We start from the raw sequence: 61,384 nt of genomic DNA, 5'->3' as shown, positions 1-61,384 counted from the left end.
AGGAAGACACAGACCACCTATAAAGGTGAAAAAGGAATTTAGAGATAGAGACAGAGATAGAAAATGGAAACTGTTATTTGTACAAGCACAATCTAGGAAAACAACTGGAAAACAATCTAAATTGCTTTCTCTTTACTAATATAGAAGTGCTGAAAATGAAACATTATTTTCTGTCTTCTGTGGAAGAATAAATCCCCTGGCTCCATTCAAAAGAAAATGAACTTCACTCACTCCCCAGACTAGTCACATCCCTGTGTTATGCAAATAGCCCCAATGTATCAGTAAAAATAGAATTAGTGGTTTGGCTTAAGGAATGGGCAGGAGTCCCAATTGGCAGGGTTTGGTTGGGAATGACAGGAGTTCTTATCTAGTGCATTAGCAGGCCCAAGCTAGAAGGGAATGCCATGAAATCTCTCCTGGCAATTCTCCTCTGTTACAGCAACAGATCAGTTTGAAGATTTTTGTAAGAATTATTAGGCTGCAACAACTATGCGGCAGCAACCATACAATTAATGTTATTCTCTTGGGATGTTCCTACATCAAAGCATACTCAAGTCAGCCAGGTCAGCCTATTCAAAGATAGTCCAGGGTTCTTCCTCATGACTGCATTCATTCCTCCAGGATCTGAGTTGGCAGAAACATTTGCCAGCAAAATTTGATCTGCTCTGATGGGCATGCTGTAATCTGCCTCAGCAATGCGGCTTGTGGATGGTCCACTCTATACAGTTTTGCTGAGGGACAATTTAAGGACAATAATTGGTAGATTCTCCTGGCTTTATTTCTCCCTTAACTAATGTCATGTGTGTGTGTGTGTGTGTGTGTGTGTGTGTGTGAGAGAGAGAGAGAGAGAGAGAGAGAGAGAGAGAGAGAGAGAGAGAGAGAGACCGAGACAGAGACAGAGAGAGAGAGACAGAGAGAGAGGAGGGAATTGTTCTTAAAGCATGTAACTTTAAAGTCATAAATCATTGGAATGCTCCATATCAGGCCTGTCAAACTGGCAGCTCACAGGGTCACGCACAGGCCATGCCCACCCAGGCTCCGCAAAGGTAAAAGACATCACGATACATCATGATCTGGCCTGTGACACGATCAAGTTGATTGTGTGCTCCATATCATTTATCCAGATTTTTTAGTGTGGATATGAATGTTCCATTAGTTTTTGACACATTGATGGAGCAGAGAATAAGCTAGGTGAAGCAGGAGAAAGCTGGCAGGACACATTGTGAGAGCTATCTCTCACTTCATCCTAGCCAGTCTTCTACTCTATTACCTTCTCAGATGGGCTATCTTTTGATAATGGATATTCTGCTTTCCAAAGTAATAAAGACAATGCAAACATGGACATGCAAAATTCTTTGTTGAAAGAACAACTTATTTCAGGCAAAATCACCAATAGAGCTTTCTCCAGCTAAAACTCAACTTAAGTCTTTTCTTAAACATTTATTTTTTGATAGAAGGTCCTAAGGTAGAAATGCAGGTCAAGTATTATGGGACAGATGCTTCTGTAGAATCCAGATGTTTCTTCTGCCAAGTTGGAATGGACATGGAAGTTGGACCTCGGTGACCAGAGGACAGGTTCCCCCCTCCCAAATAGCTTCAGTTGACCAGTAGGTACTATCAAATATGACCATCCTGACCATCAATATGAATGATATGCACTGTTCATACATCAAGGATTGTGTCAGGAGAAAATAGAAAAAGTCTGGTTTAAAATGGGAACACCTGTAGAGAAGTCAAGGTTGTCTCCATAATGGACTGGAGATAAAAAGCTGCCTGAGGATCTGTCCTCTAAAAATAGTGTGATGCCTTTGTACTATAGTTAACAGTTATGAAAATAATACCTGGACACAGAACACATTTGTGAAATAACAATTTAATTGGAATTTCTTTGTTCGTTCAATTTATATCCGAATTACAGAATTGGAACTGAAAGCTATAGCTACAGCTCCATTCTGAATGCCACTCAAGACATATTCTCCTATTTTAAAATAAAAGTCTCCAATGATAGTGACAATCACTGCTAAGTTGAAGGAAATGCATTAATGCAAACTAGCTTCATCACAGTCATCTGCTTGATCAAAAGTTGGACATAATCAGCTTTTATTAATTCTACTGCTTTTAGTAATCCACTTCTATTGCCAAGTCTGTGCCTTCGCATTCTGTTAATGCCCTCATTTCTCTCGGACTTCGATATGGAATGGCTGTAATCGAACCAGTGCTAATGTCCATACAGGAGCTACTAAGGCAGTAATTCTCCCCTTTCCTTTCTATGCTGTCAGTCAGCTTGGCTGACAGTTGTCAACTTTTCCGTCTATCTGGTTCGAGCAACCCAACTTTATCACGCCCCGAACTACAATTCCCATGATGCTTTGCGACGCCACGCATTAGCTTCCGGTGGCGCGTGGCTTCCGGCTCGGATCGGAACCTGGAGTCCGGACTCGATCCGGGTATCAACATTCCAAAAACAGGTAATGCCAAGCCCCCGCCTTGATCCGCGTCTCTCTCTTACTTCCAGGAACTGCTCCTTGCCCCGTGCGCAGGACCCAGTGCCGGTGAGCCCTTTTCCACCCGTGGAGTTTCCCAGGGCGGCGCGGCGGGGTACCTTCTCCTCCCGTGCTGCCGCCTGCTCCTCCCTCCCCTCCGTCCCGCTCGGGTCCTCCACGCCGCCTGTTCTTTGTTACAGGCAGCAGCCGCCCTCGGCCGCGCGCACTGTAAAAGGGTGAGGCGGGTCCGAAGCAAAACCCGGCGGAGCCGCTCCCGGATCCCCGGCCCGGCCCGACCCAGGCAAGCCACTACCTCTCTGAGTGGAGGTGACGGGCTTGCCTGCTGCCGCCCCCGCCGCCGCCCCTCTCGGCTGTCGAGGCTCCTCCGCCCTTTGTTTTTCTCCCAATCCCGCGCTAGAACCGGGTGGGATAACCTGGGAGCGGGAATGAGGCACAAAACGAGCCGTGCAGCGAGCGGCGGTGGGATGGGCCTTTGTGGGTACCACTCGCCAGCCTAGTAAGGGCAAGGGGTTTGGCGTGTGCAGGAGGAGGAGGACGGAGCCGCCTCGGATCCTTCCTTTCCTCCTCCTCTCGCCCGGATTTAAGACTCGAATCATCGGCAGAGAAAAAAGCCAGGCGCTCTCTAATCTGGCTGGGTCGGACTCAGCGTTCGTCCTCTTGTAGGCATCGCGTCTCTGCCTCGGGCAGCATAAGAACAGAACCGCACCACATCTGGAATGCAGCGCTTTAACTGCTGCAAAACTCACCTGTTCCATTCTGCCACAGCCTATTCCAAAATTCATGAAGGGCTTTTTCTTAGCCACCAGACGGAAGGGACCACCTCTGTCTCTCTAATGCAAAAGTTTATTCTCGAACTTCATATGAAGGAATTTGATCACCCGAACATACTATCTCATGCTTTTAAGCGCCGTATGCAAAGTAACTCCAAGCACCTACTGCATGGATAAGGGAAACCATGTAAAGAATACTTGAAACCTTAAGCAAAGCACATATTTTTACCATCTTTGCACTCTTATGATTGAACAGTAAGAAGTGGAATACTGTACTAATCACTGGTGACTTAATAGTTCTTAAGGTGTGGTTAATATTAAACATATGCAGAAATCTCCTTTCAGAGTAGTAAGCATTTCTTCCTCTATAATAGAGTTAGTGAATACAGATTTATTAGCAAGACTGATATATGGAGAAACAGTGTCTGAATGGCATGTTAAGACAAGTTCAGCGTACAGTATTGAGTGGAACAACTAGTATATGTGTACTGTATAGAATTCCACAATCACCATTAAATCTCACTGATTGTGTTTCAAAATTAAAATAATGAAAGATCAGCAGAAGTGTTTCCAAGGGACTGTACTGCTTGGACATATTTTATGCTACTTGCTTGTATTTAGGGCCATATTTCACTGTTTTCTGACGAAACTTAGTAAATATACTGTACTACATGTACTTTGGAAGAATCAGAAGAATGACATTTGGACAGGGACACTTTTAATTATAGTTATATGATGTTTTAGCAGAACATACTGTATGCTTTTATTTCAGACTTATTTTTAAGTTTAACTCTGGTTTTGCAGTGACATGTTTTCATCTTAAAAGGTATAAGATAATATCCCACATTTTCTAGAATTTTTCCTATAGCTCATTTTATTGCAGCACTTTACTTCTATCTCATTTCTAAAGTACTAATTGTCTGCTAAAATCTCACCTAATTACTATTCTGTAAATGAACTAAATTAGAACTTGGAACTAAATTTGTTAACTTGATTTACTTCCAGGTAAGTGAGTATAGTTTTAATTTTCTTTCTTCCACTCAGTTGCATTGATACATTCTACCTACTGTACTGTACTGGTATTGGTTATAAATGGGATGGCATTTTTTTTAAATCACTGAAGCAATATTGTCAAATATTGCATTTTTCTTCAATATGAATGGGTAACACAATTTTAGTAACTATCTCTGGGGGCCAGTAGGGGTCAGTTGTGTCACATTCATACAAGCAACCAAGGACTACATTTTAAAGGCATTGTTCAGGCTTGAAATTAAGGCAATCTTAAATACTGGGAGAGAGTACTGTAAGACATGAAGTGGATTTGGGGCAGGAATCAATTCAAGTATGAATTCATATGTTAATCTGTCATCTCCCACCCACACTTCATCTAATTTTTAATATAAATGAATTAAAAATTGTTGATTCGGCAAATGGTTTTATAGTATATGTTTATCATTTAAACCCTGCAATGTTTAGAGTTGATGTTAAACAGTTCCTTCAGATGGCCATCTGTTTTCCTCAACACTCACTTATGACACGATATGATCTTCTGTGTTTTTATATGTATTAGATTTTGATCTCACTTATCCTGAAGAATAATATACCCCTGAACAGATTAGTGCAGATATGAATTATTTTCACCAACTGATGTTATTTCTTTAGTTGGTGTTATTATTCATATATATTTATTATTTTTCAACGACAGCATTGCAGTGACTATCATTACTTTTTATAGTAAATTGGAATTTGGCCTTTGGTGTCTGAAAATAGTATTTTAAAAGGTAACAGAACCATTTTTTTCATAAGTATGTAAGGGTTTAGGATTTTTTTTACAGATATTCTATATCTCTGTAAAATATATTAATCTTATTTTTGTCATTTTGTTGGTGTGTGACTTTATAAGATTGAATAGTAGTTTCTTTCCCCTTCATTCTCACAATGTATGCTATGAAATAAGTAGAGCAATTTCGATCCTTTGCTTATCTGTCTTAAGAATTAAGAAGGTTTGTTTTAAAACCGCAGTTCAACATTCTTTTTGCAATTCTACTGGTTGAAGCCTCCGATACAGTTTCTACCATTGGAGTCCAAGATTTATTCCTGAGTATTCATGTATCGTGGTTTTACGCCACTCAGAGAATGTTCATCTGACTATAAAACTAACTTTTAAAACTGTAAGAATTAAATAAGTACTCAGAGCTCTCACCCCCATGTGAAAGCACATAATGATTGCCAAAAGCTAGCAAAGATATAGCTATTTAAAACAGTAAAAGAATATAGCTGTTACTCTAATATTGATAAGCAAGCTTCACTGAATTTAGTGATTTTTTTTCAATTGAGGTATGTATAGGATAGCACTATGAAAATTCTAAAAATTAAGCAATACAACCATACATATGTTTTTTCAGAAAAAAGTGCTCATAGTTATATTCGTAATACTATAAAACATGTCTGGGAATCAACCCTGCTGAAATAATAGAAATTTGTAGATGTTTACAGTTTAAAATAAAATAAAATAATGTAAACTATGCAAAAAAAGTTTTCCCTTTTTGGGGGCTAATTGCCCCTTGTCTACTTTTAGTGTGCCCCTGTAAATCCCAGTGCAATCATCTAAATATTTTTCTTTTTCAGTCCTCCTTTCTTCTGTAGTATCTTCTTGTTCTTCATTTGGTCCCTTTTCTATCGCCTTTTCTCCTCCACCCTGATCTAGATGCTCCCTCTGAATTTCTATTTTTTCTTTACATTTAACGTTTCATGTGCATTTTTTAGCATGTCAAGTAATTCATCATACATCCAAAGTTCCATAGTGCCTGCCTGGATAATTTAGTAAGTTGTTTAAGATTTTTCTGCTATATCATATTTATTTAAACTTAAAGTCCATTGATCTTTTTTCCTTTTTGTTTCCAAATTCTAAAGTCCAATTCCAATTTTAGTCGAGTCCAGTCCACTTTTGAGTATTTTATTTTTTCCCCTTCCACAACAATAGTAAGTCAAATCCACAACACTGTTACAAAAGCAAATCCTCCTTGATGGTTCCCACCACTTCAAAGTATCTTCAGAGTATCTTTTGCTATAGTCAAGGTCAAATTCTGCAGCTGTTCCTTTCTCTGTTATTCCTCTATTAGATGTTGTAGTATTCTCTTCTCACTGTACTGTGGGGAGGGAGAGATGTCTCCCTCCCCACAGTACATTCTAATCAGCTGGCTGTCAAAAGCTGTCAAATTCCACTTTTAATTCTCAAAAAATAGAAAAAAGGTAGAAAAAGAAAGAAAGGAATCCCCTCCCCCTGAATTTTTAAAATTATTTTTAATGTCTCCAACTTCAATTTTTGGGAACAGAAATCTTCTAGAGCTTTCCGATTTAATCTCCGCTTTGTCCTTCTTCCTCCATTAAACTTCCAATTGCCAATTAGCCTCTAGTTCCCCTCCGGGTCTCTTTTTAGATTCCAACTTAAAATTTCTTTACCTTTGGGTTGGTCACTCTCTCACCCAAATCCAACACTCTATTCTGACACCGCTCCTGCTCAAACAGCTTGGTCCAGTGGCCCCCACTTTGAAGTGGTCATTTGAATATGGCCGCCACTCCCTCTGTCAGTTTTGGAGAGCTTTATCCTTGACCTGATGAGGAACTGCTGGTTCCTCTTAGTTGTTTAAGATGTCTCTCCTTTTTCCCCGTTCCTCCAGAACGATTCCAACCCAAAGATCCCCTGGCAATGGTTTATCCAGCTCTGCTATTTCTCAACCGGTCTTGTCGCGACGTTTCCAGCTTTCTCCAGCAAAATGTTTTTATGTTGGTTTAAAGATTAGACATTGGAGCATTGGAACTAATTTCAAAGGCCAGTTCTATCAGATAATTTGACCATTTTATTTTATAAATTTTCATGCCATTGAGTTAGTGGTAATTTAGTGATAATTCAGATAGATTTTTTTCCATGATAGTCTGTCCCTATGTTAGTGTTTTCAGGTCTTAAAATGATGTACCCATTGCCACTTTAACTGAGTCCATCCATCTTGCTGATGTTGCCATCTTCTATTTGCTTCTGCTTTTCCCACCATTAAAGATTTCTCTGGAGAATTAAGTCTTATGCAATGATCCATTTTTTTCAGCCTGGGTTTTAGTAAGCCAGTGTGAAATCGTTGAATAATGCTTTATATCATTTAATATATCAATTGGGCATACATGCAATGGGAAACACTTATCTTGTCAGTTCTTGTTAATAATCTACAACAGTATTTTCCAGTGTTATTTGGATTGCAAAGAATATCCTTAGCAGCCCATATAGCAATTTAGCTCCATTGGAATATGACTGATGAATAGCTCTATTGATCAGTTGTTTTTTCTAGATTATTAAAATGAATTGAATTGGTTTTTTTTTATCCAGATCAGTAAATGTAGTAATAGTAAAGGGTATTTAAAGAAGTTCACACCTATTTCTAAAAGTAAATTAAACATGGAACTGTTCCTTTTTGCACAGCTGTATTTGTTTGAAAAGTGTCAATTTGTCAATTTTAATAGATTTGTATGCCGCCCAATCCCGAAGGACTCCAGGCGGTTTACATAAAAGCAGTTTAAAAATATTAAAGTGTGGTATGTTTAAGGTGCTGGACTAGGACATGGTGGAGACCTGTGTTGCAGCCCACTCTCAGCTGCAGAAGCTCACTGGGCAATATTGAGCGAGTCACTCTTTGTCAACCAAACCTATCTCAGTTGTGTCGTGTACTGTATATATTGCCTTGAGCTCTTGTACAAAAGGTGGTATATAAATCTAATAAACAAGAAACAATTTGTTAATGAGCACTAGAGTTTTATGATGTATTCCTTTCCTTCTCTTATTTTCTGTGGGGTTTTGGTGCTCTCTGAATCTGGTTGTTTTCTTAGTGCTAATAGTACTGATGATGTTACCTACATTGGGTGATGAAACATCTGCAAGAAAACAAAGCAAGCTGAGAGAGCACCCCCTCATTTCAACCCTGAGTGACAAATATTCTCCTTTATTTTTAATTTCTGCATTAAATCATTTTTCTTCACGTGAGTTTTTTTTAAAATAAATGTACATTTTATGTTTTGTGAAAGGACTGGATTGCACACTCTGAATTGACCTGCACGGTAATCTATCTTGTAATTAACTACTTTTAGCCACTTGTCTGCTAAATAAATCTGGGAGGGTTTTTGGGTCACTTTAGACATAGGTGTGGTATCCTTTTGTTGCAGCAGAGATAGATGTTACACCCAAGGGTTTGTTTTAAACAATATTGTGAAATATATCGTTTTCATTTTTTTTAAATAACATGGTTTTAAATATTATGAAATGTGGTTTTGGAAATGTTCTTGAAAGCTTATGGGGTAGAGAGGATGTGTTTTTCAGCCAGGTTACCTGTTGTTGACATTTCCCTATGCAAGAATATATTTCTCAGGAGGATTACCAAATGTTCCTACTTTTTCCAAAGAGAAAAGATGCTTCTCTAAACCTCTGTAAGGTTGTCAAATTTGACCCTTTTTTCATGTGAATCTTTTTTGTAGTATCCTTACAGCAGTGTTTCTCAACCGTGTCAACTTGAAGAGGTGTGGACTTCAACTCTCAGAATTGAAGTTGTTGGCAGGGGAATTCTGGGAGTTGAAGTCCACACCTCTTCAAGTTTTTGAGAGGGAAGCAGGTAGACATACAACAATCCTAGTTAGTGGCTAAAGCAACTCTCTTTTAAGTGTTTCAGTTTTAAAGTAATATTCTCTGTACACATGAAGCAAAATGTTTCTGAACATGGACTGAGCACTTAAAGAGTGTCAAATCTGAATCTAAAAATAATCTAGTGACATTCCTTATCCCTTACTTTTTCTCCAATGCATTATTGCTCAGTAATTAGAACAAATGTCAGCATACATTTCTGCCAGTTAAAGAATTGGTAGATTGCATCACAAATGCTTAGAAATCTTGGGAGTCAAGAAAAGGCATTGGAAGACATTAGAAGTCTGAAAGTTACATGGCTCCTTATTTATTCATTCATTTCTTCACTTATTTGTTTTATTAAATTTATATGCCACTGTTCAGCAATTCCTATATCTATAATGAAGGTCATAATATTGACTATATCACGACATATTCCTTGTGTCTCTAATCACACTTGACCAAATAAAGTATTCAATTCAATTCAAGATGTGATTTTTAACTAACATGGGTAACATGGCTGGTAAGTCACACACATGGAACTGAGTTTTGTATTATGGACAAAAAATAACATAAACATTGGTCCATTGGTGTACATAGTGATATACATATATTTCTTTCTGGAAACAGTATTTCTTCTGGAATTCTTAGTAATTCAGACAATCCTTAATATAAGCCTATAGATCAATGACAGCTAACCTTTTTGGCACCAAGTGCCAAGCACACACCCTGGAACCTGGAAGAGAGCAGCTGGCTGGTGTGCGTGCGCATAGCGGCCAGCTGGCCAGTGCGCATGTGCGAGATTAAACCCAGAAGAGCAGCTGGCACACCTGCCAAAGGTTGGCCATCACGAGTATAGATAATAAAATATCAGAGATAGTATATCATTGCAGATGCTTCATTTTATTCATGCTGTACATTGTTGTTGTTTTTAAGGAAAAGGAAATTAAGGAAATTTTAAGTTGTTTTTATTAAAGAAAAACACACAAAAAAAGGAATCATCTTTCATTACATCTTGTAGAAAGCGTGTCAATTGGTTACAAGTACATTTTGTGTGTTTCTTCCATGATCATTACATATATTTCATTCAGGTTAAGTTGTACATTTTAGAATTTATGTATTTTACTATCACTGTACCACAATTTTCATTTAATTAGGGTTTTAAGGACACAACCACCTACTGGCATTTTTTTTTCAGTCTCAACGAATCTGCCATAACTTTGCATCTTCATAACATATTCTAAAAGAAAGTCGGTTAAAAGGATATCTAACATTCCCTCTCCTTCCCCCCCCAACTCACAAATTAATGCTTCTGTCCATTTTACTTTTACTAGTACAACACACCTGTATGTATCATTAAATATTATCCATTAACATTTCTTTGTTATTGTAGTTGCTTTACATTGTTTTTAAGGCAGGAAAATTAGTGAGCTTTAAGATGACTTAATTTTATGGAAGACATTCTAATGATCTGATTGATATTTCTGTCCTTTTGGTTTTGCAGATACCAGAAATGGCTGAAGAAGGTGGCGATTTTATATGTAAGTGCTCAAGAAAGAAGAATAAATCATTGCTATGACTTTTTGTGCGGTTAAAACTGAATGTGTCATTCTATTCTTCTATATTAGTCATTTAATTGAGTAAATGGAAGGAAGGTAATCCTCAACTTACAACCATTCAACTTTACAAACATACGACCATTGTACATTCGTTTAGTGACCATTCAAAGATACAATGGTACTGAAAAAAGTGACATGATCATTTTTCATATGACTGTTGCAGCCTCCCATAATCAAATGGTCATGTAATCAAAATTCAGGTGCTTGGTAATTGCTTCATATTTATGACAGTTGCAGTGGCCCAGGGTCATGTGATCACCTTTTTAAGCCACCTGACAAACAAATTCAATAGTGAGGCCAGATTCACTTAACAACCGTGTTACTAAGTTAACAACAGCAGTGATTCACTTAACAACTGTGGCAAGAAAGATTGTAAAATGAGGCAAAACTCGCTTCACAAGTATCACACTTAGCAACATAAATATTGGCTCAATTATGGCCAAAAGTCAAGGACTACCTGTTCTTCTGTGGCAATAAAACAACAATTTTAACTCATTGCCTTTGTATTGTACTCAGGCTATTTTACACAGGTGCTAGTTTATTTTTTTGATAGCTCGTTTTTCTTCCATGTAGACAAGTGAAAGACTCAGCTCTCTCTAATTGGATGGCCTCACTTCTTTCAGTGTTATTTTTATTTAGTATTTATGTTCTTGAAAGCAGAATGCAGGGTGCTGGAAGGAATGCTATCATGCTATTAGCTCCTTTGAATGTGATCCTGTGTCTCAGGTTTATCTCATTCCCATACAGTAGTGATTTAAATAGTTCTATGTTGTAAACAGAGCCCTTGTCCCCAAATAGCTTACAAAAGAGAAATTTAATGAAAGTGAGGTCTCTTACATTCAGTGCATTCAGAAAATGTTCAGACCCCCTTCATTTTGTCAATTTTGTTCTGCTGCAGTCTGATTTTACAGTTGTTGAAGTTTGTTTTTTTCTCATTAATCTATTCTCAGTACCCCATAATGACAAAGTGAAAACAGAATTTTAGAAATGTCTACATTTATTAAAATAAGGAAAAATGGAAATATCTCATTAGCATAAGTATTCAGATCCTTCACTCAGTACTTTGTTGAAGCACCTTTGGCAGCAACTGCAACTTCGAGTCTTTTTGGGTAGCAAGCAACAAGCTTTGCACTCCTAGAGTGGGGGATTTTCTGCTATTCTTTCTTGCAAATCCTCTCAAGCTCAGTTAGGTTGGATGGCGACTGTCGGTGGACAGCCATTTTCATGTCCCTCTAGAGATGTTCAATAGGGTTCAAGTCAGGGCTCTGGCTGGGCCACCCTATGACATTCACAGTTGTCCCTAAGACACTCCTGTATTATCTTGGCTGCATGCTTAGAATTGTTGTCATGTTGGAAAGTGACCCTTCTGTTCAGTCTGAGGTCCTGAGCTCTGTGGAACAGCTTTTCATTGAGGATATCCCTGTGCTTTGCTCCATTCAGCTTTAACCACCATCGTAACAATGAACAGTCATTAAATGAGACAGTTGCTAAACAAAGACAACTTGTACACTATTCATTTATTGATTGTGTATTACTGATAGTAATTTTTGCATTTTATCAGCAAGGTAAATAGATATATGTGAGACATAATTCATAAATGACAATACTTAGGGATATACTATTAGGGAGCAGAACTGCCTAAAACACAACAATGCAGGTCTGATATATATATATATATATATATATATATATATATATATATATATATATATATATATATATATATATATATATATATATATATATATATATATATATATATATATATATATATATATATATATATATATATATATATATATATATATATATATATATCTTTGATTCAACTGCTAAGCCATGGTTAATATCTACTTTGCTAGGTTGCAGTGGTAGTTTTGTTTTGCCTAGACACTTAGCTGTCCTTTGTTTCAATAGTGATAATGAAAAATGTCATAGGTTATAAATATAAAGTAATGTATTTGTGTTGCAAGTTTGTAACATTTGAAATAATGCATGGTATTATTTCCAAATTTTGGTGTGGTAGAGTTGTCCTATGGAATTCATCCTTTTCTTTATGATTTTCATATCCCAGCATCCATTCTTTTTAACAAGATTCCCAAGGATTCCTGACTAGGATTTTTGCCAGCCCAGATTCACACACCTAAATTTTAATGGAACCCCATTGATCTAAAATTCTAAAATTATTTTCTCATTTTAATGTAACATGTTTCTCTCCCATTCTCTAGAGTATTCTTAATAAGGTTCATTTGTTACACATTTATTGAAAATGTGTTTTTATATATGATATAGAAATGGTTTATAAATTTGGATTTGGATTTTGGATTTATTAGACATTTATAGGCCGCCCTTTTCCCTGAGGGGACTCAGGGCGGCTTACAATCCAAAAGGAAGGGGAGTGTAGCACAATACAAAAGAAAAGTGCACAAAAATAATTAACCAGTAAAACTCAACATTCACTCAGCATTCGGGAGGGGCAAAATAAGATTATCCCCAGGCCTGACGGGCTAGCCAGTTCTTGAGGGCTGTGCGGAAGGCCTGGACGGTGGTGAGGGTACGAATCTCCACGGGGAGATTGTTCCATAGTGTCGGAGCCGCAACAGAGAAGGCTCTCCTCCGAGTAGTCGCCAGTCGGCACTGACTGGCGGATGGAATACGGAGGAGGCCAACTCTATGCGATCTGATGGGACGCAGGGAGGTAATTGGCAGAAGGCGGTCTCTCAAATAGCCAGATCCACTACCATGGAGCGCTTTATAGGTGGTGAGTAGGACCTTGAAGTGCACCCGGAGATCAACAGGTAGCCAGTGCAGCTCACGGAGGATCGGTGTTATGTGGGCGAACCGTGGTGCGCCCATGATCACTCGCGCGGCCGCATTCTGGACTAGCTGAAGTCTTCGGATGCTCTTCAAGGGCAGCCCCATGTAGAGCACATTACAGTATTCCAGCCTAGAGATCACAAGGGCTCGAGTGACTGTTGTGAGGGCCTCCCGATTCAGGTAGGGCCGCAACTGGCGCACCAGGCGAACCTGGGCAAATGCCCCCCTGGTCACAGCTGAGAGATGGTGGTCAAAAGTTAGCTGTGGGTCCAGGAGGACTCCCAAGTTGCGGGCCCTTTCTGAGGGGTGTAAATTTTGTCCCCCCAGCCTGAGTGATGGTATGTTGGTCAAATTTTTGGGAGGAAAACACAACAGCCACTCGGTCTTGTCTGGGTTGAGTATCAGCTTGTTTGCTCTCATCCAGTCTTTAACGGCTTCCAGACCCCGGTTCATCACGTCCACCGCTTCATTGAGTTGGCACGGGGCGGACAGATACAACTGTGTATCGTCCGCATATTGGTGGTATTTTATCCCGTGCCTTCGGATGATCTCGCCCAGCGGTTTCATGTAAATGTTAAATAGTAGGGGGGATAAGACCGACCCCTGTGGCACCCCATAAGTTAGGGACCTCAGGGACGATCTCTGCCCCCCCCACCAACACCGACTGCGACCTGTCCGAGAGATAGGAGGAGAACCACTGCAAGGCAGTGCCGCCCACCCCTATCTCCCGCAGTCGTCGCAGAAGGATACCATGGTCGATGGTATCGAAAGCCGCTGAGAGGTCCAGGAGAACTAGGATGGAAGCATAGCCTCCATCCCTAGCTCTCCAGAGATCATCAGTCAATGCGACCAAAGCGGTTTCTGTGCTGTAACCGGGTCTGAAGCCAGACTGGAAGGGGTCAAGATAGTTAGCTTCCTCCAAGGTACGCTGAAGCTGGAGAGCCACCACCTTCTCAACAACCTTCCCTACAAAGGGGAGGTTGGAAACTGGACGATAGTTATTAAGAACAGCTGGATCCAGAGACGGTTTCTTCAGGAGGGGTCTTACCACCGCTGTCTTGAGCGCGGTGGGAAAGTACCCCTCCCGAAGAGAAGCGGTAACAACCGCCTGGATCCAGCCTCGTGTCACCTCACTGCTGTTGGCAACCAGCCAGGAGGGACACGGGTCCAGTATGCAGGTGGAGGCACTCACAGCTCGCATAGCCTTGTCCACATCCCCAGAGGCAACTTCCTGAAACTCAACCCAGAGATGGTTTGCCAAGTCTTCTCCTTGTGTCTCTACTGGATCTACTGGGGTGGAGTCCAGGTCCGCTCGAAACCGGGCAACTTTGTCCGCCAAGAACTGGACATACTCCTCAGCCTTACCCTGTAGGGGGTCCCTCGTCTCCCTCCTATTTAGGAGGGAGCGGGTTATCCTAAACAGGGCGGCTGGGCGGGACTCGGCGGACGCTACCAAGGAGGCAATGTATGTTCTTTTTGCTGTTTTGCTGTTCTTAAGGTCCGAATTGGTGCATGCTGTTAAAAGTGCCCGTTTCGACTCGGACCTATCGGACCTCCACGAGTGCTCTAGGCGTCTCCTCCGGCGCTTTACCTCCCGGAGCTCCTCAGTGAACCAAGGAGGCCTCCGGGGGCCGCTGACCCGGAGGGGCCGTAGCGGCGCAATCCGGTCTAGAGACTCCGAAGCTGCCGAGTGCCAGGCAGCGACGAGGGTCTCCGCCGAACTGTGGGCAAGGGTATCAGGAATAACCCCAAGTTCCGTCTGGAACCTAACAGGGTCCATCAGTCGCTTGGGGTGGAACCAGCTGGTCGGTTCCTCCTCCCTACGGTGGGGGTTTGGCCTCCGGAAGTCTAGCCTCAGTAGGTAGTGGTCTGACCACGACAGGGGTATGATCTCATTACCCCTCAGACCAAGATCGTAACTCCACTGCTCCGAGAGGAATACGAGGTCAAGCGTGTGACCCGCTGAGTGAGTTGGGCCTCGAATTACTTGAGTCAAGCCCATGGCTGTCATGGAAACCATGAACTCCTGCGCTCCATCAGAGTGTTCACCGAGCGAAGGCAAGTTAAAGTCCCCCAGAACTATAAGTCTAGGGAACTCAACCGCTAGCTTGGCTACTGACTCGAGGAGCGAGGGGAGGGCTGCTGCAACGTAGTTGGGAGGCAGGTACGTAAGCAGCAGACCCACTTGACCCTTGAGGTCCAGCTTCACTAGCAGGGACTCACACCCGACAAGCTCCGGAGCAGGGATCCTACGAGGTACTAAAGACTCCCGGACTACAATAGCCACACCGCCACCCCTTCCCTGGGCTCTCGGCTGGTGTAGCACCTGAAATCCGGCTGGGCACATCTCAACGAGGGGGACTCCTCCCTCCGGGCCCAGCCATGTTTCAGTAATACATGCCAGGTTTGCGCCCTCATCAGTTATCAAGTCCCGGATGAGGGGGGCCTTATGAACAACAGACCTGGCAGCCTGAGACCAGGGTCCTGAGCACCCGCGCCATCTGACCTTGGAGTGGGACTCCTAGGGCCGGAAGGAGGGATCTCTATGACACAGCGAGCCCTCCTTCCCCGATGATGGCCTGCCCTAAAGTCCCCGCCATATCTGCCTCTCCCTGTCATGACCGCAATGCTCCGACCCTCACCCGTGGTTGTGGTCCCCCAAACCACCCCGATGACCCCCGCATACCCCGGCAGGTCCTCCGAATCAGTCATACCCAAACTCTCACTCAAGCAGTCCTCACGAAATGATTAAAACACAAAGTTACAACAGTAATAATAATAAAAGTGAGATCATTCATATCATCCCAAGCAATCCCATGCACTCAACATACCATATTAAAATAAAATTTTTAAAATTTAAAAATTGCGCGGGCTCACAGACACAGTGTTCAGTTTATGGTAGTCCAAAGGTGTCTTTTGCCCTCTCCTAAGGGAGGGCCTACCTTGAGGGGGGGCTCTTCTGAAAAGTTCAGTGTAGTCCAGGGGGGGAGGGGCTGGGGGGGTAAAGTGAGTTCGAGAGTCAGCTGCAATGATGAGAACCGGGGAGTTAACCATAGTAGAAAGAAGTCTGGTAAGTGTGTTCATTTCAACAGCTTCTCTTGGTGTCATTTCCAGGATCAAAAGAGTCCAAAGAGGGAGGGAAGGAAGCTTATCTCCGATAGAAGGGGAGGGGGGGGACGCTCCATTCAATAATCGGGCCCGACGTTCTTAGGGCCCAGTGCGTCAAAAAACAAGTCCAAGGTGGTCAATTTCATTAGCCAACAATGTTGGCGTCCATGGAGGCTGGCAGCTCGGAGAATTAAAGTTTACCGGTCCGCTGCCAGCTCCGAATCACAGGACACTCCGCACTCCCTCAGCTCTGTATTCAGTATAATTTCACCAAGTGCATAATTGAAATCAGTTGAAATAAGTTGTTACTACATTTTTGTTATTAAATGGGCTATTTTGAGCTATTAAATGCCACAATTATTTGATATAAAGACTTGAAATATTACGTATAGCTACTTAACAATATATGAGCAAAGGGTACTTTTCTTGTCTCTTCCAGGGTGTGAAGATTGCAATCAGTATCATGATTCAGAATGTCCAGAGCTGGGTCCTGTGGTGACAGTCAAAGACTCCTTTGTGTTAAGTAGAGCAAGGTAACTTTTACAATATTGCATTTTTGAAGTAAACCAAACCTAATTGGCAACATTTCAAACTTGAATTTGAATTTTGCTTTAGGTGTTGCATTTTAAATGGAGAATGTTCTAGGTCTTATGTTGATTATATCAAATTCTAAATGTCAACTGAAATGAGCTAGCATGTGTAGTGATTAAAGAGTTGGAAAAGGACTGGAGAAACACATGTGTAAGCCTTCCTTCGGTCATCAAAATTCACTGAGTGGCTTTGGGCCAGCCACCTTCTTTTCAGCCTAGAGTTCCTGAAAAAAAGGTAAAATGGAAACTACTAGATAGTCATCATGATCATCATCTGTGTCTTCAGCCTCTGGAGTTTCTGAATATCACAAAGCAAGTAATGGTTATGAACTACTCAATTTCAGCTAAGTGGGAATTCATGACCAATTACCTTTTCATAGGATTGAAGAAGCATCCCAATCTGATGGCCTCCAAATGTATTATGGGCTACAGAATACAGCATGTAGTATTCTTGAAGTTGTACTTTCTCATTTCAGAAGGTTATCAAGATAAGGAAACCTCAGAGAGGTGGCAACTTTCTAGGATTTAGCAGAAAAAGCAGTGTGAGAGATTCATGAAAATTACACTTTATTAATAGCATAAAATGGGAGCAAAAGAAGCCATGTTTATATAAGGAGAAGAGGTAGTCCTTATATAGCAGCTACCTTGACAGTGATTGTTTGCAGTTATGATAGTGATGAAAAACTAACACTGCAACCAAGTCTTGTATTTGCAGGTCTGTAAAGCAAAGAAAAGGTGAAATAAGATTCTAAGCATAGTTGTAGTCACTAAACGATGACTACCTATTACACATTTGTAAATCCTATTTTGAAAGACCACTATGTTCCAAGAACTGAAATCTGTCTTTACCTGTTTGGGTAAAGACAAGCTAAAACTCACATCATTAAGATTAGTTTTCTCTTGTCAGACATAACAATGTTAAATTTTCAAATAAATGGTAACTTACAGTGGATATTTGTTTTAATAAATCATCTAGTTTGTGAGTATTTGAGTTCTTACTACCAGATATAATTTCTAGTGTGTCAAGAGGCTTTCTGTTTTTATCTTTGTCACAGCAATGCGTTATAAATGTGCAACTCGAGTCAAAACTGATTGATCTCTAGAGAAAGAATAATATAGAAAAAGGTGTGAAAATAAATAGTTCCCAGGAAAGTTTTTCAAGCCTTTCCCATAATTGTTTCCAATAACATGGTAGAGCAGTTTTGGCTTTGGATAGAAAATATTTTTTCTCAATTTCAGTCCCAGTTCATTTCAAATGACAGATGATCAGATAGCAGGAGACACATGGGACTTCTGTTCATTACCATACAGTAAGGTCAAAGAGTATAACCTGGTTTTTCTTTTGTATTAGTTATTGTTTTGCTATGTGACATTTTTGCATAGAATCTGTCCTTATCCATGTTAAGATGCTGGGTTTATTCTATAAGAGTTGAATTCTTTCTTCCATAACTATTGCCAGATACGTTTTAGCATCACAATATTCAATTTTTAGATCATCTCTTCCTTCAAACTTGGAGATCAGACAACATGAAGATGGGACTGAAGGTGTTTTTGCAATAACTCAACTTGTGAAGCGTACCCAATTTGGTCCCTTTGAATCCAAGAGAGTTGCCAAACTAGAAAAGGAATTAACATTTCCACTGAAGGTACAGTGATTCCAAATTCAGGTCAATCAATTATAAGGACTTGGAAAATATGTCTATCTTTTCCTGATCTGATGCCTTCAATACTGTAGATATATAATTTCTAAATGAGCATTGCTATGTTCATTGAGAATTACAGTCTAATACTACTAGCTGATCATTTGTTTATATATAACTTTCAGATAATGTGAAGAATCAAGACAAAGTTATTTATGGCCTTGAGCAAATTTGATTCTCATAATCTAGAGGGAAGTAGTGAATTTAAAAGCTTTCCTTCCTGCAATGAATCAATGCTTTGATCATTGTAACAGGCATCCTCATATCTTGCCTTTGAGTTTCCTAAGGGAATAGTGAGCTAGATAGACTTTTCAATCAGATATAACAAAGCAGACCTTCTATTTGTATTGGGGACAATTAATACCTACTGTTAGATATGTGAAAGTTTCTGCTAGAGTAAGCAAGACATATTAAAACCATGTGAAATAAATTAGTAAATGAATGGCAATAATGTATAAATAGCTAACAAACAAATTCAGCTTATTCAGACCAAGAATTGGAAAGAAAGCCAAGGTGCTTTTAAGATAGGAAGACTCCAAGCAATTCAGGTTATTGTTTTCCTCATCACTGGAACATGAAATCTAGTTGTTTCTGTTTTTTCTATGCCATTACAGTGCTATCTGGACATAGGGAACCCATTGGAATCAGGTCATGCTTGATTCTAGGGGTCCCCCAATTTGAGGGGGACCTTGGACACATTTTTCATTTTTAAGAAGTGCCATGGCATACAACTATAAAATAGTGTGATATATTTGAAATGGCCAGATGAAAAATGCTGGAGGTACCTTGATCTTTCTTCTGGAGAAAATAGCTCTAATAAAATAAGTGAGTCATTGTATAGTTTGTTACTCTATCAAAATGATTGTTAGGAGCACGTTTGTATTGACATTCTATATGGGCTTTGTATAGGTTTTTCAGAAGGAGGGGTCTCCAGTCTATTTTGATACATCTAATGAAGACAACTGTAACTGGATGATGATGGTGAGACCTGCCAGTCTATATGAGCATCAAAACCTGACTGCTTTTCAACATGATAATGACATTTACTTCACTACCTCTCGGGACATCCCACCGGGAACTGAGTTAAGAGTATGGTATGCAGCTTTCTACGCCAAAAAAATGGAAAAGCCAGTTCTAAAGCAATGCATTGTCAATGGTATGTTCGGTTGTTTGTGGGTAGGTTCTTTACTACCATACAGCATTTTCTCTGACTCGGTTCTTGTGGATATTTTCCTGGGGTGGGAATATTCATGCAGGTATCTTCTCCACATCAAAATTGATAACATTATTTTTTCCAATTCACATGTTATTTGAAGGTGGAGGCTACTAAATTGGATCCAAAGATAACACAAATAGAACTTTGCTTCCCATCTCCAAGCCTTTGATGAAGTTCAAGAGTGCTTGTGGCATGGAATATGATAGGCACAAGGATTTCAATAGTTAGGAGAATGAAAACAATTTGATACTAATTTTCCCTTGTGCAGGCAAAAATGTGTTTCTCTTCTTTCAAAATATGTTTGGGCCCAGCCTATTATATGTAGCCTGTTTTATTTTGTTTGACAGAGACATAGGACACACACACACAAACAAGGAATAATCAGAAGATTTGAGATCAAACTTAATAAATCAGTGTCTCAGAGAGGTTAATTGTTGAGAATTATCCATAGTCAATGTGTACGTGAGCAACCACATCCAAGGAGCATGGAGCTAAAAGCATGATCCACTAAATATTTCATGCTCCAGATCCTGAGTATTAGCTGGGCTAAACAAACTTGATTTCATTAACTATCTCAGATTCTGCTGCTACTTTACGTACATATTTTCCTTCCAAGACTAATTGGTATTGTTTAATACTCTATTTATGTGAACTATGTTAAGTTTACCTATGTAGTTACTAGGAATTGAAAATGACTTGATAGCACCTAATCAATCATTAAGATTCTAACTTCCAATCAGTTTGAAGTTGATGTTGATGTTGGAGTTGTTTTGGACTGATAGGTTATGGATCAGAGTCATAGCTTCAGATTTTATAGATTTTTATAGAGTTGGAGCTTCTTTAGCCTCCATCACTTATCTGAGCTCTAAAAGGGGTGAAAAAAGTCCAGGATCCATATTCCTTTTCCCTAACATCTTCCCTTATTCCACAGAGGAGGAAACCAGAGTGGACATGATACAGTCTAACATACTTTTCAGCTGGTTGCTTTAAAACACAAAGCTTCAAAGAATTGTGTTTCAACAGAAATGCATAGAGAATGGAGGAAGAAATCTTGCTGTTTAAATCTTGTTTATCATACTATGTTCTGTTAAGAAAGAGAAAATACATATCATGCATGTGTGATATTCTCCAGACCTGAGTTTCTGTGCTATGTTTGTACATAATGCTGTCAGAATTCTTTAAAACTTTGTTTATTGAACAAACTTTACCTAATTGGTTTACACTTAAGTCAAAATGGGTGTGTTAGATGAGGGTTGATCTTCTCCATCTAATACCCAAAAAACAGTAGTTAGCTCTGTATATGAACAGTGAACTGGGACTATGTTAGAATAACATTTCTATATTCCTGGCTTGTCTAATTTTTCTGTATGTATGATGTAGTTATTGATTTACAACCGAAAATTTAAATATCCCACAACCCTTTGAAATAAATGATTATAACTAATTTTCTTTTTCCTTTCTCTTTCTATGTACACCTTTAAAAATATTGCTAAATTAAACAGAAAAAAATGTATACCTTGCCCTTACATTTCTTGAATTTTATTTTATTCTAATAATTTAAATTGCAAGCATTGTTGAAGTAATAAATGACAAATTACCAGAATGAAGATGGCTTTGGACATTAGTGAAGAACTGTTCATCAATCTCTATGCTCACTTAGCATTGTTACAGAAATTTGCTAAGTGGGAAAACAAGCTAATAAAAATATGGTCTCTTTAATATGTGCTTAGCTGTGGTGGAATGTGACCAACAACGAAATAAAAGCATGTATCCTGCTGCCTTTTCTTTTGAGAAACTCAAAAAATTAGCCAAGAATAATCAATCTGCCAGAACTGATGCTTCAGGTATCGGCACATTTTCATCTCTAGTGTATGTGTACAATATAAATCTGGAATATTTGTGTATTATCCCACAAAGTAAAATTGCAAATGTAATGAGAGTTATCAAACATAAATTGCTTTGTGGTGATTTTTTTTTAGTTTTGTATTTTCTCTCAGTCATTTTTCTATAAGATTTCAGCAGAGATTATTTTGAAGGCAGTTATTGACAATTTCATTAAATTTCAAAGAGCTGGTGTATATGATTTAAAAGAAGATCATACAATGGTTATCATGCCTTTAAAAAAATCCTCTAACAGTGAGAATTTGATGATTTATATGATAGTGAGTAAGTTTATAATGTGTTTTGTATGTTATGGTTGGAGGTGGTAACATTCATGGTCTTTTATATCTTGGGTGGTATTGATATTGTCTCAGCTTTGGGCAAAGGGTGAAAGTACAATACTGTTTACTTCAGAGGGGGATATTAAAATATAGATTTTTAGTTGTTTCTAAAGTTCAACTGGCCACTTTCCCCTGTGATGCAGGTTCTTATCGCTTTTTCTTTGTAGAACATGGGCAGGGTCATTTGGAGCAAGCTAAAACAGTTCCACAGAGCAATCAAAAGGATGTTCATCTAGAGAAGGCTCTGGAAGTTACCCATACCGATCAACCCATCACTATCTGTGAAAGTGCCAATTCCCAAGTGGATATGAAGAAAAAAACTCGACGGGGCAGGAAAGCCAAAGGAGCAAAAGTAGAAATACCTCTTGTGATTGTGGATGATAAAGATTCTACTGGTGAGACTAGGAAATCGTTAAAAGTAATCTCCATACTCTATGTTTTATGTTTGATACAGTAATAATTAAATAATTGTTCTAGAATGATTAGTAAAGAAGTGGGGCAAGGAGAGCTTCATGTTCCACCTTATGATGTAATTGCATTAGAGAACTTGTGAGAAAGGCAGTGGCAGGAGATGAGGCAATGCACGGAGATGCAGGAGAGAGTCAAATAGATGCACTGGGGTGAATGAGTGGCTGGGTCAAGCGCAAAAGAGCTGAGGAAGGGCGTGTAGAAGAGGGAGAGTCATCCCAGCAGCTTGTGATCTTCCCTGCTGGCTTCCACATGACCATGGGGCAGTTGGTAACAGTCATTCGATAACATGGAGCAATGGTTGTAAGTCATGGACTAATGGTTGTAAGTCATGGACTCTCTGGATAGCAAAACTTGTGGATAAATGCAGCTGGCTTAATGTAGCTCTGATAATTGCTCCACCTATCTAATTTTAGCTTTCTGGACTCTTGGTCAAAGCAATTTCTTTTACCAAAACAGGCATGGCATTGGCAATCTATAATTATGTATCCTGTCTTTTTTTCCCACTTCAACATATGAAACAGATATTATATGCAAGTTCCATAATTTGGTTTTTTTCCCCTGACTTCAAAGCTTCTTTGGGGATTCTGAAATTCTTTTAAAGTGGTATCAAGGGGTAATCTTAAATTACATTTCTTTAAAGCTAAATTGTTTCCAAAACCTGTGGTATTCCCTGCATACTGAATTCCAGCTCGCAGGAATTCACTATAGCACGACTGGTGACAAAAGTTCTGGTACAGCTATTATTAATTTTCATTATTTTAATCCTCTCACAGAATGTTTGACAATTTGTTCACCTTTTTTACTGTGTAATATAAAATTACCTGAATGGATAACTTAACTAACAAAAATAAATATCCTAAAAATGGCTTTGTGCTGTACCTTATTGTCACTACTCATGTTATAGTAATGTAATGTCAGTAATTAAAGGACTATTATAATGTACAGCCAGATTACACATCATTAAAAGCAATCCCTACATTTCTATTTGAATAATGGCCAAATCTGTGTATCAATTACAACATGAATTTAAACTAGCTAAATTCTACTATGTGCTATAGACAAAATAGTATGAAGCTTATAATCATGCTTATACTTATTTTCTGAGTAAACATATATGTGAATCAGCTTTGAGTTAACTTGGGTATAGATGAACAAATTCAATCAGGTTTTTTTTAAATAATATGCTTATTTTTTCATAATTCATTGATTTTTTTCTTGGTAGCAGTGAACTCAGTGGACCATGTGGCTGAAATTATCACTGAGGTCCCACCTGATGACACAGCGATTCCTTCAGCAGCAGAAGATCAAATTATGGAGCTGATGTTAACAAAGCTACCCAGTACTGCAAACAACATGAGTTCATTAACAAAGTAAGCTTTCCCTGCACAGGAAAAAATCCTGCTCTAAGTCCTGCTTACTTATGGTAACTCTGCTAGATATCGATCACTTATGATGATCCTGAAGTGGAGGACATGCGGAAAAAGCTTATTGGAAAAAAGATATCTTACCATACTAAATATAGTGGGACTTAGAAGTGAATAAATATCTTGTTACCTATAATGACAGTTAATAAGTTGGCATATTTATACTGACAGTGAATATCAGTAGTTCTTCACTTATGACCACAATTTAGCCCAAGCTTTATGTTGCTAAGTAAGACATTTGTAAAGTGAGTTTTGTCCCATTTTATAACTTTTCTTGCCATAGCTGTTATGGGAATCACTGCAGTTCTTAAGTTAGGAACATGTTTGTTAAGTGAATCCCCACTGAATTTGCTTGCTAGACGATTGCAAAAGATGATAACATGACCCCAGATTACTGCAACAGTCCAAAATATGAGTCAGTTGCCAAGCGGCTAAATTTCAATCATGTGACCATGGGGATACTAAAACAGTTGTTGTAAGTGTGAAAAATAGTCATAAGTCACTTTTTTCATTATTGTTACTTGGTCACTAAATGAACTGTTGTAAATCAAGGATTACCTGTAAATTGGCAATCTGTTTATTTAGGTATATAAATATCAATTTACATTTGTGATAATCTACAGGGAGACCTAAACAGCTTTTCTCAGTATGGCATCCTGCAGATATATTGGGAGTGAAAATCTAGTTCTAGTCAGCAGTGAGTGCCAATATATGCTGATTATTTTTATTTTTTTGCTCATTTCTGCTTTCTTTTTAATCTGTTAGGTTTCCTCACCATCAGAGCTCTGTATCCCTTAAGAGAAGTTTAATCCTTTCCAGCCGACACGGGATTCGACGCAAGCTGATCAAGCAGCTTGGGGAACACAAAAGGGTCTATCAGTGTAGTATCTGCAGTAAAATGTTCCAAAATAGTAGCAATCTTAGCCGACACATCCGCTCTCACGGTAAATTTCAATTTAGCTGGATTCTTCTTTTACAAAGCAAATTATTGGTGGATAAAAAATCTTTAATCCAGCATACAAAAAGCAGAGAACATTTGGAAGCTGAAGCAGTAATTAAATAGATCAACTGCATGTATTCATTGCTGAGGATAAAGGAATGGTAAAATAATTTGTCAACTACCAGGAGGAGCACTTGTTTGTTTCAGAGAAATTTGACAAAGGAATTTTCAGGGCCTGTATGGATTTTCTAATTTCAGCAATCCTCAATTTCTGCTCCTTTAAGTAACTAGGAATATACCACAGACAATTGAATTTTTTAAACAATTTACAAAAGCACAATCTGTTCATAATTAAAGGCTCTCTAATCTCAGGCTAAATAGAGACTGCTAATTTTTGGAAGCCTCCTGAGATCAAGTTGATTTGCTTTACCTAGCCTAACCATTTCATAATTTTTGGTTTAAGTATTATTACATTTTCCTAAATTTTGCAGCTTTCTAAAAATAATGAGTATTTTTAATTGGTCCTTTAGGTGACAAACTATTCAAATGTGAGGAATGTGGGAAGCTTTTTAGTCGAAAAGAGAGTTTGAAGCAACATGTTTCATACAAACACAGTAGGAATGAGGTTAGTATGGTACTTCTTCATTTATGGAACAGAAATGGATTATGCATAGACACTGGTCAATTTCATACAAAGTCAAGAAAGAAGATAAGTTGCAAAAAATAACCACTTTCCATGCTGACAAGGCAGAAAAATTGCAGTTCTTTTAAAACTATTCTTTTTCCTTTTTTTTCAAATATTTTACAAGAATGTTTCTTGTTGCTGTTAATGAAAGGGAAATAAAATGTATTTATTTACTTATTATTTTTCATATTCTTAATCACCCATCTCCCTCAGAGAAGGGCTCTGGGCAGTGTACAATATAATCAAAATCAATCTTTGAAATCAGAATAATTTAGGATCATTTTTTAAAAAAAGTATAAAGCATAAAAATTTCAGAAGGTGAAAAATTCTAAGATGGTGGATTAACAATTGTTAATACAGGGGGCGGTGTCGCTACACAGGCAGGTTTTGACCCCTTTGCGGAAGGCCAGAAGATTGGTGGCTTTCCTTACCTCTGAGGATAAGATGTTCCACAATGCAGGGACAGCTGCAGAAAAGGGCTTCTTCCTTGACCCCACCAGTCAAAATTCTCTGACTGACAAGGTCTGTAGCATGACCTTCCCTGCCTGAACAAGTGGGTCAGGGTGATCGGATGGGGCAAAACTGGTTCTTAGGTAACCTGGCCCATGCCATGTATGGCTTTATAACTAATGACCAACACTTTGAATTGGACCCATAAGCAAATCAGCACCCAGTGCAGTTTGACACTCAATATTACTTGTGTCGCTGCACTCTGCATGTGCTGAAGCTTCCAGATACGTTTCAAGGATAATTTTATGTAGAGCACATTGCAATTGTCCAATCAGGAGATGACCAGGGCATGAGTGACTGACTGAATCCTTTCTTTTTTCTCTCTATTCTTAAGTCCTAGCATTAGAGAAGTAACCTATCTAGGCAGTCCCATTACTGCATGTGGGAGGCTTATATAGATGGCCTTTCCTCTCTGCTTTTCACTCTCACTCTTTTTTGACAGGGAGTTCCATTTTATCGTCCAACTGTGATATCCTCCCAGGGACCATAGACCATATGCCTAGTTATTTTGCCTCCATATAAATCTGGGACCTTTACTGTTACAAAAGAGCCTCAAAAATCTTTGTGCAAGGTTTCCTTCTGATTTGAATGTGTCTGATTTTCCTTGATATTATTTGTAGGCAAAGTCCTATTATGGAAACAAATGAAAAACCAGTACAAGTAGTCCTTGACTTACAACAGTTCGTTTAGTGACCATTCCAAGTTACAACAGCATTGAAAAAAGTGACTTTTGACCATTTTTCACACTTCGACCATTGCAGCATCCCCATGATCATGTGATCAAAATTCAGATGCTCGGCAACTGGTTCATATTTATGACCATTGCTATGTGATCGTCTTTTGCAACCTGACAAGCAAATTCAATGGGGAAGCCAGATTCACTTAACAAACAGGTTACTAACTTATCAGCTGCAGTGAATTACTTAGCAACGGTGGCAAGAAAGGTCATAAAATGAGGCAAAACTCATTTAACAAATTTATCACTTAACAACAGAAATGTTGGGGTCAATTGTGGTCATAGGTTGAGGACTACCTGTATTTTAAAAGAATAAAGTATGACATATTTCTTGTGTCCTCTCTAGGTTAACAGTGAATATAGATACAGATGTGCTACGTGTGAGAAAGCTTTTCGGATAGAAAGCGCATTAGAATTCCACAACTGCAGGACAGGTATGATAACGATCAGGTAACTCCGATTTATATGAAATGGTATTGGGTTTTAATTCTCTGATAAGAAAAGACAAACAAAATTGAAAAGTAGGTACAGATGGTCCTTGAATTACAATGATCGCTAAGCAAGGTAGTAATAAAGCACAGTGTCACGTGATTGCATTGCTTAACGATGGTAATCCTTGCAATCCCTGTTACTATTCATGAGTGAGGATCATGGATCATTAAGTGAGCACCTCCTTATGAGGAGAGGGAGACTTACCAATGCCACTTGCAACTTTCCTTTCTGGCTTCCCCATTGACTTTGCTTGTAGGAAGCCAGCAGGAAAGGTAGAACTGTGGTAAGTGCAAGCTGGCTGCCAACCACCCAGATTATGATCATGTGACTGCGGCTGTACCAGGACAGCCAGAACTTTGAGGCCCAATCATAACCACCACTCATTCAATGCTGCAAAAATTTCAGTGGTTGCTGAACAAGTCTGCTGCCCCATTCACTCACACACACAACTAACTGTTCCCCAGCAATTCCTTCACTAAGACTCAGAACTGTTTCAATTAAGTCCAGCTACAAGCAGGCCAAGATTAGTCCACAAAGCAATGGCCCAATAGTCCATAAAGCACTTGAAAGTTGCTCCAACAAATAACCCCACCAAACAAACCCACCAGGCAAAACTTAAATATGAGAGCTCATTTGGCAAGAAAAGTTCAGAGACTCCAAGACACAATTCCAAACACTGTGTCAATCCAGGGTGAATCAGGAATCATGGCAATCAGATAGCTAGAAAACCAACACGTTCCCAGCAATGCCTCCCTGTGTATGCTGTGATAGCCAGCTTTCTGATATAGCCCATCAAGAGAGGTGGAGCCTTCTCCTCTCAAGTAGTTTGGGTGACCTCTGTTGCTCCTGTCTTCTCTCTGCCCTGCAAGTTTTTGGCTCAAGTACAGAAGGCAGTTCTCCTCCTCTTCGCTTGACTATCTGCCACAGCAAGCTTTCCCCATCTGAAGCCTCCTCCAATTCTCTTTTGATCAGCCGTTCAAAGGCATTATTCATCTCAGTTCCTAATGTACCAGGAATGGGTTCAGCCTCCCTTGAGCTGACCTCTGAAGAGGAATCTGTGGAGTCATCCAAGGAAGACATCACAACAAGTGTTGGTTAACCAACGGCTACTTGTGTGTCTTAATTTACATAGCCAGCTAAAATGTGAATAATCTACAGATAATTTCATCTGAATGAGATTTCAGATGATGTTTTATTGGTTGTATCTTCATTCTGTCTTTTTTTTACTGGCTGAGTTTAATGTTGTGTTGTTGTTTTCTTTAATTTTAAATTTTTTACAATATGATTAATCACTTTGAATCTGGTGGTTTTATAGCATAAGACAGAGAAAGCTGTTTCTTCTGTTTTAGAAATTGCTCCTGTAGATGTGTACAGGTAGTCCTCAACTTACAATAGTACAACAGCACTGAAAAGTGACTTATGGCCATTTTTCACATTTATGACCATTGCAGAATCCCCATGGCCACATAATCAAAATTCAGATGCTTGGCAACTGACTCATACCATATTTTTCGGAGCATAAGACACAACAGAGTATAAGATGCAACAAGGTTTTGAAGAGGAAAAAATTTAAAAAAACGTTTTTGCACTCTGCAAACCTCCCCAAAACAACCCGTTTTTTGTGAAAACTGGCCCATTTTTTCCTCCAAAAAAAGACATGAATAGCCTATATGAGGCTTGCAGAGTGCTGCTTGGGGGTGGTGCCCCCCCCAAAGGAAGCAAAAATCAGCCCGTTTTTTGGAGTATAAGATGCACCTTTTTCCTTCAAAAAAGAGGCTGAAAATCTGAATGCAGCATTTTCTGCCTCCCGAAACTGCACCCTCTTCACCAATATGGCCCTGCATAGCAGGAAGGAATGTAGGAAGCTATTAGGGAGCTCCTGGGGCCTGGGGAGGGCAGAAATGAGTGAAAAACGGTCCATCTAGAAGCTTCCTAAAGGCTATCCATGCCCTTTTTTTAATGAAAAATGGGCCCATTTTCATGAAAAACTGGCCAATTTTTGCTCTTTTTTGTCCCCCCAGGAGCACTCTGCAAGCCCCCTAAAGGCTATTAATGCCTTTTGGGGGAGGAACAGGCCCATTTTTTACGAAAAACAGGCCGTTTGGGGGAGGTTTGCAGAGTGCAAAAACTTTTTTTTTAGTTGCCTCTTCAAAACCTTGGTGCGTCTTATACTCCCAAAAATATGGTACCTGTTGTGGCCCAGCAGGAGCCATTGGCCACCAGGTGGCGGCAGAGCATTAGCTCAGAGGGAGTGTTCAGGGAAACATTTGGGAGTTGTTGCAGGATGCACCCCGTAGAAGGGTTACTCAACGGAAGGAACAACTGAGTACTTACAGGAGATGATTGCGAGCAGCTGTTGCTCATTGGGATCCTCTCCTGAGTATAAAAGAGACTGCTGGTGCCAGCCCTGGTTGCAAAAGTCAACGTTCCGTTCCGTTCCTGTTCTAGTGATTGTTCTTGTTCGTGTTGACAAACCGAGAGAAGCCAACTTGGATAAGTAGGTTTGCTGGAAGAAGCCTCTTTGCAGTGCTGCGTTTGTGTATTAGGACTTTCTGCCGGAGCTATTATCTTTGTTTATTTGGGCTTGCAGCCAACAAGAGCTTGGACTGATTAAAAGAAACCTTTTTAGTTACGTGGCTTTTGGCTTTCATTCCTGGACGGAGAAGGAGGGTCAGAACAGGTACCTATGTGATTTTTAAAATCATACAGATCACATTTAGAATCGTAACCTCCTTTTCTTTCAGATGATAAGACATTTCAGTGTGAGATGTGTTTCAGATTCTTTTCTACAAACAGTAATCTTTCAAAACATAAAAAGAAACATGGGGACAAGAAATTTGCCTGTGAGATTTGCAATAAGCTATTCTACCGAAAGGATGTGATGTTGGATCATCAGAGGCGGCACCTGGAAGGTAAGTACATTTGTGATTATAATGTCTTCTTGGCTCTTGTGTCTGTGGTTGGGACTTTCAGTACTCAAATTGTCAATTGGATTGACAATTACTCAAAAGGTTGGTAGTTCTTGGTGTAGTAATGATCTACTGTAAAAGATTACAGTTTACATTACAGATTACAGATTACATTAGATTATTTTCTAAAGCTATTATCTAAGTTACTGATTTGTTGTTTGAGCTTAAAGATAGTTTACAAAATCTCTTTTGATATTATAATTTATTACCTGTAATTGAACTTAGAAAGTTTTTGGGAAATTACTTTTTATTTTTGTTATGCTGGAAGCATTCAAACTTACTTTTGTCTGTAACCTGTAATGTCTTCCCATTGTTTATTTAATAAACATAGTGATGCTGAAATAAAATGTGCATATTCTCACACAGATGTTATGATTGCACATTTGTATCATGGCAGCTGATGATAGCATGTGTGTCCCAACATTTGCATGATAAAACCACACGTTTTCATCCCTGCAGACATATATAATTTCTTTTTTTTTTCTTACAAATCCTTAGGGAGTGAAAGACACATTAGCTTAAAAGTGTCTTGGTTAGCACAAGGATTCATCTGTTTGGAAACTCTTTCCAGGGAACTAGCCATCTTAGTGAAACAAGGATTTTACGGACTAGATTGTAATCCAGTTAATCAGCTTCACAAAAAATTGTGCTATGATAATTTCATAATTTGAAATTATTAGTCTGTAGGCAACTAAAAGACATCTTAGATGTCTGAAAACAACTTTTTTCTTTTGTCATCATTAAAGCTATAGTACAATAATTTATTGAATGCTAACAGAAAGGAACAAAATGCTTCTTACAAAGCACCATTTTGCTTCTGCTACACATTATTTCAATAGCCATTCTAGGTGTGTCTTGGGGAATCACATTGTATTCTCCATGTTTGAGCCACTGTAAGAGCCTGAAAAAAATTCCTACATCATTTTTCGTATTGCTGTATAACAAGTGACTGTGAAATTAAGTCAGAAGGGAGCTACTTATCTGTTGAAATCAGTGTTTGAAATAAACCAATTAAAGTTGCACTTTAAAAGGATTTGATACAAACATAACTCTAGTTTACAACATTCTTTATAATTTGTTGTCCTGGGAAAAAGCTTAGATTATTATTTTCTACTTATTCTGAAAGTTATAACCAAATGGGAAAAACAGAAAATCTGATAATAAATTTTCAGAATGATTTATTACTATTTTAGCCTCTGTAATAAAGGTGTAATCCTTGTTTTAGCCAAGAGTGATTGTCAGTACATGAGTAATTGTATAAGGAATTCGTTGTTCTAATATGTAGAGTAATGATAATCTATATTGCAGAGAGGTTGGGGTGGGGGGCAATTGAGTCTCCTTCAGCAAATGAAGAACTGCAGTTTGTTTCATCTCTTACCACTGGCTTCTTTGGATAAAGCTGCTGGAAGTTGTGTTCAAATCAGGAAGCTAATAGCTTCTATTGAGGTAGGAAATTCTATAGGAATTAAAACAATGCACTGCAGTGAATAGAGTCAGAATTATGTGCGACTGATGAAAGTTAAACCATATCATTTGAACACATAGTCTTGGGTAACATTTTATCTCTCAATCCAATCTGCGCACAGACAAACAGCACAGCTAAATTAATTATGTAGATTGCATTATTATTGTTACGCCTTTTATTGTTTGGATCATTTTAGTAACATATAGGCTGTTAAAGAGAAAAGTAGAAATCATGGTTCTGTGTTCTTCTCTTGGTGGGAATTGTTACCTTAAGGAGTGAGACGTGTTAAAAGAGAAGAATTCGAGCACAATGCAGAAAATATGGTTCGCTACAAGAAAGAGCCTTCCAGATGCCCAGTATGTGGAAAGGTAGGATTTCCCATTGGTGTGTGTGTGTGTGCGCGTGCGTGCATGTGTGTAGATTTTAGAGGTATGTTCATGCAAGGGAGTACAACAGCTTTGCTGCACTGATTCAGTATTTATGATCATTAAAAGCCATATGACAACTGGACAAAAATCCTACTAAACAGCATAACCAATGAAGCCATGGATTTAGTGCGTACTTCAGGAAACTTATTGTTTGTTTATTGTCCTGCCTTTATTATTTTTATAAATAACTCCTTCCTTCTATTTTTCCCACAACAGCAGCCCTGTGAGGTGAGTTGATATGAGAGAGTCACTCGGCCAGTTTTCATGCCTAATGTGGAACTGGAACTCATGGCCTCAAGAGTTTCTAGTCTGGTATTTTAAAAAACTAGACCAAATTATATTGGCCAGCTCCCTCAAATTGCTATCCAGGTGTTTTGGAGAATATCTCTCATCATCCACTGCAAAAATGTTTGTGCAGTAGTTAGAGATGAAGTATAAAACATATCAGGGGCAATAGGCTGGGAAAAGCTATTCTGGGATATCTGGAATGGTTGATTGCCAATTTTATACTGAGTAGGCTCCCTCAGATTTTTTTTTGCCTTTTGAGAGTTATAGTCAAATAGAACAGATTTTGGGGAAGATATCGACACTCTTCTCTCTTCTCCAAATGTCCTGTGAAGATAAGAGCTTTCAGAGTTCTTCAGAAATTTAAAAATGATTCCAAAGAAATGGCGCCATTACAAAGAAAACCTTTAAAGTTTGGTTTAGCTTTGGTTTATTGGATTTATATGCCGCCCTTCTTCCAAGGACTCAGGGTGGCGTACAACATTAAAAAAACACATATTACAAAAGTAAAAAAAAAAAAAAAAGAATATCCAAAACAAACCCAATTAAGATTAACAATAACATTTTTTAAAAGAAAATTCGATTAAAATTAACAATAATCAATAATTTGTTTTGTTTTGTTCAGGCCAGGCTGGCTTGCTGGAAAAGCCAACTTTTTAGGGTGCGTCGAAAGGACCAGAGGTCGGGGATTATACGAAGCTCCGGGGGCAGCCCATTCCAGAGGGAAGGCGCTCCCACAGAGAAGGCTCTCCCCCTGGGGGTCGCTAGCCAACACTGTCTGGCCGACGGCACCCTGAAGAGGTCAACTCTGTGGGATCGTACTGGATGGTCCGGTGGCAGTAGGTGGTCTCGCAGGTATCCTGGGCCTAAGCCATGGAGCGCTTTAAAGGTCATAATTAGTACCTTGAATCGCACCCGGAAGACAACCGGCAACCAGTGCAGGCTGCCTAAAAGGGGTGTAACATGGGAGCACCTAGGTGCCCCCATGATAACCCACGCAGCCACATTCTGGACCAGTTGAAGCCTCCGGGTGCTCTTCAAGGGCAGCCCCATGTAGAGAGTGTTACAGTAGTCCAGGCGAGAAAGGACGAGGGCATGAGTGACTGTGCACAGAGCATCCTGATCCAGGAAGGGGTGCAACTGACGTACCAGGCGAACCTGGTAAAAGGCCCCCCTGATCATGGCCATCAGGTGTTCTTCTAAACTAAGCTGCATATCCAGAAGGACACCCAGATTGCGGGCCCTCTCTGAGGGGGCTGGAATTTCTCCCCCTATCATCAAAGATGGAACAAGATGCACAAATCAGGATGACGGAAACCACAGCCACTCAGTCTTGGAGGGATTGAGCTTGAGCCTGTTCCTCCCCATCCAGATCCGCACAGCCTCCAGGCATCGAGAAATCACGTCGAAGGCATTGTTTGGGTGGTTCGGGGTAGAGATGAAAAGTTGGGTATCATCAGCATATTGATGATACTGTACCCCCAAACCACGGATGATCTCACCCAGTGGTTTCATATATATGTTGAACAGGAGGGGTGAGAGAACTGACCCCTGGGGCACCCACAAGTGACACACCTCGGGGTTGATCCCTGCCCTCCAGTCAATACTATAAAGTGTGTTCTCTGCTTCATCTTATTGGACAGGCAGATTCTGTTCAGAGAAGTAGCTTGTGATTCACCCAGGCACTGAGCCGTATAGGTTTTTAAAGGTTAAAACGTAAAATCTTGAATTGTACACAGAAGTTAATTGGCAACCATGCAGTTCCTATAGTTGAGGTGTCACATAGGCAAACTCCAGTTCACCCTTTACTTCCTGGGCTGCCACATGCTGAAACAACTTTTAACTAATAAAGCAAGTTGCAGAGGGGAAAAACATGTGACCACTTACCATAAGCAAAACCTTTTCTTCTAGGATTGGTCACAACTGGTACACCAGACGTAGTTAAGCCTCTTGGCCTTAGACTTCACCTATTATTGTAGTCTGAGCCATGAGTTCAAGAATACCCAGATTGCAAACTATCTCCATCTGACGGAGTTCTACCTCTTCCAGATCTAAGGTATAGATTTAGACTATCTCCAGCATTTTTTCCAAAGCCACTCTCATCTTCCTGAGATTAATCTTAGGCCTGTTTCTCCATCAGATCCCAACAGCTTCTGTGCATCAAGGATTAGCTACCTGTCTTAGCCCAGGATGGTGATGAACAGCAGAGTATCATCTGTTCATTCATTGCTCTTGGTTATCAGTTGCTGCATGTAATATTAAATAGTAGCAGGAAAAGGAACAAGCTTTATGGTACTTCACAGCAGAGCAACCCAAGGAATCTACGTTCTATTATTTCTTTGGGGTCACCTATAAAGACTATTCAGAAACTACAGGTGATCCTGAAGTGTAGTAGCCTCATTGCTAGTAGGTGAAGTGCTTGTAGTACCAATGTCACATCACAGTGAATTGTTTTGCTAAAACCCACTTCTGTATGTTTTGAGTTATTTGTATTTATATTGTATTGTATTTAATATAAAGAGATGGATTTTATTAAATCAAGTCTGCTGAATTTTTAGTAATAATTTATAAATAAAATCATTGAAATGAATTGAGAAAATGTGAATAATTTTTGTCAACATTTTTTGTCTCCAGATTTTTTCGTGCAGGAGTAATATGAATAAGCATCTTTTGACCCATGGAGATAAGAAATATACATGTGAGATTTGTGGCCGTAAATTTTTCAGAGTTGATGTTCTGAGAGATCATATTCATGTTCATTTTAAGGTACAATATTTAGCTGTGTGTGATAGTTTTATGCCAGGCTGAAGCTCAGCAGGAGTAGGAAGAAGTTCCTCAGAAATACTGAGGAAATATTGAAAGTGAGAATGCTTGAATGACCATTAACTGAAGATGAAATTGCAAATTGGGAGAAGGTTCCCCCCAAAAGTTGTTTTTAGAAGCTTATAAAAAACAACAAACAGGAAGGCAACCTGATCTCCACAGGAAAACTGTTATACAGTAATCACACTGCAACAGAAAAACTGTCTCTTTGCTTTAGTCTCCAATCCTACTGAAAGTGTGAGACTTGCAGTAGTTTCTCCCTGCTAGATATAATTGGTTGGTCTGAAGTGGGTTGGAGAAGGCCATCCTGAAGATGCCCAACTAGGAAGGACTTTATAGGTCAAACACCTTCGGTTGGCAACCAATGTAGAATCTGCAAAACTGGTCTTCTGTGCTCTTAATATGAAAGCATGTGGACTATTGCATTTTGAACCACTTGCAACCCAAATAGAGCACATTACTATAGTCCAGCTGGAGACTAGGATGCTGATGTATCAGCAGAAATTCTAACTTGCCAGGGTTCAACTTCAGTCTGTTCTCTCCTATCCAGACCCCGACAGCCTCCAAGCACCAGGAAAGAGAGAACATGATCTCCCCCATGGGCCAGGGTGAGGATGCACTGCTAAGTATCATCAACATATTGATGATACCACACTCCAAAAGATTGCATGACATGCCCAGCAGCTTGATACAGATTTTTGTTTATTTATTTACCTATCCAATTTATGTTGAAAATCAGGGGAGATAAGACTGATCCTGCGGCATCCCACAAGTGAGGAACTACTAGGCCAATCCTTACTCTCCCACCAACACATATTGGCCCAGAATCTTCCACTAAAGAAAATAGCTTCAACTCCCAATCCTTGCAGGTGGTTCAAAAAGATACCATGGTCAATCACGCTAAAAGTCAACAAGAGATCCAAGGATTATCTTATCCAGGTCCTGAGTCAGGTCATCCAGGAGAATGACCAATGCTATATCTATCCCAAAACCAGGACTATACCAGAACTGAAAAGGTCCCAGATAATCTGCTTTCTCTAGGATAACTAGACATTTAACATCAAAGAGGGGCTTAGCAATAGGAGAAAAATATAGGAGGCAACAAAGCATGTAACCTGTTTTTCAGAGGTTTTATGTAACATTACAGAGTGATTACAGTAGCATCAGCTTCCATTTGGGTTGAATAAGACATTTCATTTGAACCATCCTCTACACAGGACATAGCAATAATGGATGACCACCAGAGAGAAGAATTTATTGGCAAAATTGGAATCTCTTCAGAAGAAAATGATGACAACTCAGATGGAAGTGTGGATTCTGAGCCCCACAAGTATAGCTGCAAAAGGTGCCAGGTAGTTTTACTCCTTTCAACATTTTGGGGTGGGATTGGTTAAAAGTGGCATGAAAAATGTTGAAGATAATGAAAAAATATTCCAACATATTTCCTGATCCAGAGGTCTCTACGGTATGTTTTATTGAACACATAGATTTCTTGCACATGCAAACTCTTGCTTTTCAGTAACAATAGGTCTTTCCATGCAAAAAGGATACATTTTGCCTCTATTGAAAGAAAAAGATGTAAACAAGAAATCTTTATGCATGTATTGTCATCATTGAATTAAAATATCATTGGAATCTTTGTATGTGGTGGCAGGACAATAGATTTGGCCAGTAGACACCCATAGTTCATAAATTCTCCAACAGAACTCTAAATTGTTTCTCAAATATAGATTGTAAATAGTTTTAACTAAATATCAACTATATTACTAAGGATGCATTGTTTTAAAAAGGGTGTTCCCAAATAAACATCAATCCATTCTTAAATATAGTCTTCATTTAATGTTCCTAATTGGGACCAGCATTTTTGTCACTAAGCAAAGTGGTTGTTAGACAAAATATCGCATGATTGTATTGTCATTGCAACAGCTATAACTTTGAGGACTGGTCATGACTACCATTTGTTTAGGGCGACGATAAATTTGAATGACCATCAAATGAATGGTGATTAAGTGAAGACTACTTACATATATATTCTACTTCCATTATATTTTCTGCTATATTTTTAATACATATTTTTGTCAAAGAATTTATGCAACAACACAAAAACCAAACTAAACAAGTTAGACATGAGAGTGTTTTTTATCATAATAATGGCTAGTAGCTAGTAATGCTACATATATTCTTCAGTGTTGTGCATTCACTGCTGTTTCGTTTTTCAGTTAACGTTTGGCCGAGGTAAAGAGTACTTGAAACATATCATGGAAGTTCACAAAGAGAAGGGTTATGGTTGTAGCATCTGCAACAGGCGTTTTGCTTTGAAGGCAACTTACCATGCTCATATGGTTATTCATCGGGAGAACTTACCAGACCCCAATGTGCAAAAGTAAGGAAAAAAATCTAATAGAGCTAAATTAAGTGTACTCTTAACAGCTTTGTCTGGGTAAATGTTGCATGCTAGCAGTTTCATAGACCTAATGGTGAAACTTTAGCAAGCTAAAGTGAGGGGAATGATGAACTGTAAAACTGGATTGGTTTTATTTCAATTTAAAGTTATTTATTTATCTCTCAAAAAGAATTTTGCAAATGTGCTAGTAGCAGCCAATTTCCTTGTCATAGAAGAGGATATTGTTTGAAAGGTAGTATAATAAATATGAGAGCCAGTTTGGTGTAGTAGTTAAGGCAACAGACTAAAAACCAGGAGAATGTGAGTCCTCGTCCATTCTTAAGCAGGAAGCCAACTGGCTGTCATTGAGCCAGACATTCTCTCTCAGCCCTAAAAAACTGGCTATGGCAAACCACTTCTCAAAGCTTACCAAGAAAACTGCAGGGACTAATTCAGAGTTAATACTGACTAGAAGGCATAAAAAAACTGTCATAACAATAACAGCATAATAAAATTGAAAATGCTTCTTTATTTGATCCTATCAAGACATTGTGACTAGAGTGTGCCTCAGAAATAGCCTCCGGAAACAGCTCTATGCGCAGGGAAGGAGAAAAGAATGAGAAATAGCAGAAGATACTTCCAGGGCAGGAATCCATATTTTTGAGAATGCCAAGCCAGCCCTTTTCACATCAACATCTTGCTAGATATAGTGGGACTAGAACTCCCAAAGGACATGTGGTGGAAAATATAGGAAATATGTTAAAGAAGGCTGAGCTAGATAGGGAAATTTACTGAAATGTACAAGTAGGTATTTGTACAGTTCCAAGTGGTATCGTTATAGCCATGGTATTGTTATAATAAGTTATTTCCAATATTTCTTTTCAAATAAAAAATTATCCTACAAAAATCTTAGAAGTTGATCCTTATCTCCCATTTTAGATATATTCATCCATGTGAAATCTGTGGAAGAATTTTTAACAGCATAGGAAATTTAGAACGACATAAACTTATTCATACAGGTAAACGTGTTCTATTTCTTCTTTCTGAATAAGAAAGGTTTTGCTCATCTATAAATAAATCCTATAGTTGGGAAAAGCCAATGAATATTGATTGTTTTTAAATTGAAACGCTTTCAAATACCTACATTTTGCTGGTATGGATTAGAAGGATGTTTATACACTAGACAAAACTCATGCAAATTATAACAGAGGGGCAGTTCAGTCTTTGCTTTATATTATATTATAAAGTGGTAACATTGTCCACATTTGTTGCTTTTGTTCTGTTCAAGTCATCCTTGCAAGTTGGGTGTATGTGTGGGTGGGGGAGGCGGGTTCACAATAGGCCAGAGGAAAAACTGCTGTAGCTGGACAACTGAGGCAGTAATGGTTTTCCCTTCTCTAACCTCTGCTTTAGTTGGATATTCCATCTGGATCCCATCTAGAAACCTGTTTTGGTCATTTTTCTACCCTCTAATTTAATATATTCAACATTTTAAAATATCTTCTTATTTGCTTTAGTCGTTCTGATACTGCATTTTTAAATCTCTCCTTCCTCCCCCTCTCATAATAAGTATTCTTTTACTTTCACTTGTACCTTGCCACACCTTAAAATTCTTTCTTCTGTTCAGTTCTTAGATTTCCTTGTATTTGCCTCTGCCTTTTCAATCTTTTACTTGGGGGAATAGGAAGGATTTTGGTTTTTTTTTTTTAATTTAAGGGGACATTGTTGTTGATTTTTTATTATTATTATTAAAGAAATAAAAATATGATTTTTTTGTGAAGGGGTGAAAAGTCATGCTTGTGAACAATGTGGCAAGTCATTTGCAAGGAAGGACATGTTAAAAGAACACATGAGAGTCCATGATAACATCCGAGAATATCTATGTGCAGAATGTGGTAAAGGTATGGCATCTTCTCTGTAAAGCATGAAAATATGAATTTCCATGGCTATTTAAATGACTTTTTTTTTCACAGAATACTAAAACTGAGCATTTAATTTGATATGAAAATGTGATCTTACAGTGTGATATTGTGCTTCATTTCTGTTAGGCTTGTATGTGGCGTCCTAAGCACATTCTTATTGATTCTGAAATGGAGTAAGATATTATAGCTATGTTGATGCATTCTTGGTTCAGGTCTGCTCTGGAATCTTAGCCACAGAGTTGGCCTTAGCATTAGGCAGAGTTAGTTGGCCACTTCAGAAAGCTGACATTAGGTATGTGCCAGCTATTAATCATAACAATTAATATCATTGTAGACATACAAGAAAGGAAGCTGTTCCTGTTCCAGGAACAAACTCTCAAAATAGGAAGAGAATTGTAGTATTCAGAAGACTGTTCCTTATGAAACTGGCAAGTTTGCAGGCCATGATTATTATAGTTTTGGACATGTTCCCATTGAACATGTCTGTCTCTACTGCAGATTGCAGATGCCTCCCTCTCCGGTTTCAGGATCAGATTCTTAGCAGAACCCACTTGTGTGTAATGATGCCAAATAAGGTAATTTAAATCCTGTGCTGGTGGTTAGTCCCAGTCAGTCTGGCACAGGAATGCCATTCAGGAGGACAGTTAAAGAATAGAAAATAGCCATAAATGCCAGTCTAAAAGTATAGGCAGCTCATTTACAAAACAGAACTAGGCATGGAACATAACCCCATTATGAATCAGCATTGCTGGTCATCTTAACTAGATTGAAGAGCAGTGCCACTAATCCTAAAATTGGACTTGGACCAGATGAAAAAGTACTGCCAACTGGTGTAAAATGGCAAAATTACAGCTAGAACCATTGAAATAGTTAGGATGAATCCAGTTGAAGGGCCTTCAGTGTCCATATCAGTGAAATATACAAAAGGCATTACTTATCACATCTCCAGATTGGCTAAATCACCAGCGTCTGTCGCAGACTGGGTTGTCCATCTGATTTTTATGAAACGTCAACAAAACAGCAATGCCCCTCTCACCTTGGCCATGACAGTGAGCTCTTCTTAGTCCCAGAGCAAGAGGGGATTGTTATATTTTTGACGCTGTGGGCAAAAGGATGACTCTGGTCCATTCTCATCTTTTTCAGTGCTCTCCATAGTACAACATAAATTAAACTGCTTGGGGCAATGTAATTATACTTATTTTGAATTCACTCCAATACAGTAGTATTTACTCCTATTTTTCTTAGCAAATCTGATAATTAAGATTTTTAAAAATCTATTTGTAATGTATTATGTCTGTTGTGTGTTATGCTATAAGCCACTTGGAGTCATAGGTTGAAGTTAGTTATGCTTATGTACATACTGTATAATGACCTTACATGGATCTTACAATTTCAGCAGTCAAGACCAGTCACTTGGTACATCTTTGAATGGTGCTAAAAGAGGCAAGAAATTTGTGGCACTAACAACAGAAGTCCTGAAGTGCCCCCTGCACATTTTCCTGTGCGTTGCTTGGAGAGTCCAAGCACGGGCTAAATTAGTCCGGTTGCCCAAGGACTGAGTTCAAATTCTTTGGCCATGCCTCCTGCTCCTCCTTAAGGCCAGATTTCTAACTTAGATGCTTTTAAGTAGGCTCCAGCTGTTTTAATTTAATTCGGCTTAGACTCGCCAAATTGAGCACACAGATTTATTGTGGCTGCAGCCACCATTTTGGAACGCCGCCCTCTGCACATGGCGGCCAATCATAAGCCTCCACTTCACACGCTTTTGTTGGCAACACCTGTCTGAACCACTCAGCTCCTAGGAGGATCGCCGCCAGGTGGTGTGTGGGCATTGTCCAGGTCGCTGGCAGCGCTGCTACCACCCAAGCCTTACATTTTGTTTCCAGGTGGCCGCACTGTTTTGGCCACCACGTGGTCATTCTCCAAGTCCTCCACCTCTCCACCATCTTCTACTGTGCAGCCTCCGCCTCCCACAGCAATGTTGGTAGCGGTGAAAGCAAAACTACGTGGCTAGGAGCTGAGGCTTGGAAACTAGGTGTGCTTGGGTGCTGTTTCCCAACAAGAACACTTTCCTCCCTATTGGCTGCTGTGAGAGGACTCCAACTGGCAGATTCATCTGAGTCTACAGGATGCCTACCACCACATTGAAGCAGCCTGAGCCTTTAGGACATGGTAGCTCTGGCCCACCTGGGGCCAACACCAGGGGCAAGGCCAAGGAGAGGAGCAGGATGGCTGGCAAGGGCAAGGCCTCAGTAGAAGTAGTCCCACTGCCCCCATGCCAAGGCAGATCTGCAGGGCTTCGGGAGGAGGGAGATCCCCCCCATTGTTCCTCCTGGCCCCCTGCAGGTGTTGGAAGAGGAAGGTGAGGACAGACTTGTCCTCTGATAACTCGGTGAGGGGGCCCAGCTCTCCAGGCCATTATTTCCAATTGGAGCCTGGCTCTCCTCCTAAGTCCCCCCCCCAGGCTTTCTAGCTTAGAGCTTTCTTTCCCCCGCCCCCCCTCAGGCTAGACATCACTCCAGGAAGGACATGGAGTGACAGGAATGTCTTCTGAAATGCAGGAGATGATTACACATGCCATTTCACAGGGCATAGCTGAAGGCCTTCAGCACAAGACTAGCCAATCGGAAAGTGGGCTCAGGAAGAAACCTGGGGCATCCATGCACAGGGTGAGGCATCCATCCTTGGAATCCTCTGTCATCAGCAAGGTTTCTGTTGGGGACGAGCAGGACCAGGATGATCAGGAATTGTCTGAAGACGAGAATCTTCCCCTTGACCCCCCTGTATTCTCGGGGTTATTCAAACCCACTATCTTTAAGTCCATATTGCATAAGGCAAACACCATCACGCAACTTGGCGTGTCCCCTCAGACTGGTCAGGGAACCCCCAGAGTGGAGGTTCCTAATCCCAGGGACAGCATGTTCAAGAAGCAGGCTCTGGCTCAGGCTCTGGTTCCCATGCCTGAACTGTTTTTGGACATGGTACAACACCAATGGACCCACCGGGCTCCTTTGCCGCTCCCAGCAGAGGGGACAAGAAACTCTATTCAGTGGAGGAGACTTTGGAAAATGTTTCAAATTACCCCCTGTAGATCCTCCTGTGGCTTCCTTGACATCTAATTCAGTTCTTCCTGCTGACCTTATGGAGGGCCTTAAGTCAGAGGATAGGAAGGCAGAAAAGGCTTGTCACAAAACTCATCAAGCGGCAGCCTGGGCCTTTAAGCCCTTTACTTCTGCCTCCTTCTTTAATAGGACTTCCATCCTTTGGTTGAAAGATCTGCAGGCTAGGTTACCTGCAGAGTACACACGTCTATGTCAAGACGTAAATAAGATTATTGCAGCGTCCCAGTATGCAGCTGGGACATCATTAAATGCGGCTAAATTTGCTTCCAGGGCACTGGCGTCTCATGTAACATCTAGACGCCTTCTCTGGCTCCGTCACTGGCAAGTGGATATGAAGTCAAAGTGGAAGTTGGCCGCTGTCCCCTTTAAAGGCGACAAACTATTTGGAGAGACCTTGGATTCGGTGTTGATCGAATCCAAAGATAAGAAGGTTCTCCCCACCAGTGCAAAAAAGCAGGAGAGGAAGTCCCAACCTTATTTTAGGAGCAGTCCTTTCAGGCATCTTATTCCTCTTTCAACGCCCCAACATTCCACAGGCCATATTCCCAATCTTCTGATAGGTTTTAGGACAGGCAGTTCTTTCAAGATAGATGCAGACAACAGTACGCCTACCGTAGATCTAACCATGGAAGAGCCTCCCAGAGACCTTTCTGGAAGACCAAGTGACCAGCATGGTCTGTCTCCCATTGTTGGGGGGCGGCGACTCCAGCAGTTCACCGACTAATGGCAGCTCACCACGTTGGACTGTTGGGTCCTACAGACGGTGAGACAGGATCTCTCCCCCGAATTAATTTCCCTTCCCCCGAGGAACTTCGTCCACTGCCCCACTCCCTCCTACCCAACCAAGAGGGAGCTCATGCAAATGGAGATTCAGCGTCTCTTGGACATCAATGCCATAGAGCCAGTGCCAGAGGATCAGGAGTGGAGGGGATTTTACTCCATCCTATTCCTGGTGCCGAAGAGCTCCGGGGGTGGCAAGCAATATTAGATCTGAAGAACCTCAATTACCACATAATGTACAATTACCACGTAACGTTTGCAGTCCCTGAAAACCATTCTTTCAGGGATAAGGCACGGGGACCTACTGACATTGGTAGATCTAAAGGAGCCATACTTACACATACCAATTCGGCCTCATCATCAAAAGTTCCTGAGGTTCTTCTACGCGGGCCAACATTACCAATACAGGGTCTTGCCTGTCGTCAGCACCCAGGACCTTTACCAAAATTCTCTCAGTTGTAGCAGCAGACCTCAGAAGGAGGCCTGTTCAACTAGTCTGTTACCTGGATGACATCTTAGTTCAATCATCATTCAGGGAACAGGTGGTCCACTACCTTCGCGCTACCATGAGAAGTCTCCAAGCACACGGGTTCTCCGTAAACCTGGAGAAGAGCCACTTGGAGCCCGCCACCAGGCTCCTACACCTATGAGCAGAGATAGACACCATAGCTTGCAAGGTTCATCTATCGCAGGAAAGGTTAGACAGCCTAAGGACCCTTGTTCTCAAGGTGCAGGGAGCATGGCAGGTGCCGGTCATTCGTCTATCCCAGCTATTGGGCATGATGATATCCTGCATATCAGTGGTTCCCTGGGCAAGGCTCCATGCAAGGGCACTTCAGTGGCTCTTGTTACCACTGAGCCAACAGGAACAGCTCCCCAGCATTAGTTTGGCTCCCCCCGAAGGTGAGGAACTCCCTGCGGTAGTGACTATGCCCGGCCGTCAAAAGAGGCCTCTTTGTTCAAGGAACCAGAGTGATTGGTGGTGACTACAGATGCAAGCCTATCTGGCTGGGGCACTCACTTCAACAATCAGGTGACTCAGGGCAGGTGGTCTCAAGAGGAATCAGCCCGCAACATCAACTGGCTGGAACTGAGAGCAGCAAGACTCGCCCTTCACCATTTCAGACGGGACATTCAACACAACCACATCCTGTTGATGATGGACAATGTGGCCACCAAGGCCCACAATAACCGCCAAGGGGGGGATGCACTCCCATTCCCTCATGGCGGAGGTGGAGGCCCTGGGCAGGTGGGCGAAGCAACATCTTCAGTCAATTCAGGCAGACCACATCTCGGGAGTGGACAACACTCAAGCAGACTGGCTGAGCAGGACCACCATAGACAATTAAGAGTGGCGCCTGCATCCGGACCTATTTCACCAACTGACCTGGAGGTTCGGGATTCCGACAGTCGATCTGTTTGCCAGTCAGGAGAACACGCAGCTTCCCCACTTCTTCTCCCACTTTCAGTTTCCCCGGGTGGAGGGGACAGATGCCCTCCACTGCAGGTGGCCGCCCGGACTACTGTATGCCTTCCCGCCTCTGCTTCCACAAGTGGTTCACAAGATCATTGCCAAAGGGGTGGAAGTTCTCCTGTTGGCCTCTCATTGGCCCAGAAGATCTTGGTATGCTGATCTCGTCAGTCTTTCGGTAGTGAATCCCTGGCATATCCCTCAGAACCAGGTCTCCCTCAGCCAAGGGGCCATTGTTCACCCAGACCCCCAGTGGCTGCAGTTGGCCGCCTGCCATTTGAGTGGGATCGCCTGAGGAGGGACAACTTTTTGACCAAGGTGATCCAAACTATCAAGGCGGCCAGAGGCCCTCAACCATCAGAATTTACTATTTGACTTGGGCCACCTTTGCCAACTGGTGCTCTGCCTGTGCTCTTGACCCGGTCACTGCCTCAGTGCCACGTGTCTTGGACTTTTTGCAGGAGGGCCTGGACAAGGGTCTTGCCCCGAACACCCTCTGGTGTCAGGTGGTGTCACTTTCTACCGTCTGGGCAGAGCATCCATCCCAGACCCTCAGCAAGCTGCCAAGGGTACATACCTTCCTCAAGGGCGCCTCAAATTTACGACCTCCAGTGGTTCACCGCTATCCTATGTGGAATCTCCCCATGGTTCTATGGGCCCTGACTTCTCCTTTCGAACTGCTCAGTTCTGTTAGTCTCAGACATCTGGCTCTGTATTCCTCATTGTCATCACTTCGGCAAGGAAGATATTGGAGTTGGTGACTCTGTCTGTTTGGAACGATTTATGTATTACTCATCCTGACAGGGTCGTACTCCACTTGGACCCCTCATTTATTCCCAAAATTAACACTTGGTTTTACAGATCGCAAGAGGTTATTTTACCAGACTTTTGCCCGCAACCCAGGTATCCCAGAGAACGTATCTGGCATACTCTAGACGTGCAGCAGGCTCTGCGCAGATATCTGAAGAGAACTGCGGCGTTCCGCATGTCTGAGGCATTGTTTGTCTCATTCCAGTGGCGGAAGGTGACATCATCCACCATCGGCAGGTGGCTGAGGGCCTGCATTGCCCTGGCATATGAGCATCAGTCCAGGGCAGTTCCATGCAACATCACCTGGGTGGGTAGAAGACGAGGCCAAGGGTTCGGCTGCAGAATGAGGAGTGCTTCCGCAACGGCAGCGTGGGCGATACAGGCGACAATAGAGGATATTTGCAGGGAGGCAACCTGGTCATCACCATCTCCATTTGTCCGGAACTATAAGTTGGACATGTTTGCCTCAGCTGAGACTTGGCAGACAGGTGCTGCAGCAAGTTCATTCTGCAGCCGAACCCTTGGCCTCGTCTTCTATCCGCCCTGGGAACAGTTAACATGGGTATGTCCCATGCTTGGACTCTCCAAGCAGTGCACAGGAAAATGACCATTGGTTTACCTGAAAGGTCTTTTTCTATGTGCTGCGGGAGAATCCAACCCCACCCTGATCTAGTGCAGGCCCAGGGTTCGGGAACACTAGACAATCTCCATGCCATATCATCACAGCTTCCAGTTCCAGGCATTGTTTAAAAACTGGCCTTAAGGAGGAGCAGGAGGCGGAGGTGTGGCCAAAGAATTTGAACTCAGTCCTTGGGCAACCAGACTAATTCTCCCGCAGTGCACAGAAAAAGACCTTTCAGTAAGCCAATGATCATTCTTTCCTAGAAATCAGGCCTCTAAAAGTCCTAATTTAATCTTTGACATTGGAAAAGTTGGGGAACTCTCAGAGGGATATATGCATATCTCTACAAACAGGAAATCAGGAGAGTTGAAGTTCCCACTCAACAATTTACAGATAGGTTAGAAAATTCATTATCAGAACCAGCAAAATGCTGCATCCCATTTTCTGTTTCATAGCATTTTCTGTAGAAGGACAACTGCATCAGAAGCCTTATTGGCTGACTACTGTTAATAAATACTCATAGAGTAACTCTGGGTTAAAGTCACTTTTGTAAAACATTATAAAATAGATTAGTCTGTGTCTTCAGACTCTGATTTTGGCTGCATTGGGTTACAGAGTGCTATAAATTACATGTATCCCATGAATATTGCTCTGAAGGTCTCTTTCTTGCCTGCTCCAGCTTCAATGAATGAAAACAGCAATTACATATATTGTGGAGTACATTTTTGGTTTTCAGAAGATCAGCAGTCCCACCCTATTTAGAAGAGGAAATAGACTAAGATCAGGTGGCCCAAGGATAGAGATACGTCTAACTGCTATTTTTCTATCAGTAGATAACTTCAGGACAGTCACTCATTCTTAACCTAATCTACTTCCCAGGATTGTTCTGGGAAAAAACTGGAGGAGAGGGTGCTATGTAGGCTATCCAGAGCTCTTGGAGGAAGGCAAGATACAAATGTAATAATAAATAAAATATAACCAAATGAGCTTAATAAGGCTTGCCTGCCATGTTTTAGCATAGTTTATTCCTTGCAGGAATGAAAACAAAGCATGCTTTGCGACACCACATGAAGCTGCATAAAGGGATAAAGGAGTACGAATGTATGGAATGCCATCGGAAATTTGCACAGAAAGTCAACATGCTTAAGCATTATAAAAGGCACACAGGTGAGCCCCATTGATAGGTGTTTTGTGAACCCTGCAGAGAATTAATCAAATTGCCTGGAAGTTGATAGGCTTTAAATTAAAATGATGTCAGTTCATTTTTATGGCAATTATACTTCAGGTATCTTCAGGAGTAAACAGTACAATTGTATACGCAGACAGTTGTTCCTAGGAAATATCCAAAGAGTTTGAGCTGCTATATTTTTCACATGGCTACACGTGGCTATACACACACACACACACACACACACACACACACACACACGATTATGGTTAACATTTTTTACCAAATGAAACATCAGTAAAGCGATACACTGAAATATACATAATATATTCACACCAAAACACAACAAATAACAAAAACAATAATAAAGCCAGTTTAAAGCAATGCATTTTAGCATATTTGCTAAACTCCAGAGAATAGATTGAAAAAAGTTAAAAAAAAAAAAGGCTTGCTAACATAAATGGAAGAACTCATTACAAAAATCTGAAGGATATTTGGATTTTTGAAATATATAAGAGAATCCTTCCCCCTTCCCTAAGATGTACTCCCTTGCCAACAAAACATGATCCATTCTTTCTTTGGTGAAAGAGATCCAGTCTAAAAAGACAAACTGCTTATCTGCAGCAATCATACACTACAAAGTTGAAGTTTGGGTTTATTGTCCTTAATCATGCTAAATTCAACATTGCCAGTGCAATCCTGAGACTTCTTTCGCATGAAACCAATGAACGAGCAAAAGCAGGCTGTCGTTGGTATGATATAGAGAGCAGCTTATCCCGCGTCCCAAACAATCTTTTTTTCCAGAACTCTTATTCCTATTGAATTCTTTTAGTGCTAAAGAGAGGCATATTACTGTTAAATACAATTTTATATTTGATATACAGCTCTATAAGAAACCATTATTTTGGTATTTACCATAGTTTCTAATTAGCAGGGATCAAAGACTTCATGTGTGAACTCTGCGGAAAGACCTTTAGTGAGAGGAACACAATGGAAACCCATAAACTAATTCACACAGGTAAATGTTAAAATATTAATTCTAAAATAAAAAATAGATCTTCCTCATCTCTTACATTGTTCTGTCTTTTTTTATTCCATATTAATCAGTTAATAAATGCCTGCTTCATGCATTATTGTAATGTATTTTCTATAATGCCTACATTCCTTCTTCCCTGAACTGATGCTTCTGAGAAGTATTGTATTGCAATGATCTGCTTTACTGTTGATTATTCTTTCTAGGATTCCTACAAGTTAAGCTTGCAAACATCAGGCAAAGATCAAGTTGAGTTCTGCTCCAAAAATGAGAAACTTACAGTCTTCCAAATGGTGTTAAACTAATATTCCCAAAATAACTAATCAGTGCCATACTAAGCTGAAGCTGCTAGGGTTTATAATTCAGAATAGTTCACAGGGTCAGAGGTTCCCTGTTCCATTTTTTCATCATAAACTCATTAAACAGTGCTAAAATTGAAGTACCATATTTTTCGGAGTATAAGACGCACCTTTTTTCCCTCAAAAAAGAGACTGAAAATCTGGGTGCGTCTTATTCATCGAATATAGGATTTTTGGCCTCTCGAAGCCCCGCCCCTTCACCAAAATGGCTGTGCATACCCTTATGGAGGCTTTCAGAGAGCTGCTGGGGGCTAGGGAGGACAGAAATAAGCAAAAAATGTGCCGTTTCCCCCCCCCCCAGCCCCCAGCAGCACTCTATAAGCCTCTCTATAAGGCTATGCATGCAATTTTTTGACAAAAAACGGGCCCATTTTTGTGAAAAACTGGCCATTTTTTTGCTTGTTCCCCCCCCCCCCGGAGCACTCTGCAAGCCCCTCCCCCGGCTATTCATGCCTTTTATTTGAAAAAAAACATGCCCATTTTTGCGAAAAACAGGCTGTGTTTGGGAGGTTTGCAGAGTGCAAAACCTTTTTTTTTTTCCTTTTGGAAAGCTCTTTAACTGATTGGTGAGAATTACATTGATCAAGTGCTGTGCCAGCAGAAACAAAGTCCGTGATTTCCTTCTCCAGCACATGGATAAATATACCTGGAAACATCTACCTACCTACCTACTCTCTCTCTCTCACTACCTACCTACCTATTGTATTTTTCCTCTCTCTCCCTCTCTCTCTCTCTATCCCTCTCCCTCTATCTACCTACCTACCTACTTACTCTCTCTCTCTCCCTACCTATCTACTGTATTTCTCTCTCTCTCTTTCTATTTCTCTCTCTATCCCTCTACCTACCTATCTACCTACTTACGCACACTCTCTCTCCCTACCTACCTACTGTATTTCTCTCTCTCTCTCTCTCTCTCTCTCTCTCTCTCTCTCTCTCTCTCTCTCTCTCTCTCTCTCCTTCTCCCTCTCCCTCTCCTTTTATCTACCTACCTACCTACTTTTTTAAAAAAATTGCCTCTTCAAAACCTTGGTGCGTCTTATACTCCGGTGCGTCTTATACTCTGAAAAATATGGTACTCCGAGATTGCGTATCAGAAAGTGTGATTACATATTAATACAAAATGTTTTTTTTTTTACTAATAGTGGGGAAGCAGTGGACATGCTCAGTGTGTGATAAAAAGTATGTCACAGATTACATGCTTCAAAAGCATATCCAGCTGACTCATGATAAAGTAGAAGCTCAGAATTGTCAACTCTGTGGGACAAAAGTGTCTACTAGAGCTTCAATGAGTCGTCACATGAGAAGAAAACACCCAGAGGTGAGTATAGTGGCAAATTAACAAATCAGAATTTTTGTTGGCTTCCTTGGAGACACATAAGAAATATAGATTCTTGTTCTGGAACACTAATAGCAATCCAATAACTCAGGTCTCTTCAACCTTGGCAACTTTACCACTTGTGGACTTCAACTCCCAGAATTCCTCAGCCACCATAAAGTCTCCAAGTCCACAAGTGGTAAAATTGCCAAGGTTGGAAAGCCCTGCAATAATTCACTTGTTTTCCTGTGGTGCTTATTAAGATTCTTCTGATCTCAATAAGGTTAATACATAATGCAGTGTACTCTGCACACAGTTAAAGACCACATGGACCATGGTTTTTAATTTGGGAGAAATAGAAAGGACTAATTCCTAACATTAGTAAGTTAAAATAGAAAGTCATCTTTTCCTGATATAGTATTTAGGGCTCTTGTCTAAATATTCTGGCATTTTAAATGTTGTCTTTTAACAAGAAGAGAAAGAAGGACATACTTGAGTAGATGTTGATTTGGTTTGGTTTGTTTTATTAGATTTATATGCTGACCTTCTCCCAAGGACTCAAGGCGGCGTACAACATTAAAAGAAACACATAATACAAAAGTTTAAAAAAATTAAATAGAATATTCCAAACAAACCCAATTAGAATTGACAATAACATTTTTAAAAAATTGAATTAAAATTAACAATGCTCAATAATTTATTTTGTTTTGTTCAGGCCAGGCTGGCTTGCTGGAAAGGCCAATTTTTTAGGGCGCATCGGAAGGATCGGAGGTGGGGGATTATACAAAGCTCCGGGGGCAGCTCATTCCAGAGGGAAGGCGCTCCCACAGAGAAGGCTCTCCCCCTGGGGGTCGCTAGCCGACACTGTCTGGCTGACGGCACCCTGAAGAGGCCAACTCTGTGGGATCGCACTGGACGGTGGGAGGCTACCGGTGGCAGTGGGTGGTCTCGCAGATACCCTGGGCCTAAGCCATGGAGCGCTTTAAAGATCATAATTAGTACCTTGAATCGCACCCGGAAGACAACTGGCAACCAGTGCAGGCCGCCTAAAAGGGGTGTAACATGGGAGCACCTAGGTGCCCCCATGATAACCCACGCAGCCGCATTATGAACCAGTTGAAGTCTCCGAGTGCTCTTCAAGGGCAGCCCCATGTAGAGAGCGTTACAGTAGTCCAGGCGAGAAAGGACGAGGGCATGAGTGACTGCATCCCGATCCAGGAAGGGACGCAACTGACGTACCAGGCGAACCTGGTAAAAGGCCCTCCTGGTCACGGCTGTCAGATGTTCTTCTAAACTAAGCCACGTATCCAGGAGGACGCCCAGATTGCGGGCCCTCTCTGAGGGGGCTAAAATTTCTCCCCCTATCATCAAAGATGGAACAAGATGCACAAATCAGGATGACGGAAACCACAGCCACTCAGTCTTGGAGGGATTGAGCTTGAGCCTATTCCTCCCTATCGAGATCTGCACAGCCTCCAGGCATTGGGACATCATGTCGAGGGCATTGTTTGGGTGGTTTGGGGTAGAGATGAAAAGTTGGGTATCATCAGCATATTGATGATACCATACCCCAAAACCACGGATGATCTCACCCAGTGGTTTCATATATATGTTGAACAGGAGGGGTGAAAAAACTGACCCCTGGGGCACCCCACAAGTTACGTGCCTCGGGGTTGATCCCTGCCCTCCAGTCAACACAAACTGCGACCGATCCGACAGGTAGGAGGAGAACCACCGTAAAACGGTGCCCCCCACTCCCAACCCCCAAGTCGTCGCAGTAGGATACCATGGTCAATGGTATCGAAAGCCACTGAGAGGTCTAATAGGACCAGGACAGAGGAGCAGCCCCTGTCCCACACCCGCCAGAGATCATCGACCAATGCAACCAATGCCGTCTCCATGCTGTATCTGGGCCTGAAACCTGACTGAAACGGATTCAGGTAGACAGCTTCATCCAGGGACTGAGGAAGCTGACGTGTTCAAAATATTTAAGACATGCCTATAAAATGAACCAACTGAGAGCATTTTTTTTAAGTTTGCATTTTTACAACCTTCATCCATAAATTCTGGGACCGAAAGATAAAACATTTTGCATCTACTTATAGTTCTGTAGCTAGTTTGGATGAAAACAATTCAGAGAGGAAAGGACCTCAAAAATTCGCTGTCAGTGACTTAATCAGTGGAAAGACACTTCCCTCTCTTTCTTTGCTACAGAACAATGGAATGGCTGTTAATGTTAGAACAAAGAAGAAATCATGGCTATTGGTTTCAGTCAAAAAACAGACCTGGTTCTTTTTTTCTATGTTTCCTGTGTCTCCACTGCATTCTTTTTTACTGAGTGACTATCTTTTCTACATAACTGCAAAATAATGTTTTTTGGGTTATACTTTAATTTTAGGTTCTTTCAGTTAGGATTGATGACTTGGAGCAGCTGTCAGAGACCACAACTGTTGATGCTTCATCTATAGGAATTGTGCAGGTAAAGTTCAGATGTAGTCAGATAAGATGCTGTGTTCAATCACATATTTTCATATTGTATTATAAAGAGAAAGCCCATAGCTTGCAAAAAGAATTATCCAAGCATACATGCTTGGGGGCTCTCCGGAGCTTAATCAGGAAACATTTTCAGAATACAGATTTTTATCCTATGGATAGAGATTTTGCAAATTCAGTAGCAAAAACAAAATTTATTGCTTTTAGGTATTTAGGTATGGTGCAAACGCTGAGGACACCTAGGGCGTGCTTCCATACTGGCCTCGATGGCGCTAGCAGGCGGCACTAGCGGGCGGCGAGCGTTTCTTTTCCGAATTGCGAGAGACTAAGATCTGGGCTTGTGTTAGACCTGCACCTCACCCTGAGGAAGGAGTGGCTGAGTTTTTCCATCTACGTTACCGAGACTAGGTGGCTGGTTTCTGGCCACCTCAGCCCTCTTGCCCCCCCCTTCTCTCTGGCGCAGCCTCCTCTCTGCTCACCGCTGCAGGCGGCATATGGATGATGGCGGCATTTTTTATGATCTCTTGGTATCTGCAACATCTTCTGACTGCGCCCACCCGGCTTGTCCGGCTTGCTGAACCCTTGGGGACCTTTCGGGATTGCCATCACCCCGGAGGGGGAGAGAACGGCCTGAGCGCCCGTCGAGGTTGGGCGAATCGGACAACTTGGGGTATCATCTTGGATAGTGTCCGTGCAAGTCATCTCACTGAGGCACGCTGGACTCTGGATGGGTGGGGGCACTTACAACAAGGGCGAGGGCCCTCGGACTTGTCGGTAACATCTACAGTCTGTTCCTTGATTTGCCCCCTGGTACATCTGTCCAACAGAGGGAGTGACGGAAGATGGCAAAACTATAAGAGGGGACTTAATGTTTCTAATGTACCCCCCCCCCCCCTTTCACGATCCACCTCGGCCATCCCAGACTTTAGACTCTGGACCCTTTATTATTATACCTTTCCAAGAACGAGGTATACCATCTGCTTACCACCTGTATACCAACTATATACCACTGTTGGTGCTCAGCTACCTCAAATTTTTAAAGAACTATTTGCGCAGTTATTAAGCTATACTTGCGCAGTGCGCAAAAATTTTTTAGGAATGCGGTGTGAATGGTATGTTTGATTGATGACTTTACCCACTTTTTTAACTTCATTACTGTTGTATTTTTTGTGTTTTAATTGGTTCCACCACAAAACCGCGGTCGACTAAAGTGCGTGTCACTAAAGCGCGATGACAAAACCGGGCCGTCAAAACCGCACGACAACAGCGCGCCGACAACAGCGCGCCGACAGAAGCGCGCTGTAACATAACCCTAAAAATAACCCTTCACCTAACCCTAAACCTAACTAAACCTAACCCTAAACCTAACCCTAAACCTAGCCCTAAACCTTACCTTAAGTTAAATCGCGCTTCTGTCGTCGCGCTGTTGTCGCGCCCTGTTGTCGCGCGCTTTTGACATCACGGTTTTAGCGTCGCGGTGTTGTCGGCGCGCTTTTGACTTTCGCGGTTATGTCGTGCCACGGTTTTAATTGACCTATGTGGGGAATGCATGGATGAGTGGCTGTATTTGTGTGAGAGGATGACTGATTCGAAGGGCCTGTCGGGAAACGCGGGGGCTATAGGGGTGGGTGGAGGGACTACGGACACGGGAGTGGGCCGGAGCATTATGGTCGTAACAGGGAGGGGCAGATATGGCGGGGACTTTAGGGCTGCCCATTACCGGGGAAGGAGGGCTCGCTACGTTACAGAGATCCCTCCTTCCGGCCCTATGAGTCCCACTCCAAGGCCAGATGGCGCGAGTAATCAGGACCCTGGTCTCAAGCTGCTGTCGCTAAATGCCAGGTCTGTAGTTCACAAGGCTCCCCTCGTCCGGGACCTAATTTTAGACAAGAGGGCAGACCTGGCATGTATTACTGAAACCTGGCTGGGCCCGGAGGGAGGAGTCCCCCTCGCAGAGATGTGCCCATAGGGTTTTCAGGTGCTTCATCAGCCACGATCCCAGGAAAGGGGTGGGGGTGTGGCTATTGTTATCCGAGAGTCTCTAGTACCTCATAGGATCCCTGCTCTGGAGCTTGTCGGGTGTGAGTCCCTGCTGGTGAAGTTGGACCTCAAGGGTCAAGTGGGCTTGCTGTTAACGTACCTGCCTCCCAACAGCGTTGCAGCAGCCCTCCCCTCGCTCCTCGAGTCAGTAGCCGAGCTGGCAATTGAGTTTCCCAGGCTTATGGTTCTGGGGGATTTCAATTTGCCTTCGCTCGATGAACACTCTGATGGAGCGCAGGAGTTCATGGCTTCCATGACAGCCATGGGCTTGACCCAAGTAATTCGGGGCCCGACTCACTCGGCGGGTCACATGCTCGACCTCGTATTCCTCTCTGAGTAGTGGAGTTGTGATCTTGGTTTGAGGGGTAGCGAGATCTTACCCCTGTCATGGTCGGACCACTACCTACTGAGGCTTGACTTTCAGAGACCAAACCCCCACTGTAGGGAGGAGGAACCGATTAGGTGGTTCCACCCCAGGCGACTTATGGACCCTTTGGGATTTCAGACGGAGCTTGGCGTTGTTCCTGATACCCTCGCCCGCAGTCTGGCGGAGACTCTGGTTGCTGCTTGGAATTCAGCAGCGGCAGGGGCTCTTAACTGGATTGTGCCTTTACGGCCGATCCGAGGCAGTGGATCCAGGAGGGCTCCTTGGTTTACTGAGGAACTCCGGGAGATGAAGCGCCGAAAGAGCAACGATGGAGATTCAGTAAGTCTGAGTCAGACCGAGCGCTTTTAACATCCAGCATCAGAGCCTACCTTCGGGCAATTAGGACGACCAAAAGAACACACATTGCCTCTCTGATTGCTTCCGCTGAGTTGTGCCCAGCCGCCTTGTTCAGGATAACCCGTTCCCTCCTAAATAGGAGGGATACAAGCGATCCTTTGCAAGGCAGAGCTGAGGATTACGTCCAATTCCTCACGGATAAAGTTGTTCGGCTTCGGACGGACCTGGACTCCAATTGTGCAGAGCCAGCCGAGGCACCAGGGGAGAATCTGGCAGGACATCACTGGATTGATTTTCAAGCTGTTACCCCTGAGGACGTGGACAAGGCCATGGGAGCTGTAAGTGCCTCCACATGTGTACTGGACCCATGCCCCTCCTGGCTGGTCGCTAACAGCAGGGAGGTGACACGGGGCTGGATCCAGGCGGTTCTTACCGCCTCCCTTCGGGAGGGGTTCTTTCCCCCCGCTCTAAAGGCGGCGGTGGTGAAACCCCTTCTGAAGAAGCCATCTTTGGATCCAGCCATCTTAAACAACTATCGTCCAGTCTCCAACCTCCCCTTTGTGGGGAAGGTTGTTGAGAAGGTGGTAGCCTTTCAGCTCCGGCGGTCCTTGGAGGAAACCGATTATCTAATCCCTTCCAGTCGGGATTTAGGCCTGGCTACAGCACGGAAACCGCTTTGGTCGCATTGATCGATGATCTCTGGAGAGCCAGGGATGGAGGTTATGCCTCCGTCCTAGTGCTCCTTGACCTCTCAGCGGCTTTCGATACCATCGACCATGGTATCCTTCTGCGACGACTGCGAGAGGTGAGGGTGGGAGGCACTGTCCTACGGTGGTTCTCCTCTTACCTCTCGGACAGGTCGCAGTCGGTGTTGGTCGGAGGGCAGAGATCGACCCCTAGGCCCCTGAATTATGGGGTGCCGCAGGGTTCGGTCCTGTCCCCCCTCCTGTTTAATATCTACATGAAGCCGCTGGGTGAGATCATTCGACGGCACGGGATAAAAATACCATCAGTATGCGGACGATACGCAGCTGTATCTGTCCGCCCCGTGCCAACTCAGTGAAGCGGTTGACGTGATGTGCCAGTGCCTCGAGGCTGTTAGGGACTGGATGGGGGTTAACAAGCTTGTACTCAATCCAAATAAGACCGAGTGGCTGGTGTGTTTCCCTCCTACTAATTGGCCAAGTGTTCCATCTCTCAGGCTGGGGGGGTCAAACAGTACGCCCCTCAGACAGGGTTCGCAATTTGGGAGTTCTCCTGGACCCACAGCTGACTTTTGAACACCACTTGTCGGCTGTGACCAGGGGGGCATTTGCCCAGGTTCGCCTGGTGCACCAGTTGCGTCCCTACCTGAACCGGGAGGCCCTCACAACAGTCACTCGCGCCCTTGTGACCTCTAGACTGAACTACTGCAACGTGCTCTACATGGGGCAGCCCTTGAAGAGCATTCGGAGACTCCAGCTTGTCCAGAATGCAGCCGCGTGAGCGATCGTGGGTGCACCTCGGTTCACCCACATAACACCTATCCTCCGCGAGCTGCACTGGCTGCCTATTGGTCTCCGGATACGCTTCAAGGCGCTAGTCGTCACTTATAAAGCCCTTCATGGTATTGGACCTGGGTACTTGAGAGACCGCCTGCTGCCAATTACCTCCACTAGACCGATTAGATCCCACAGATTAGGCCTCCTCCGAATTCCATCTGCCAGCCAGTGTCGACTGGCGACTACCCGGAGGAGAGCCTTCTCTGTGGCTGCTCCGACCCTCTGGAATGAACTCCCCGTGGAGATTTGAACCCTCACCACCCTCCAGGCCTTCCGCAAAGCCCTTAAAACCTGGCTGTTCCGACAGGCCTGGGGCTAAAGAGCTGTTGCCCCCGTCTCGAATGGTATGACTGTCATGTGTTTTAAATTATGCATTGTTATGTGTCTTTTTTTTTTTTTTTTTTTTTGTCTGTATCCCCCTTCCCTGGTTTGAGTTGTGAGCCGCCCTGAGTCCCCTTCGGGGAAAAAGGGCGGCATATAAATATAATAAAGAAACAAACAAACAAACAAACTAGACATACATTTGGTGTCATACATTTTACCATTTGTTGAATAAGAATACCTGTATATTGATGCAGCATATGAACAATCATATGTATCTAAATTAAAGTCGATGGATCTGAAATTTCTAGAGATAAGGACTCTCATACTTCTCCAGTTTTAGATAGGAGACATCTTAGGCACTTCTTTGATGAGATACATACAGTATGGAGTTCAGTTACAAGAAAACCACAAATCTGTTACACTTTAAAAATCAGCAGCGGTCTGTTACTTCACGGATTAGAACATAATTACCATCCACATTGGTTAGCAGCTACAATAAATGCTAATTTAAGCAAACAAATCTAAACAGTGGAGGCAGAAGGGTGGGAAATGCAGCAGGTGTCATTTGTGATATTTTTATTTATTTCTTAGATTTATACTCCGCCTTCCCTTCAGGAGTTCAAGGCGGCAGTCATAACACTCCCTCCAAATTTTCCCCACAACCACCACCACTCAGTAAGGTAGGTTGGGCTGGAGAAACTGACCAGTCCAAAGTCACCCAGGCTCTGTGAGGCTCTGTGACCGTGACTGGGGATGGACTTGAACCTGGGTCCTAATCCATCTCTTTAGCTAGTACATCATATTGGCTCTCTGTCTGTTCTATAATTATGTTTAATAGCTATTTCTATTCCAGCTCAAACATATATAAGATAGCTAAACACTATGATAATTTATAGCAGGGGTAATTAGCCGAATACAATTTTAGTAGCCTTTGTGCTATTTTCATATGGTCTTGGTTGAATCCTAAACAAGTAGAATCAAAGTTACTTATAATATTCTAATCTTCCCATGTCAAATTAGAGTTTATCATGAAGTTCATTTATTGAATTAAAGTACTGTAAATGAGAAAGGTGGTACTGAATTTCATCGAAATGTCTTCCTGTAGCCAGATCTAGCTCTGGAACAAAGTGAATTACCAGAAGGGAAGCATACAAAGGCTCATAAACGAGGTCATAAACAGAAGCACAAACCTGGCGAAGAAGAGGAAACACAACTTCCTGAGGATTCTGCCTTCACTGAATATACAGAAAAAGAAGTGGAATTTACAGGAAATGTAGGAGATGAAACTAATTCAGCAGTGCAAAGTCTTCAACAGGTGAGTGCCACTTGCAAACCAAAAAATGGGATTAAAAAATATGAGGCTTATATCAAATATGTTAATGTGTAGCATTTGCACAATGATGTTTAAGAATTTACAAATGGATTTGTAAAATATGCTTATAAGTAAAAGAAAAGAAGGAAAAATTAATAAAAATTAGGATTGTATGATACCACTGGGTATAAACTTCCTCAGTGAATAAATTCACTTCAGTCAGAGGAAAAATTACATCTTTTGGGGAGGAAAAAAAAGTTTGCCCTCTGGTGAAATAGTCACTCCTGTACGCAGTAGGCAGCATTCTGGATTTGATACTCTGCTCAACTAGTTACTTATGTATTGAAATGGAAGACTTCTGTAATTCTGTTGCCACGGACAATTTCAGCTACAGGCAGAAGAGAATTTGTGAAATAGAAAGAGGATCCTATTTCAATATATTAGCATTAATATGAATTTTGCTTCACGTTTTAATCGAAACCTGATTGAGTCTATTTATGAATTGCTAACATAATGAATACTTCCCAAGGAAATTCATTTTAAATGTTCATTTTACTTCCATGAAGCATATTGAGTATTCAGTAATGCCTTTAACCCTTAATGTAGTGATAAAGATCAGTCATAATCACATTTATCCAATTTTTTGGGTTCAGCGTTAGATTAAATTCTGTCATATAATATTTCTTATATTTCAATTCTAATAATCACCTTGATAATTTCAACCGTGTCAGTGCTAATTTTCATCCCTCTTTTTTCAGGTGGTGGTGGCCCTTGGAGATCCAAATGTGTCAGCTCCTTCTAGTTCTGTTGGTTTGACCAATATTAGTGTTACTCCGATCACCACAGCTGCTGGAACCCAATTTACAAATCTACAACCTGTAGCTGTAGGTCACCTTGCCACGCCTGAACGCCAATTGCAGCTAGACAATTCTATTCTCACAGTGACATTCGATACAGTTACTGGTTCTGCCATGTTGCATGGCAACCGCCAAAATGATATCCAGATACAGTCACAGCCTGAGGCAACCAACCCCCCATCAGTAGCTCATTTTATAAACCTAACAACTCTGGTGAACTCCATTGCTCCACTAGGGAGCCAAATATCAGAACAGCATCCCTTAACATGGAGGGCAGTACCTCAAACTGATGTCTTGCAGACTCAGGCCCAGCCATCCCAACAGACAGGGCAACAGCAGGTTCAACCTGAACAGCAGCAGCAAATGTACAGCTACTAACTTTTACTTGAAAGAAGACAACCAACCTCTGAATGGGTTTGCAGAAGCCTATTGGACATCAAACCTAAATCAATTGCTGGAAACCAAACACGGGGAATAAAAGGCTTACACTATGAGATACATGCTGATGTTAACCCAGGAACTGGAAATGCCAAGCCCTTTACAATTTCACACTCTTAGAGAAATCATTGCTACTTTAGCAAATTATGTGTACTGTTAATAAGCTGCAGGAAATAGATATGAGGCAGGTTTTAGAAGAGTTAAGATCAATTAAGAGATAGTGGTAATAAATAGCAAATGCAATTATCCTGTTTTTAAAACAGCAGAGGAAGAACACTTCAATGTAAAGCGAGGATATGCCTGCCTGGGATACAAGAGCCTAACTGAGGAAAAAAAAATTTTTTTTTTAAAGTTTTGCTTTTGCTTCCATAGACCAATCCATTGCATCTAATGGAATAAAGTGGGTGGAAGTTGGGTGGAGATAGTTTGTGATGTGATATGTGCTTTGTTTCATATATCATTTCCATTATACTGATGGAGATACCACTCTACACATAAGACAATATGGGGTGTTACCTGAAATTAGATAGTCTAATGTTAAAGTAATATTTTATGGTCTCTTACCTAGTAAAATTAAAACCTGAATCCATCTCTTGATCTAAATCTGTAATGAGGTATATATTTATAAAACTGCGTGCTAATTAAATATAATGCTTATCTAATAGATGGAAAACAGTTCTTCCCATGGAAATTGATTTGCCAGTTGGTCATTAATTCATCAATTTGTCTGTTCTATCATGTCACAAATATTTGGGTCCAGGTGGGTGAAAGGTCATTTCTCCGTATTACCCTTCATATTTCATTCTGTGTTCCTGGCAGATATTTGCAAATTGAGGAACCCTTTCCAATCTGACATCATATATCCACTTGTATCATTCATAGCAACTGATAGGAGGGTTCTGCTTCTGGAACCAAAAATGCATAGTAGCTTATTACCCGGGTGCAAATTAGAGTATAATATCCATTCCAGGTGATACTGACCACAAAGCAGTAGACTGAACAAATGCTAAAGAAAAATATTTGTCCTAAGCAAAACATGGAAGAAAATTCATGTTATCCACTCAATCTAAAGGGAACATTTCTGAACCCTTACATGCTGTATCTGTTTGACATTGTTAAATCCAAGTTCAGTTTATATCATCTGTGTATGCTCATTAAATAAAAGAGAGGAGCCCAATGGTTGATGGGGAAAAATGAATAAATCTTGCCTTTGAATTTGTGAACAGTACTTTTTTCT

The 61,384-nt window shown here is 41.4% G+C and overlaps 1 protein-coding gene across 5 annotated transcripts; it reads left to right on the top strand.

The window, feature by feature from the left end:
- The first annotated feature begins 2,407 nt into the window (after positions 1-2,407).
- Positions 2,408-60,203, top strand: PRDM15 (PR/SET domain 15). Of its 5 annotated transcripts, none has more exons than XM_087721690.1 (24): positions 2,408-2,468; positions 10,438-10,474; positions 16,917-17,010; positions 18,560-18,713; positions 19,677-19,923; positions 21,714-21,827; positions 22,373-22,600; positions 23,902-24,046; positions 24,866-25,044; positions 25,571-25,665; positions 27,318-27,405; positions 30,208-30,375; positions 32,171-32,265; positions 35,245-35,376; positions 36,651-36,785; positions 37,653-37,816; positions 38,756-38,835; positions 39,598-39,717; positions 47,579-47,710; positions 48,643-48,729; positions 50,246-50,421; positions 52,817-52,897; positions 58,646-58,855; positions 59,611-60,203. In XM_087721690.1, exons 2-24 carry the CDS (start codon positions 10,447-10,449, stop codon positions 60,085-60,087), a joined length of 3,429 nt encoding a protein of 1,142 aa, XP_087577816.1. In that variant the 5' UTR covers positions 2,408-2,468; positions 10,438-10,446; the 3' UTR covers positions 60,088-60,203. The 5 variants fall into 5 exon arrangements, with proteins under 5 accessions (XP_087577816.1, XP_087577815.1, XP_087577814.1 ...); XM_087721689.1 differs by having other exon boundaries at positions 23,899-24,046; positions 48,646-48,729; XM_087721688.1 differs by having other exon boundaries at positions 23,899-24,046.
- The last annotated feature ends 1,181 nt before the right edge of the window (positions 60,204-61,384 follow it).

The sequence above is a fragment of the Thamnophis sirtalis genome, unplaced genomic scaffold (assembly GCF_051295495.1).
Source record: "Thamnophis sirtalis isolate CommonGarterSnake01/CBP01778 unplaced genomic scaffold, rThaSir2_p1.2 scaffold_8, whole genome shotgun sequence".
Lineage (NCBI taxonomy): Eukaryota > Metazoa > Chordata > Lepidosauria > Squamata > Natricidae > Thamnophis > Thamnophis sirtalis.
The sequence above is the reverse complement of the archived record's forward strand: the minus strand, read 5'-3'. Positions and strand labels throughout refer to the sequence as shown.

What these genes read in the sequence shown, in the direction of transcription:
- PRDM15 (XM_087721687.1), top strand. Translation starts at nt 2,472, where the DNA reads ATGCCAAGCCCCCGCCTTGATCCGCGTCTCTCTCTTACTTCCAGGAAC. An exon ending in ACATAAACTTATTCATACAG is followed by an intron (nt 38,836 to 39,597) that starts GTAAACGTGTTC and finishes TTTTTTGTGAAG; the next exon opens with GGGTGAAAAGTCATGCTTGT. An exon ending in GCATTATAAAAGGCACACAG is followed by an intron (nt 47,711 to 48,642) that starts GTGAGCCCCATT and finishes GTTTCTAATTAG; the next exon opens with CAGGGATCAAAGACTTCATG.